The sequence below is a fragment of the Humulus lupulus genome, chromosome X (genome assembly GCF_963169125.1).
Source record: "Humulus lupulus chromosome X, drHumLupu1.1, whole genome shotgun sequence".
In the NCBI taxonomy this organism is placed as follows: Eukaryota; Viridiplantae; Streptophyta; class Magnoliopsida; order Rosales; family Cannabaceae; genus Humulus; species Humulus lupulus.
The window spans coordinates 8,639,820-8,711,908 of record NC_084802.1 but is presented as its reverse complement, the minus strand read 5'-3'; the positions used below and the strand labels follow the sequence as shown (position 1 = coordinate 8,711,908).

Here is a 72,089-nt window from a genome sequence, read left to right as displayed (position 1 = left end):
AACTCTAACCCATGTACATGGTAAACATTGGGGTTTACTAACTAAGCAACTATAAGGCTCAAAATATATTGAGGTTTGCTAGCTAAGCAACTATAAGCCCCAAGAAATATAAAAGTATTGAGGTTTGCTATTTAAGCAACTATAAGCCCCAAAATCATAACATAACATATTATAGCATAATCATATAATAACATATAAACATATAAAAACTATCCTATTTTCCTTACCAAAACCGGGATATTTGATAACAAATGCAGGACTTGGAATACTCCTAAAACCAACAATAAGAATGGTGAGTATTTCTAAAGAGTAAATAATAAATGTGGAAACTAAACCTTCAAGAAGAAACTTACCAAGAAAGATCTTTAAGTTTCAAGAATCTAATCAAAAACCAATATCAAAAGTTAAGATCTGAATAAAAGGAACTAAAGAAAACTAAAGAATTTTAAAGAACTGGACTTAGAGAATAGGAATACCTTAGTTGACCTTATGAATTGGTCTAACTTCAATACCGAAACACACTAAAACTCACTTCCCAAGTATTTTATAAAGCTTAAGAATGACAAAGCTTTTTCCCAACCCAAGTGTTTATCACTCTATGGTATCGCTATCACCTTGGAGTCTCTGATCACAGCTTGAAGAATGAGAGGAAGGGCTGGGTACTAGGTCCTATTTATAGAGGTAAGGAGTGAAACTAACCCCTTTTTGATTTGAATAAAAATAATGAATATAATTGAAAATATTTGAATATTCGTCAATCAGAGGCTTAAGACTCGGTCAAAAACATTCAGTGGCAGGTCGAAGTAGTTAAGGCTTATTTTTAAATTTAAAAACAAAAGAAAAAAAATATCTTACTAAGGGCAATATATCGCCCCTATGTGGCGATATATCGGCTCTGCCCTAGTCTCGAGCCTCCATTTGTACGTTCGTGCAACGTCAACATGTTTTCCGTATCATTCGTCAGGCGATATATCGGCTCCATGCTGCGATATATCAGCATACGTGAATATTTTAAACATGTAATTACACTTTTTCAGCATAATTTGAATGGAATATCTGCTTTGGCTGAGTCATAATATGTAATATCCAACATTTTCATTATACATTTTTTATTATAAATCAGAGTTTTAATACATAAAATGTACAAGTTTACAAATTTAAGAAATAGTAATGGAAAAATAGTGTTTAAAATATCATTTTATGTTTTAATGAGATTAAAGAGAGAGAAACTTGAGTAGTCAAGTATTGGACCCAAATGTCATATAATTTTAATTGGGGATTTTTATAAAATTAAGAAAGTTTTGCTAAAGGGCTTATTTGAAAAGAATTTTAGTATTTTGGGTCCAAGTGTAATTTAAAAAAAAAATAAAAAAAATAAAAAAAAGAAAAGAAAAGAAAAGAAAAGGCTTCAGCCTTTCTTTTTACCTGAGTCCCTCTCTCTCTCTCCTCAGAAACTCTCTCTCTCTCTCTCTCTCTCTGCGTGCTACTGTTGCCGACGACGCAGGAGTACTTTCCGGCCACCACTTTTAGCCACGCGCCTGACCGTTGGATTCAGACGCCTCCGAACTATCGTCCTAAGCGGGAATCTAGAACTCACTCGCCGATTAAACGCCTCAACCACTCGATTTAAGTTCGGCCACCCCGCAACTTTAAAGTTGCGATTCGGCCACCTCGGGCATCCGTTTGCCGATCCGTCACCACCATCGTGCTCCTCGTGTTGTGGGCTTCAAAACCCAATAACTTGTTCCTACATCTACCATAGTTGGGTGGTGGGCCCACCACGAGCCACCACGATCCACCGTAGACCGACGGTCGAAACTTAGTGTTCGAGGTTCCGAAGTACGTTTTGAGTTTCAGAAAATCACCGTTTGACTTGTTGTGGAACCCGATCATTGTGGTATAATTTCTTTGACCTATATTGTGATTTAATTGTGATTGATTAGAGTAATTGTTATTATGTGTATTTATAGTATATACTTATATATTATTGATATATGAAATATTTTCTGTAATTTACTGGCTGTCTGGGATTATATGTATTTTTATACAGGTTTTGATTTTGGAATTGTCCACTTTATAGCCGTTGTGCTGTCCAATTTTCTAGAAAATATTAGATATTAAATAAAGTATAAAAATACATATTTAATTGATTTTATATTAATATGGAAATTTTTATGATTAAGTAATTTTAATTATTATTGCTATTATTTTGTTAAGTAAATCAAGAATATAGTTTCATATATATATATATATGAAAAGTGTGACTTATAGTAAACCTATTATTTAACAATTATTCTTATATATTAATATTTTGTTAATATTTGAATATTTAAAATAATATCAAATATTAGTTTCTTACAGTTATTGATATTTGTAAGACCAGTAAATTTTGGAAAAAAGTATATTTATTATATCACTGAATTTATGTTATGACTAATTAGTAATAATATAAATATTTATAATTATATTATTATCACAATATCGATTATTACAATTTTATGTTAAATATATAATTTCTTTTATAAAATGACTATTTGAATATATACATTCATGTACGTATTGCTATTGAAGTATTTTGTTATTAATATTGAAATAAGTTAATTTATAGACGATAATTATTATTGTTGTTGTGATTATTATTATTATTATTATTATTATCATAAGAGTACATTATCTTATGAGCAAGGTTTAAAGCATGGTTTTTTATGAAGAGTTATTTGTATTACGTTGATAATAATTATTATTATCATTCATATAGTTTATGGTATTGTTAATATACACTATCAATAGTGTATATTTACGATTTTGATAGAATTTAATAAATGATGTGCCTTGAATAGGATTTGTATGGATTTGATTGATTGACTCTTGCTGAGCAATTTTAAAATAAGCTAAGGACCTAAGGTAAGTAAATCTCACCTTTTGTGCTTAAGTGTAAGATGCATGACTACATTGATTGTGTACATCTGATGAGTTAAGTCTGGTATGATGATGATGCATATGATAAGTATGTGAAGAATGGTTATATGAACACCATAAGGGTGTTGTGTGATATGTAATTGATGAATTCCGTGATATGTGAAAGATGTCTTACTTGGTTAAGAATGATATGAATTATGTGCAAGTATGTGTTCTTATGTTGATGGATATGTGGATTACTTTATGTTCATGATTTGTTATATGTTATGATATATGAAGCATTTAAGTTTTTAGGCTGGAAACCTTAGACCTAAGCCATAGCTCTACGTTAAGGTATAACAACGCCACCAACCCAAAGCTTCATGTATTATGACTAAAGATGTTTTGAGTTATATGAGATGTGATACAATGCCTTGATTGAATACCATCAACATGAATCATGAACATGAACATTGGCATTTCAGCATCAGCATGTATGCATGGCATGTACATTTATGTGATACATTATTATGTGATATAAGACCATGCATATGAATATGAGAAAAGTTATGACATGCCTTGAAAAGTTTTATGTAAAATTTAACATTTTAATGACACAAAACTTAAGCAAAGTGATAATAATATGTTTAAAAAGGGTGCCACTGTTTTGATGCAGCAATTGAGTAAGTTCAGCAAAGAAGACGGAGGTCTATAAGACTAATAGTGGCTGCCCACTTGTATGGGCTAGGTCAGAGTTGACCATTCAGACATGCTTGCCATGTTCCCGTCTTTCTCCTCCATATGTGTAATAAGTATGGCAGCTATGGCGACGATGAAATGAGTGTTATGATGAGCCTAGCTGAGATGATGGCTAGCTGGAGGAGAACCCATGGGATTCTATATGATATGTGTAACAAGCCCTGCATGCATTGGCTGAATCAAACAATGTGCACAAGTGATATTGGGCCCATAAAAATGTGAAACTAAAAGAAAGAGCATAAAAGTAAAGTTGGAAAGTGCATGAGCAATAAATGAAATGCATAAGTATATAAGTCAGCATATTAGTATATGTGCCCTACAAACTCACGACATTCATGTGTATGTGTATGCATGAGATTTGCTTACTGAGCGTTAGCTCATTATGTTATTTTCCAACATTTTTCCAGGTGTGGCTTTAGCTGTTGAGCAACTTGTGGAGCACGGACTCAGTAGCAATGCAACAATGGTTTAGAGTTTTCATATGGCTGCCTTAAATTTAAAGTATTCATACGTGTAATAATTTCTTCTAATAAGTTTATATAAAAGTTTTAAATTTTTCTGTATTTCTTCGTATCATTTTATTTAATTCTTTTGGTCAAGTGCCTTACATACTCGTAAACCCTAGAATTACGAGTATGTGGCAGACGTACCCTACCTTAGGGACGTTATATAATACGACCCTAACAGTTTCTGGTAGGTGCTAAAGCTGCTATTTCTTTATTTTATCATCAAAATACTTAATTCCTTAATGATCATGCTTATGACAAGTGTCATGTTCTTATTGGCTCTATCTAAACCTTAGGTTATAATAAATATCATATTTAGGACCAGCAATATTAATCAAACCTTATGTTATAATTAATATTCTTAGACTATAGGTTAAACTTATAAAATCCATAACTGTTGCTATGAGTTTCCAACTAAGTCCGGTTTGAACCAAAATCCACAAAATCTAAAATACTACAACTACTACTAACTAGCTAACTAAGTAAACATTCTGAGACTCTACAAACCATAACCGTCATTCAATCCTCTATAGATGATTTAACAATGAGACGGGTACAAATTACCGTTTTACCCCTCATTGGTATTTTATCCTTAATTTCCACTAAGTTCCTTGTAAATGATATTTCTGTAAACTTAATTACAGAAATGAGTATTCTATTATTTAACACTTGAGCTAAGCTACAAGGAAATCGTCGTTTCACTTCTTAAACATAAGCTATAGATTTCATGTCTATGATAAATGCCCTCACTCAATTATACTATCAAATCTCCAATATGTAAATATGAGATAGTCAGTAGGGTAAGCTGGTAACGAACAAATCAAAAGACTTGTATAATACAATTAGCAGAATATTAATCACTCAGAATTAAGATTGAATTTATCTATGGTCAACGTTGTGATATGATTAGATTAGATAGTAATGATACTTACTTATCTTATCAATAATCAATATCGGTCCAGTCCAATGTAACAAAATACATCCGATCTTATCTACTTGGTCAATGTCTTAGATAAGACATCACACCTCGAATGTGTAAGTAGATCATATCGTAGATTACCAGATCAGTGAAAATCCAATGCACTTACTTAATCTTAGGACTCGTTCTTTGGAACATATAATTACAATTATAATTCACTGTGACCTAGTCACTATAATTGTAATTATTTATATGTTCAGGATTATATAAATGTTTATATTATTCCAATAATCATGTAATAAAATAAGCAAGCAACACGATTGTCAAGCTAAATGATTTGTACTTCTTGTATTGACAATATAAAATTGTGTTACATGTCCGACATGGTTTTATATGGGCATAAAACCCAACAAACTCCCACTTGCCCTTTTAAAAAAAATGAGACATGTTTCTCAAAACCATTCATTTTACATGTTTCACAATTATGCTCTTTGCTTATATATTTGTAAAGGGATACGAAGATTGCCTTACAATGCTATCTTCATCACCTTCACATCACGCTTTCACCACACATCTCCAATAATGTGGTACTTTCTATATGCTTTACTCTTTTGTGCTTCAAAGTTCGTTTGAAGTCACTATTGCCTCATTATTGTCACTAGACAAAATGAACGATTTATCCATTTTTGGAATAACACCGAGATCCTATAGAACTTCCTTAGCCACCACATACGCAGTTATGTACTCAGCCTCTAAGGTGGAATCTAAAATGGCAGATAACCTAACGCTTCTCCAAATCACAGTTGCTGAGATGGCAAACAACCTATCGCTTATCCAAATCATAGCTCCACCCCCAAGAGTAAACACATTTTTTAGAAGTAGACTTCCTGTCGTCAACATCAGTCTAAAATCTAAATATGTGTAGCCTAACATGTTCAAAGATCCACCCTGAATAGACTAACATATAATCTCTAGTCCATCTAAGATACTGACCGCTATCTATTGTTCATTTCCAAGGTTTTACTGGCACTTACTCACCACTCCCACTGCATAGCAGATCTCCAGTCACAACACACAACATAATATGCATTTGACTTTTAATTACAAATCCATAAGTAATTCATTTCATCTGTTCTTTCGCTTGAGGAGTCTGTGGAGACCGCTGCTTAGAAAAATAAATTCCATGTTAAGACGCTAAACATCATTTATCAGAATTTGTTACAGAGTAACGCCCAAGCACCTCACCTAAGTAGGCCGCTTGAGTTAGAGCCAAATCCAGTTCTTTCTATCCCTGATGATCTGGATACCAGGAACACGACTTGCTACAACAAAATCTAGAATTTCGTTTCCTGCCAGTTCTTTATGTCTGATGATTTCTTGACATTGTTTCCAATGGTTAAGATATAATCTACATTTAGGATTAAGAACACCACAATGAAATTTTCCCAAATTTGGTTACACACAAGGCTCAACTAGATTTTGTTCAAAACCACATGTCTTAATGTTTCCATTAAACATTAAGTTCCTGGAGTGTGAAGCTTGTTTAAGTCCATAGATTGACCTACTCAACTTGCCGACTTTCTTGTCTAGCTACTTTAATTCCTTCTGATTGATCCATATTAATGGTCTCATCGAGATAGGTATTAAAAATGCTTCTTTGATTTCCATTTTCCTTATCTCTCAATAAAGAGTTATGTCTATGGATAAGAGTATACAAAATGAATTTTAACATGGGTACCAGAGAAAAAGTTTTCTCTAAGTCAACTTTCTCTCTCTGCCACGAGTCGAGCCTTAAATGTCTCGACCTTTCCATCAGCTCATCTTTTCTTCTTATAGATCCACTTGCACCCATTGGGCCTAAAGTCCAATGGCACATCTACAACATCTTAGATTAATTTAGAGTACTTAGACTCAATTCCTGGTACTTGGCTTCGAGCCAAAGAACCCTTTCAGACCTACCCATTGTTTGTTTAAAGGTCAACGAATCATTGTTACTTGTGTCCCCAACTATCTTGTGGGTTTCACTATCCATCTCATAGGTATCAGGTTCCAAGAAACCCTCCCACTACGATGAGGCACTGTAACTTTCTGACTTGGATTAGTGGTTTCTAAATCTACCTTGTTTTCGTCGACTTGCATTGGTAAGGATGGAACAATAGTTTATCGTTTTCATCTAATACTATTTTGCTATGAGGCTTGAAATTCATTATGTAGTCATCATCTAAGTAGCGTTTGTAGAGCCAAACATTTTCTTGTTTACTGGATTATAAAACAAACCACCCTAAGTACATTTAGGATAGCCAACAAACAAGCAAACCTCAATTCGCTGTTCTAGTTTTCCTATGTAATGACCCAAAATCCCTAATGTGGTTTAATGGCTGGATTAGTAGGCCGCGATGACCATAACTGTTTAATTATGCCATTAACTGATAATATGCATGTTTATGTGAATTATGTTATAATATGATGTTAAACACATGCATGTGGTCCACATTTCATTATAGGGGTGTTTTGGTAATTTGGCCCGTTGAGGGCGTAATTGTATATTTGTATTCATGTCGGTGACTTATTGTTGAGACCACATTATAATGTGGAATTTTTCGAGCTATTCGGCATGAGATGATCTTGGAATATTAATTAGTGGTTTAGTCATAGCAGGTTTAAGTTCGGGGCTCGGGGTGAGTCTCGGGGTGATTTTAATGATTAGAGCGTTGCCGGGGATTAAAAGGTAACAGGATATGAATTATTGGTGTTTGAGAATATCGAGAATAATGGGAATTTGAGAGCGTTAATTATGATTAACGAAATAGGTGGGAAATGTCAAATTTGCCCTTGGGAGCCTTTAGAAATCCTTATTTGACCTAGGGGTATTTTGGTCTTTTTACCCCTAGGATAGATATAAGCCATTGAAGGCTGTAGAAAGAAGAGGAAAATAGAGCAACTTCAAGAGCTTCTCTCGTACCTGTTTTTGTTCATTTTCTCCTTGGATTTTTGAGCCTAACTTGAGGATTCAAGCTTGGGAAGTAAGTCTTGAGAGCTTGGGAGTGTGTTCCACCATTGAAAAGCATCATAATCTGAGCCTGAGGTAAGTTTCTAGCCATTAAATTCCCTGGTTTGCTCTGTTTTAGCTCTGGTTTTCAGTTGGGATTTCTAGGTTGGATGATTGGTTTTGTTGGGAGTTTTGGCTAGGATTCTTGTGGTTGTGATGCTTAGGGTGTGTGAGGATGGTTTTTGGGTTCATTTGGCACAAAAATGAGGTTTGGAAGCATTGGAATCAAATTGGAATTGAAGGAGTCGAAGGAAGGGATTTCAGGGGAGATTCTGGCTGGGTGTAGCACTACAACGCCCACCAGAGGGCGCTATAGCGCTACACAGGGTTTTGTTGGGCAGTTTGGGGTTCTGAGTATAGCGTTGGGGCGCTAGTGAGCAGCGCTGTAGCGCTGCTCTATTCCTTCAAAATCCCATTTTGAGTGTTTTTAAGGGTTTTTGGCTCGGGGTTTCAATCCTTAAGGCCCGGGATCGAATCTACTCACCGCGTGGGCATGTTTCGAGGTCCCGAGAGTGGGGTTTAGGTTAAGACCCTTTCATTGTTGATTTTCATTAATGGAGATTATAATTTGTTATGATTAGGTAACTGCTAAGGAATCAAAATGTCGATCGTTCTCAGGAGTCGTTCTTGTTTTATTCTCGCTCGAACCAGAGGTAAGAAAACTGCACCCTGTGTATATGACATGCGTGATTGTTGTTGAGGCATGTTGGTTGATAAATGTGGACATTGATTGCATATTAAATGCTAGCAGAGTTTGTTTACTTGTGTATGACACTGATTAGTGAGGGACGACACTGGTCGCATATTACTGACCTGAGAGTCAGAAACGGCATAAGCGTCTTGAACGAAGGGCCGATTAATGATTACATCTAATCGATATCAACGTTGAATGACTCTAGGAGCATTAATGCTGGACCGACCCTAAGGTCGATGAAAATTATAAGCGCTTGACTAGTCTAGGACTAATTACTCAGAGCCAGGGCCAAAGGCCTAGGTGACTACTTGTCACGTGGATAGGGAGCGAAATCCCACAGTTATGACTCTATGGTCATGCGATAGGTTATATTGGTGACCAGTTCATCGAGCACCTATCTTGATAAGCTAGTGAAATGATCACTTATTTGTAAAGCCCCGATGACCCTATCGTCACATGGCTAAAGGGAGTTGAACCCATCTTAGTGACTTTTGCGACTGTCACTCATTTATTTTGGACTGAAAGTTCTGAATGATTATTATGATCATTGTTGATATTTTATTCATGCATTATTGTATTTTCTTGCTGGGCTTTGGCTTATGGGTGCTATGTGGTGCAGGTAAAGGGAAAGAAAAACCCACCCAACCTTGAGTGGAGAGCTTAGGTGGTGCTGTGTACATATGCGACCGCTTGACCACCACGGCCAAGGAGTTCTCAGAGGAACTAGGGGGTTTACCCTATTATTTTGCCGCTTAGGTCGGCAGGTTGTAAATTTGAAACAGTAATGACCATTTTGAGTTGTAAATAACTTGTAAATGTTTTTATGGGCCCATGAACAGTTTTATGTATTAAATAAAATATATCATTTCCTTTTGATTGGTTTTCCATCTTAGCCTGTTAACAAGCACGTTTTTAACCAAAGAACTCGGGTAGCGAGTTAAATTTTTCGTTCACCGTTCACCATAACTGTTCTGGGTAACCAGGGCGTTACATCCTACATTTTTCCTCAGGACATGAACAAGACACCCCCAAATTAACTAATGACGTAAACCAAGTTTACGACCATTCCATAATTCTAGTAGTGTCTTGGAGACAACTTTGAGACGACACAACATTTAAAAAATGTCTCATTCGGTCTATGTAACGACCCCAAATTCGCTAATGAGGCTTAAGGGCTTTGATTAGTGTGCCGGGAGGGCATTATTGGGTTAAATGTGGTTTGCGTGACTTTATTGATTTAAATGCATAATTATATGGTTAATAATGCTTGTGTGATTATATTGGCATTAATGTGATACGTATATATGATGTTGTGAGAACCACATTATTATGTGGGTAGGCCTGCAAAGCACGACTCGAGGTGATCCTAGGGCTAGATAGCGGGGAAAAGTCACAACAGGGCTTAACAGTTGACTTTGGATAAGTCAGGGATATTTTAGGTACGGGTAGTTATTTAGACTATCGGATTATGAAAATAAATATATGGAGATATATTTGGGGTTAGGAAGTCTAGGTGGGAATATTGGGGGATTTTACCGTTTTGCCCTCGGGGATGTTTCCAGCACCCGAGCCTTAGGTTGACCTAAGTGATAAGGATAACTTACTAAGTCTAGGCGACCTAGAGAGGAAGTCTAGGCGGGAATATTGGGGGATTTTACCGTTTTGCCCTCGGGGATGTTTCCAGCACCCCGAGCCTTAGGTTGACCTAAGTGATAAGGATAACTTACTAAAAATATAAAGTTGTAGACATAAGAAATAAACCGACTAAGACTTTCTTCTCAGCTCTTCTTTCCTCTTTCTCAAGGAAAGCTCAAGGAATGGAAAAACAGGGAATTTCTGGGACTTTTGAGCTGGGAATTGCTGGGAATGAGGCTGGATTTTGAGGCTTAGTTCAGGACTCATCCATGGAATTGAATCAACACTAAGGTAAGCAAGGACTTCTCTCTCTTTGGTTTGAAAATTATGAGTTTTCAGCTGGGTATTGAGGTGTTTGTACCATTGATGCTTAGGGTGGAATTTGAGTTGGAAAGCTTTGGAAACTAGCTGGGTTTTGAATAGAGAAAGGATCCAACTGAAGAGGTAAGCTTTAGTTCACGAATTAGAGGCTTGAATTTAAGTTTTTGACTGGTTAGCTTCGGGTGTTTATGCTCTTAAGTTTCCGGAATTAAGTGTGTGATTTCTATGAGTTTTAGGTTGAATTTTCTGTTGAATTGTGTGGCTTAACATGCTCTAAAAGTGTTGGAGTTGTTGGGTGTTGAAATGGGAAGCTTTGGGGTGGCTTTGTATGAGGTTTAGATGTTGGAAATGGTGGGTTTTCTGGGCTCGAAGGGATGGGCCGCGGCTCTGTTCTAGAGTGCTGCGGCCCTAGGTTGAAGATGAGCCAAGGAGGCTCGGCCAGGGGTGAGTGCCGCAGCGCCCATTGCAAGGGCCGCGGCGCGTGTCTTTGCCCAGGGTTGTAACGCCCCAACTCCAGGGACCGCTACAGTGCATATTGCAAACAGTGCTAAACTCGCTAATCGAGTCATTTGGCCATAAACGTGTAACTAAGTATGATTAAGGGTTTAGGGATTAAAATTTTTGGTTAAGATACAACATTTCATTAGAACGTTTACTATATACATTGGGATCCCAAAAATATAATTTCAGAGTCTATTACAAGAAAATATTTACAACAGGCCGTTCTAAGCGGCAAAACAGGGTTTAACCCTAGTTCCTCTTTCAAACCTCGTCCAAGTATTGGTCGAGCAGCTGCATATGTACACGTCATCACCTAAGCTCTCCAACTCAAGGATGGCCCAACTTCCTTTTGTCTTTACCTGCACCACATAGCACCCGTGAGCCGAAGCCCAACAAGAAAACTCATATGCTCATAAACAGTCATAACATGATATCAAATCATATCTGGCATGCCTAGCGAACATAGCTTTATTCAAGCATGCATATGAATTCAAACAATGCTGGGGTATCCAGGATAAGAAATCCTGCCCTTCTGATTGGAGGACTATCAAGTCAATCCTAATCAGATGAGTGTTTCGACACTTGAGATTTTGCTTTACCATACTGAGTGACCAACAAGCGAGTCACTATGGGGCTCAGCACCCAAAGCCATGCATATGATGATCAAAATGATCATACAGAGCTTATAGCTCTGAACAGATGAGTGAATACCACTTTGAGGTTCTGTTAATCATACTGAGTGACTGTCAAACAAGTCACTAGGGGGCTTAGTGCCCATGGCCGTGTAACGACACCGTTACCTGGGCTTTCCTGCAATGGCTCTAACCAAATGAGTGACTGATGGGTAGTCACTAGCTTATACAGAAGAGTGGCTGCTAGGTAAGCCACTAGCCTTAAACAGATGAGAGACTGATGGGTAAGTCTCTAACTTAACAGATGAGTGACTGATGGGTAAGTCACACAAGCGCTTTTAGTTTTCATCGAACTTAAGGTCGGTCCGGCATTAATGCTCTTGTTGAGTCATCTAATGCAGATGTCGATTAGATCTAATCTTTGTTGGGCTTGCATGGAACATGCTAAGGCCGTCCTGACTTATGAGTCAGCACTGTGTGACCAGTGCCTAGTACCACTGCCGAACCTGACTAATAAGTCATAGCTTCACAGTTGATACTAACACCTTTGCCAATTCTGACTAATGAGTCAGTACCATGCACAAGTAAGCATTGCCAAACACATGTCATATGTCGAATATTCAGACGTAGGGCATTCAGCATGCTTACTTAACAGTCGCTAGCATAATTATGATCATGCACAAACACATAGACTCAAGCTCTGATCAATCCATAATCATCATTCATGGCATGCCCTAATCACATGTTTCTCGTGCACCACATGCACCACGCTTAATCATCCAGCATGCCTCAATAATAATCATATGCAAATAGGCAAGATTGCTAAGCATTCAATATGCTATCAATGTTTACATTTAAACATCCAACATGCATCAAACATAACCATGCATGTCACATATGGGGTGCAGTTTTCTTACCTTCGGTCCCAGCACAGGTTACCAACAAACGAGCCACAAGCACGATCCCGATTCCAAGCCTCTAGTGAAAACCTAGTCACAACCACAAATGGTGATCCAATGAGTTCAAGTTCTAAAACCAATCCTTGAACTAAAACTTAGCCTCCAAGACATCAATCCTCACTAATCCGGGTAGTAGGAATGATCCCGAGGCCTAAAACCATGTTCCTGGGGTTAAAACACGCAAACAGGCTCGAAAGCCTGCCTGAGCCGCGGCCCTGGAACCTTGAGCCGCGGCACCCAGCAAGAACAGAATTGGGGCACCTGCTTCATTGAGCAAGGGTCGCGGCGCCCAAGAACAGGGCCGCGGCCCCCAACCCTGGGCCATCCCCAAACACGATTTTCAACTTCCCAAATCCTCCAAAAACATGCCTAAACATTCCCAAATCATCAAATCAAAGTTCCCAAGCTTCCCAATGGTCCAAAACCATCAAAACCCAAGGCTCAAACGAACCAAAAACTCAACGATTCACAAAGTCCAATTCTAAGCTTAAAAACTTTGAAAACTTAAAACTTAAACTTAGATTACCTTAGATTGGGTTGTTTTCCGTCAAATCCTTCGGTTAAGAAGCTTCTAATCTTTCCTAGGATCGCTATTCCTCGATCCTCGCTTGGTTCCGACTCCTAGAACTCGAGATTCCTTCAAAAAGGCTTCGAATGGTAAAACGAACTATCGGGAAGGGAGAGAGAGATTTTCTAACGTACGTTCGATCTAACAAGCTACTTCAAGCTTAAGTAACTTCAAATAAAACCTAGTGCTCGGGGTCCCGAAAACACCCCCGGGGACATTATAGTCAAAACTTCCAAAATTTCCTCCTGACCTCAAATACTCCAAATTTATCACCAAATAAACATTCTTATTACCCAATAATCGACCCCGTTATGACAAAACAGCTAACTCATAATAAAAGATCGTCTCATGCCGAATAGCTCGAATATATCTCCATAATAATGAATTCTCATTCACAAATTACAATATGCACCCAATTTACAAATATGCCCTTATGATTATAAATACACCCACATGCATGCATTTATTATCATATAATAATATAATTCACATTAACATGCATATAATCATTTAATACCATGATAAATCAATTATGTCTCTCCCGGCCTCCTAATCAAGGTCCTAAACCCTATTAGGAAATTTGGGGCATTACAAGGGTGGTCCTTGGTTCTGTTTTGAGGCTAGGGCCGCGGCTAAGCTTCAAGGGCCGCAACCCTTAGTGGTGCATTTGAACTTTTGGGGATTTTAGGCATGGGAATGTGGTCTAGTATGCTCGGGATCGATTGGGATTCGGATTCCCGAAAGTTAGTTTTATAACCGGAAACCCTAATTTGAATATTAATGGAACCTTATACTTTGGTTGTGACTAGGTGATAAAAGCTTAGGCTCGGGAACAGATCGTGCTTGAGGAGTGTTGCTCATAAACGATAACTGCAAAGATCAAAGGTAAGAAAACTGCACTTGGTTGAATATTTGTGACGGGACTAAGGGTTCCCTATTGAGTATGCTTGAAAAGATGGTATTATGCCATGCAAGCTAATTAGTGAACCAACGACCTAAGGGTGCCAAGGGTTATACTAGCGTACAGGGCGCGGCTTGGCCAATGGTAGCCAAGGACAACTTAATATGGACTGAGCTCGGTTTAAGCGGGCCGGAGTCAGTGGGGTAAACAGAGGGTGCGGCCTAAGTTGTCAACCCTGATTATTGTGTGATATGAATGTTATAAGTGTTTGATTGCATCCATGATTCTGGATATATGCTGAATGATTAATGCGGACTATTTGATGAGAGTTCATGCTTAGTGAATTTGCTATCTGTCATTACTATTTGTGTTGCACATGTTTTCTTGCTGGGCCTTGGCTCACGGGTGCTACGTGGTGCAGGTAAAGACAAGGGCAAGCTTGATCAGCCTTGATTGGAGAGCTTTGCAAGCGGAATGTACATAGCCAGCTGCTCAGCCGCCACGGTTGAGGTTTAAGCAGGGACGCGAGACCCAAAGATTGTCTATTTTGCCTTAGTATTATACTACATTCCACTAAGGCATAAAGCATTATAATACTTATCCCTGCTTTTAACTCAAATGACCAATTTGCCCTCCCATTTAAAACTAAGCTTTTAAACCTCCTAAGGGTATTTTAGTCATTACACCCAATTCCCGCTAATTCCACGAATGTCTCTAATTGTTGACTGTGTTTTTAGCCAACGACGTGAGAACGTCAAAAACGATAAACCTTCAAGAGAATTTAAACGAGACAGACAGTTTTATCAAGAAAAGTAAATAACACACAAGATTTTTATAGTGGTTCAGCCCCGATCAGTCAGTAATAGCCTAATCCACTTAGAGTTGTGATTATAGATCTGTACTCAAGATCAGATGGACTGAGCCAACTGAGTTTCTTCAGTATAGATTGCAAAAATACAAGAATTCTTTCAAATACCAGCACTTTCTCTCTCTAGAATACTCAGACCCAAATTTTCCCAAAAAGTCTAAAAAGAAGAAGCAGAAGCCCCTTTCTAATCCCATCAGCCACATATTTATATGCTTAGGATCATATATCTGATATCCCCTAGAATAGGGATATTTTATTATATTTATTACATTTAAATTACAAAATACATTCAAAATGTAACAAAACCCCCAATTTGTGGGAAGAAGGAGAGATTCCCACGTGTGCAAAGACCGGTTCTTGTTGAAACCGTTTATGGGAATCTTGACTTAGTCCTCTCTATCTGGTCGACCCATATTTCCTACTGACCATTCATGCAAGTGCTGGTCGGACACATGCATGCTGGACATATGCAAGTGCTGGTAGGACAAGCATTTGCTGGTCGGACATGTGCATGGTGGTAGGACATGTTTTTGTTGGTCGGACAAGCGCATGGTGGTAGGACATGCACTCCTATCCTCTAACAAGGCACTATCCTCTAGCATGTCATATCTCTCCTCTAACATGACACCCTCCTCTAGCATGCCATATCTCTCCTCTAACATGGCACTCTTTATTTGGGCAACCATGCACTTGCTGGACATATGTATAAAGACCACATTCTTGGGGTCTCCTCGGACCAAGGTCCCCTAGGCTCTCCTCGGACCACTCTCTTGGGTTCTCCTCAGACCAAGGTCCCTTTGGCTCTCCTCGGACCAAGGTCCGACCTCACCTTGGCCTTTCATCGGACCAAGGTCCGACCGGGCACTTGGACTGCTCCTCGGATGTACTTGGCTTGGACGCGACACTCTCAAGCAGTCAAAACTCTTCATCAGTCTACCGGGTCACTATATCACAACTCTGAGGAGTCAATGTATTTATTGACTATGTAATGTGTCTTTTACGGACCATGTACCGCCATTTGTCACCTCTATTGCCACGTCATCAATCTCCATTTTTGGGGATAACACTAATATTTATCGCTTACTTCCCGACACCTAACTAATCACCAATTATATTCCTCAATATCAAAATAGACTTCAATATATTTCCTAAATTCCCATAAATACCCCCAGGCTCGCCCCGAGCTTGGTATAAATCCCCACCGTGACTTTTTCGCTAAACCGCTCACTAGGATTGCCTCGAGTCACAAGTTACAAATATATCCACATAATAATGTGGTCTCAACAATTTATCACAGATATATACAGTTATGCTCTCAACGAGCAAAAATTACGAATATGCCCTTCTAACCTAATCAGGGCCTACATGCATACTAATACACATAGTCATGCATCACAGATATCCAAATAATCATATAACATGTTTTTAATCATTAAATCACATATAATCCAGTTATGCCTTCCCATCACATTAATTAAGACCCTTAAGCCTTATTAGTAAATTTTGGTCGTTACAAAACTAGTAAACATAGAATTTATAAACTATTACTGGACTTCGCGGAAGACTTGAGAGAACCCTGACAACCATGCAGGTCGGTTGTTTCACAATATGCATACTTCAGACAGAATCCCCTCCAGCTCATTGCATCGCTCCTTAAGCTTTACCCTTACCTATACACACAGAGTAATTGATGAGCTACAACACTTAGTAAGGAAGCTAGCTATAACTTATAATTCTGCTAACTAATCAACTTGACATAACAGTAATGCACAACTAGAAACTGTTAACTAAGCAACACATCTAGAACATTCATGTAAGTCAAAGCATTGCGTAACATACTAAGAACATATAATTGAGCCATCGAGTTATCTATGGGGTCATGATCCCCGTGTGGCCTCCACGACCCAGATAATACTTACCTTCCGTACCAAAGGGGTACACCTGCTAAAACATGATGACTTTACTGACTTGGCGGATAACCCCACTGTACGGCTATATGGGACCCACCCTCATAAGGTTTCCTTTGACAATCACATATATTGCACATTTGCATTCATGATAACTTTACCGAACTAAGTACATTCAACCCCGATAGATGGATACTATTATGCACATCCAGCCATATAATCACACATATATAGCAACTAGAATTTAACTGGCAGCACACAAACATGCAAACAATTCATTAAGATCACAACAAGCTAAGTTACTCTTGGTGTATACTTCCTTACCTCTTCTTCTTATCTTTCGTAAATTATGTCATTGTGAGTATTTTCAATCGCGTTTAGACCCTATAATCATATTGGGACAATTATGAATTAGTTTATGCTTTACTAAAATTTTAAATATATTTAAGGGAATTTAAAATAAAAAAATTGGAATTCCTGGCCCTGGCCCAAACTCGAGCCCTTAGGGTAAAATGATCATAATACCCCTCTCAAAATCCCGAACTCAACTTAGAAAATTATTATTTCCAATAATAATTTTATCCTAGACTACGCCCGAAATTTTAAGTCAAAACTCAAATTATTTATTAAAATCCCATTTTTCGGTACTCGTGTCCAAAACACGAGTCCCGAGCCCACTCCTTGATCTTAAGACTTAAAAAAGTAATATTGTACGCCCTATTTTCTAAGTCCTTGAAAATATTTCGTAGGTTCTAAGTCATCAAATCTAAACTTTGGAGCCTATAATTTTCTTGAAGCTTAAGTAATAATTTCCAAGCCTTGCTTAAATTATTATACTTGGACATTGCTTAAATAGATTTTCTAACCCCAACCCTCAAAAATCAGGTCTTAGACTTTGGGGTACCTAATCCCGAGCCTCGCAACAAAATTCCAAAGTTTTGAGACCAACTGCCATTTTGGTCCCTTTGGTTACAAATCTGTAACCATTTGTAACCGGCTGGGTAATGCACACATGCATGCACGTGACAACCCATGGTCACCTTCCTCATACACCTTTGGCCTCTCCTCCCCCGAGCCTTGCTCGGCCTTATAGTTTATCACCATGGCAGCCACGGCTTCACCCCCTACACCACCTTGACCACCCTCTCGGCCACCACAACCACCACCACCGGCCTCCACGCGTGACCACCCAACGTGGTATCCCCCGTGCACGGCCAGCCATCACCATCCATCTTTAACCACCACCAAATCATCTCAAACTTCAAGATCACACATATTAAACTATCCCAACCCCTTAATGTATGTTTGTAGTAATTAAATCCATACAAAACAGCCCACAAATTCATAAGCAACCTAAGAACATAAATGAAAAATACTCGGTACCGTAAACTAAGAAGGAAGTTCACGGGTTGGTACCTCTTACTGTGGCTGGTTTCTTGTGGTTCCTTTTTCTCCTCACTTTAGTCCACAATGCTATAAACATTCCATACCATTCATCATGAATTTCGTACTCAGAATCTAAACAAAAAATCAAGAAAAAGTGGACTCATACTTACGTTTTTTCTTTGGACCGTTCTTGTGTCGAACTCCCAATAACACTCGCTCCTTTCCTTTGCTTTCTTCTACAAGGGAGGGATTAAGGGACTTAATGAACGTGTTCAAGGTCTGAAAATCAATGGCAAACCCAAGGAAAAACACTCACCTTGCTCTCTTCTTCTTGAACCTGTGTCGTACAACACCACAAGTGCATCGTGTACAGCTTCTTCGGTCCTTCATTCCAATATTGCAAATGGCTGATGCAAATGAGGGATAATGGCTCTAACTCCCTCTCAACCTCTAATAACCACCCTTAGTCATTCAAAAAAATTTCCCTCCCATTTTGTGTGCTTGGCCGAGACTTAATGAAGAAGCACAATACACATATGAAAGTTACATATATTTATCTAAAATAATGCATTAAACCATAGCTTAAAATAATTAAAAATAAACCATGTTCTAAGCACTAAATAATACAACTTTGGTTTAAATTTATGTTTATGATTTTATGCGAGTCATTTCAACATAAAATCATAACTTTAATCCCATAAAATTCTTTTTGAATTATTCATGGACTTTTAGTGAATAGATCATAGAATTATAGTCTAAAATGATTCTATGATTTTATGTGGATCCCAAACACATAAAATCATTAACTATAAAATTCTTTGAACAAAATGTCCAAAATTCTAACGTGACACCAATTAAAATTCTAAAATTATTCTAGGGTCTTTAGTAAAATAAATATTTTCCACATTATGTTTATTTCACATCTAAGTCTCCTAACTATAGTCTAAAGTGATCAACTATCACATTTCCTTAATTAAAACAAAATTCACAAATTATTATTTTAATCTTTTCTTGAACCTTAAAATAAAACAATTCACAATAATTTACCTAAAATAAAAATAAATAAATAAATAAAAATCCGAGTTATTACACCCTTCCCTCCTTAAAAGAATTTTGTCCTCGAAATTTACTTACCCAAATATGGCGGGATACTTCTCGCGCATTCAATCCTCCAGTTCCCACGTAGCCTCTTCAACCACACTGTTGCCCCACTAGACTTTAACTAGGGGTATCTTTTTAGTTCTCAATTCCTTAATTCCTTGTTCTAATATTTTAACTGGTTAACTTCATTACTTAAGTCCAGTTGTAGCTCCAGCGGCTCATAACTAAGCACGTGGACTGATCAGACACATATTTTCTGAGCGTGGAATAATGAAACACATTATGGATACTGGCCAATGCGGGAGGTAGAGCTAAGCGGTAAGCCACTGGTCCTATCCTCTCGAGAATCTCAAAAAGACCTACATATCTGGGGCATAACTTCCATTTTTTCCCAAACCTCTTGACACATTGTTTTGGCGAGACTTTCAAGAAAACCTTGTCTCCCACCTCGAACTCAATGTCCCACCTTTTGGCATTGGCATAACTTTGTTGTCTACTCTAAGCTGTGAGCATATGCTTCCTTATTCTTTCTATAGCGCCTGTAGCCTCAAGCACTAGTCCTAGCCCAACTAGTCGCCTCTCTCCTATCTCATCCCAATGTAAGGGTGAGCGACACTTTCTGCCATAAAGCATCTCGTATGGGGCCATTCCGATGGTTGTTTGGTAACAGGATTAAGCATTAAATTAGCTTCGGTAGGGGTTTCAACAGCTGTACATCCTAGGACTCTCGTCTCTCCGAGTAGATCAATGATGTATTTTCTTTGGTTCACAAAGATGCCTTCTCTTGATCTTGCGAATTCTATGCCTAAAAAATACTTTAATGATAGTCTTTTGTTCTGAAAGTCTTTTACCATCTTCTCCTTCGACCTTTCCAACTCTTCTAGAATCATCATCTGTCAAGATCATGTCATCCACATAGAAAATTAGGATTGCAATTTTACCCATCTTAGACTGTTTGTAAAACATTGTGTGATCAACATACGCTCTAGGAGATCGTTTAAGGTCATATAGGGATTTTTTTGAGTTTGGAGACCTCGTTTTGGCCAAAAAAAAATCCTCAAATCTTGTTGGCAAGCTTATGAACACTTCTTCTAAATCTCCATTGAGAAATGCATTTTTAACCTCTAATGGTGTAAGGGCCATTGAAATTAGTTGCAATAGACAATAGTATTAATGAGTTGTGGAGGTAGCAGGGAAGACAAGAGGGACTGGCCTTTTGCACGCTGCAGCTAGCTAAGAGATGTGAAACACATGGTGCATAGTTGAGTGTGGAGGTATTTATGTTTTGGAGTTGTATTTATTAAAATAAAAAATGTATCATTTTCTAAAATTTAAGGAGGGCATTAATGTTAATATACCAAAATTATACATTTGGTAACGGTTAATTAATTAAAAGAGGTGTAATAATAATAAATTAGGACTGCCAATACTCACACCCTAAATCAAATACAAATAAAATATTCTAGTACTTTATTTTTTCATTTATTAGTATTTCTATGCATATATAGATAAGTCGTATTTAGATTATCTCTAATGTAATGCCAGAATGTGTTGTATTGTTATATTTAATATATTTTAGTAAAAATGTCACTCTCTAATAGTGTTCTATAAAATGTATAAAATTTGGCACAACAAATAGGAATAGCCAAATTTGATACAATAATAAATGTTTATTTTTTATTTATCATATTTCCACTAATTTATTAATTAATAATTAATGACTAACTATATATTACTCTTTTACAATACAAAATGAAAAAAAAAAAATTTGTATGTTATTAATAAATATTAAATGAATTGTTGATTTTTTTAAAGTTAATTATATTAAAGCACACGGCAAATGTTGAGTCAAATATCACATTAATTCTTTTTTTTTTTTCCAAATTTAGCACAAAATTTATATATGTGTACAGTGGAACAGTGATGTTGGGAAGGTGCTCTAATAAGGAGACTCGTGTCTTTTTCTTCTTTCTCCTCTATAACCTCCTAGTTTTCGATAATGTCTGCAATTTTCCTTTCTTTTTTTGGTTAAAATAATGTATATTTTCTCTTTTAATTTAGAACCATTATACCATTGATTGACACCATTAACTTTTTTTTATATGTTTATCCTGAATATTAGAATGTGGATAAGTAGCAGGGCCAAATTCGAGTATAGTCACCAAAATAAATATTATTATAACCCTGCATTAATTGTTTTCCAAATATGAAGTACATGTGGATGAGTATTTCAAGAAATAACAAAGTAAGAAATATATCCAAAACCATTCATTCATCATATTCATTTATCTCAACTTATTGATATCATCATAGTCATTCTCGAAGACATAATAATAATAACATAAGAAAAAATGATAAACTCTATAGTGAAACTAGAGTCTTCAAACATGGAGTTGCATAATGGATGCCAGCCTCCCTGTGAGGAAAAGGAACTCTCCTCAGTTGTTGAGTATAAATATTGTATGACACAACATCTCCATCTTGATAACCTTGATAAATCTTCAATAAGAGCTCGTCATCTTTCCAAAAATTTATGGGCACATGGGTGGATTGTAGTGGCCCAATTTTGAGACGCTTGATCCAATGTGTATCATCACCAGTCATTATCCACAGCTCGTAAAAACCAGAACACGCACGGTATTGAGCGGTGTAGAAAAGGGCAACTGATCCATTCCAGTCTCCCAATATCAAATTTTCTTGTTTACTTTTTGGCTGGATGCAATCTGGAATCTGTATGCTACGAAATATCTCCTCACACATATCAAAACAAAGAAGCACACTAACATCACCTTCTGAAAAGTAATGCCAATAGTATGCACCCTTACAGTAAATTGCATCCCCTACGGGATGTATGAAACATAGCCTACTTTCTACATCAACCTTAATTTCTCTCCAACTCGAACAACTAGTTCCCATAGTGTGCACCACAGCTACACGGTCCCTACAATTTTCGCTACCAAAGATCTTAACATACTTGTAATTATTAGATTTGGGATCATACCCAAAACCATGCCCCATGATCTGTTCCAAGTTAGGTGATGAAAAGGGAAAGGTGGGCCCCCCAACTAACTTAAACTCTCTTAGTACTGGATTAAACAACACTGCTGATTTACTTTCATACGGATCAAAAATATGAATGATGCCATTACAGTGGGAGACTCTTATAAAGTGAGTCTGGAGTAAGTCCTGAACCAGTACTTGTTCTAATATTTCAGCTGGCACAATAGGTACTTGTTCAACAACACAAGGCAAGCAGCCATCGCCATCATCATCACCCTCCTCACAAACAGTAACTAGTGAGAGAATTGGGCGAAAAACGCACTGGATAAAGGTCTTCTTGCAGTTGCGATTACCAACAAGCTCAAGGTGTTTGTTTACGAATGAAGGGTCGTCATTGATGATCAAATGAAACCAGCTCTTGCAAACGCGCCTACAAACCCAGACAGACTCAGCATCCAACCTCAATAAAATTTGCTCTACCAACTCTTCTGGAATCGTACCAAATCTATTATCTGTTTCAAATTCAAACAAAGTACTACGATTCAATTAAGCATAACCCTGCTGTAACCAATATTCAACTACTACTAAAAATAATAATAATAATAATTTAAAACACTAATTAATTTGTACCTTGATTATCAGAAGAACAATGGCGCTTACGCGGCGGTGATAGAGCCTTCTTCTCACCATGTGATTGCGATTCAAGTTTAATACCAAAATTTTCTTCCTCCGAACCCATTCTTAATTTGTTTACTTAAATGATCGATTCGATGGGATTAATTAATTTAAAAACGCGCGGTGTCTTCTCCCATTCATTACCTATTTATATAATTAGATTAGGAATAGGAATACGGTTAGGATTGAATTTTAAATAAACTATTTTTTTTACTCTAATTCAATTTCAAAATTAAAAATATCTGTACATATATATAATATTTTTTTATATATATAAACGCTATATAACGTCTAAGATATAGTATATTATTATAATAATCTATATATTATTTACTTATAGTGATTATTAATTTTTTGTCATACGAATATAATTATATTTAGAAAAGTGTACGTAATTTTAAATTTAAATATTACATTATTTTTCTAACTATATTTCAGTTTGAAAAAACTGATGGAAGATAAATTAATATCTAAGTTTAAAAAATATTTTATCATAATTTAAAAAAAAATATTAATTTCATATAAAATCTAAAAACAGAAAACATAAAATATCATAATTATCTTCTTGGATATCCGAGTACTGAATATCTATTTCCTCTTTATTTGGGAATAACTAATAACGGTTAGTTAAAAACTGGTATTTTTTTTAGTAAGAATAACTAACTGTTATTAGTTAAATTTTGTCAAAAGAATTAATATGCTGTGGTCTTTTATTTTATTTTAAATATAACCTTTGAAGTAATTTGTTTGCCACATGGTATTGATAATATATATAGTAATATATGGAAGTGTAGATGATTAGGAATATTTTCTATTCATGAAAGATTCCTTAGTGTATTTTGTCTTTTGCATTTTCATTGTTCTCTCCCTTCTTTATTAATAATTCATTTCTTGTTTTGATTGATAATTTGTCTTTTTTTTTTTTTTTATATAATATTTTAAGATTTGACAGAATTTCGAAAGTCCATCCGCATTCATATATAATAGATTTAATATTTTTTTTGCGTGAAATTTTTTTGTTTTAACAATTTTTTATTTTTTTAATGTTAATTTTAACGAAATATTTTTATATTTAACTGTTTGTAAACACGTAAACTTAAATAAAATAAAATAAATAATTAAAAAATTAAAATAGGATATTTTTGAAATATTTTACAATGATAATTATTTAAAAATAATAAATAATTAAACAAATTAAAATATGATATTTTTCAGATATTTTACAATGATAATTATTTTTAAATAATAAATAATTAAACAAATTAAAATATGATATTTTTCAGATAATTTACAATGATAATTATTTAAAAATAACAAAATCATACATTTTATAAATTAAATAAATTTAATCAAACTTAAACTGTGAATCAGCAACAAATTGTTTTTTTTAAACTAGTAAGAAACTTAAATTTAAAATCCACGTATAATATTTAATATTATATAAAACATATAATATATAATTTCTTGTTGTCATTCCCAAATTCAAAAACTAGAGCAAACATAAACTTAAACAAAAGTAAATAAATTATTTAATTGAAATAGGATATTTATTTCAAAATTTATATTACATTAATATAAATTTAATAAAAATAATTAATAAATTCTATAAATAAAACTAAACAAACGTGCATATTATATATTGCTTGTATCTAATATAATTAAATATGATAAAAATAATAAATTATTACACAAATATAGGAAAACAAATCTCATAAAAAAGTAAGAAAACATAAAATAACATATAAAATGCACACACAAAAAAATGTCATATTTATCAAAATTTAGAAATTTTTTCCATATTTCATGTAAATTCTTCTAAACATTATCATGCTATATGAATATTTTTATTTTAACTAATAACAATAATAGTTTAAATAATAAATAAATCACGTCCATGTTATTTGAAATTTTATATTTAAATCTGAATAAATATTTAAAAAAAATATTATCGTGTTATCATAAAATTTATATTTAAATTAAAAAATCTCAATCATATCACATAATTAATTAGTTAGGTTATACCTACATATTAAATATCTACCAATTAGTTTGATATATTTATCACTTATTTTATTATTATTATTTAAAAAAAATTAAAAAATACTTAATTAATTTTAAATGCTAATCTTCGTAGTCACACAACTCTATATAAACATAACTAATATTACACAAGTTCGCATTCCTTTTAAAAGAAAAGAAAAAAGTGAGTGAGTGAGTTTAGAGCTTTTGTTAACATGAGGAGTTTTTCAATTTTTGTGCTTTCTTTTTCTCTTATATTGTCATTGAGCTTTTGTAGTGCACAACCTCTAAGTGGTGTCAACAAAACTCACACGAGATGCGGAGAGTTACAACAATTACAACCATGCTCGGCCAACATATTTAGTTTTCTCATTCAAAAACAGCCTATCAACTCTACATGTTGCGATACTATTCTCAACGTCGCCAATAAATGTTCTGGTGATCGAATGCCTATTTAGTTTCTCAAAAGCCAAAAGTAATGCACTATTGCAAATATTACTAAATCGACACCACCACCTCCACAGATACTGAAACAAAATTCATCTTCGCTGAACTTTACATCTCCTATCGTTGGTGGTTTCAATCAAAATTGCTTATATGAACTGCGTCGATTAACGCCTTGTATTGGTGATATAAAGGCGTACATGAGGACAAATAGTTCGATCAATTCTACATGTTGCACCACAATTCTCAATGTGGGCAACCAGTGCCAATGGGGTTCATGGCCATTATGGTTTGCACGAAGCCAAGACTACTGCAAAAACCACAAGAATTGAGATAGTATAGTTTAGTTTTTTTTAATTCTTTTGCTTTTATGTTTTTTAGTTTTATTGTTTATTTTTGTTTTCTTTTAGGGTTTTTTATATGTTAGATTATATGCATTTATTGTTTTTTTATTTTGTTTTTTCGAGTTCAGTATTACTGGTTGTTTTTATTAGTGAACATAATTATTTATTATTTTATAATTACATGTGCTTTAATAATTCAATAATTAATTCATGATTGGTCATAATCTTGTTGTTGAGTTTCTAATAAGTTTAAACTCGTTTTCAAGGTATCAAATACATGTATTGAGTTTCTAATTAAATTACCAAAATTTTGATAATATTGATACCAAACATAAACAGTTTTAACTACACAAAATCTTTAATTCAATCGACCAATATAAATACACAACTAGAAACAACTCATTTTCCACTAAATAATAATGGCTTAATTCAGAATTTGAAAACGATTTTTTACATTTGAAAATTAAAAACACATAATTCTGATTTTTAAATCGTACAATTTAATATTTCAAAACTATTGCTACAAAAAATAAAATCAAAAATCAAAACTATTGTTTTCAAAATAACAAATAATTAGTGAGTTTCTAAAATTTTATCTATCAAAAGCATAATTATCTTTGCAAGGTCCAAAAACACATTAACATAAACCACTTAAATGACTAATTTTTTTTTTTTTAATTAAGAGAGATTTGAACTTCTGACCTTGTGAGTTGTGACCTCCTATGTCTACAAGTAAACATATCTAAATTAAATAAAAATTTAAGATTTTTTTTTCTTTTTTCACAATTGAGCAAGCCTTGAAAATAATCAAGCCAATATCTTCAAGTGTTTAAATTCTCATTTTAAATCCAAAAAAATAAGGGATAATCGTAGATTGAAGGTTCCAATATATGAAACCTTTTTTTAGTAACTTCTTATATTCATTCATTCAAGAATCACAACACAAAAACCCAAAGTTATTGGAAGGAACTTAGAAACTCAAACATCAATAATGATTTTCACTATGTTTAGTGTAACTATTTCTAACTAACAACTAACTAGCCACTCAATAGGAGAATGACACATCAGCTATCTAATTAAACACATAAGCCAATTAAGTAATAAAATATTCTATTGTCTCCTAGAGTATGTAATTAATGATCTGTATTTCTACATTTCTTAAGGATTCTATGGAAAAAAGCTATGTTGATGTCCATTGATGCACTTATGGTTTTGTAAATACAGCTATTGTATAATCTTATTTGTCAAAAAAATTGTACTTTTTAATTTTCACTAATTATGATAGGGTATGATTTTTATTTATATACACTATTTATTGTAATAGTAGAATCCTAACCATTCATCAATGATGGTACGCTATGATTATGGTCATTTATCGTAATCGTACACTTTAGATGAATACTCAAGATCGAATCCTACGTCCCTATAATAAAAAAAAGATTAATATGCTTAAAACAATTCAAGAGTACACCAATATATCTTTTCTATATAATAAGTGTGTAGATAACAAAATATTTTGGTTTTAACGGTTTTTTATTTTTTTAATGTTAACTTTAACGAAATATTTTTATATTTAACAGAATATTCTTTTATTTAACTGTAGTTTGTAAACACTTAAACTTAAATAAAATAAAAAAATTAATTAAAAAAATTAAAATATGATATTTTTGAGATATTTTACCATGATAATTATTTAATAATAATAAATAATTAAACAAATTAAAAAATGATATTTTTAAGATATTTTACAATGATAATTATTTTAAAATAATAAATAATTAAACAAATTAAAATATGATATTTTTCAGATATTTTACAATGATAATTATTTAAAAATAATAAAATCATATGTTTTATAACTTAAATAAAATTTAATTAAACTTAAATCACTTATTATAATAATATCATAATAAACATATAATATAATCTACTGTGAATTAGCAATAAATTACTTTTTTTTTTTAAAACTAGCAATAAACTTTAATTTAAAATCAACATATAATATATAATCTCTTGTTCTCACTCCCAAATTCAAAAACTACAACAAACATAAACTTAAACAAAAATAAATAAATTATTTAATTAAAATAGTATATTTATTTGAAATTTATATGACATTGATAAAAATTTAATAAAAATAATTAATAAATTCTATAAATAAAACTATGCAAACATGCACATTGCACATTAATTGTATCTAGTATATATATATATTTCTAGAATATATTTCTTATAACATAAATAAACTTTATATTTATTTTTCTGTTCTTTATTTTATTGAATAAGCAGTAACGTGACATTTACACATATTTTTTAATTTTATTCTTATTGTTTATGTACTTCATTAACTCTGTTTTACGTGTCTAATCTTATATTTATCATGGATGTGTCACGTATTATATTTGTCATTCTTTTCTTTTATCCATTCAGTGCTCTCTATTATATAAAAAAAAACACTTACATAACTATTTCAGCCATGCAATACCCAGAAAAAGAGATGTCACAATGCATCTTACATATGCAGAAAACAATAAGACATTTATCTATCAAATAAAAGCGCCACACCTCATTAATTAAATTAAGAAGCCACACATAAATTGTACTTCACTTTTCTAGGGAAGAGTTAAACGTTTATACATTTTTAGATCTGTATTTTTTTTCATTATTTGTTTGGATTCTGTATTTTGACAAATTACTTTTTAGACCCTATGTTTATAAAATGGTTAAAATAGAATTCTAAACCCGATTTTGGTCAATGTTTTCTCGACTAAAATCACAAATAATTTACCAAACTAACAATTTATAACAAAAATAAAATCATTCTGCTTAAAAACTGTGTTGTTATATTCAATTTTTTCTTTATCAAAATTGAGTTTAGGGTTCTATTTTAATCATTTTACAAAACATAGGGTCCGAAAAATAATTTGTCAAAACACAAGGTCTGAACAGGTAATGGGGAAAAATACAGGGTCTAAAAAGGTATAAACATTTTTTTTAACTATTATTAGAAATATAAAAATGATAATTACAGTAGAGAGTAAACTTATACGCTTACAACTTGTTTGTTATAGTATAAAAATCTTAAAGAATGAGATTGAGTAATTGATATTTACTTCAGACTTACAAATTAAGTAATTGGTATTATAAAACTTTGTACAAAAATTTGCAGGGGTTTGGAAATGGCATTTATGGTCATTTTCCTTATTTCTTTTGTCATTTAGCAAGAGAGAGAATTGCGGGTGGAACAACTCTCTCAATATTATTATTATTATTATTATTATTATTATTATTATTATTATTATTATTACATGTTTTCCTATTACTAATCAAATTTCCATTAGTATCATTTCAAAATTAAATTATATAGTTATCATAAATATAACTAAACAACATGATAATAAAGTGATATAATATCTACCAAACACCCACCCATTAAATCTTTCGATTTAAACTATATTCACAATTTTAGAAATTAAATATTAATATTTTATTTTTCAAAAAATCTACACACATATTTATTAATTTATAAAAATAACTCTATAAATATTGCATTAGTTTTTTTAAAAATATATATGTATTTAAATAATTGGGTTATGTAATAAAGTAATATAATCCCTACCAAATATTTTAAAATTTATTAATTTGAGTTGTATTTTAAAATTTATAAAGAATTTTTCTTTTCAATAAAAAAGTTAAACACATATTTAAACATAACACTAATTATTTTTAAATCAATGGGTACGTGCCTTAGGCATATATATATCTATGATTATTGGCTATTCTCCCATATATGACCATAACTATTATAAAATACGGGGAATTCTCCTATAGGGTTTCACTTTAAGCCCTATTGGTAGGACTCTCAGTGTTTACAACTCGTGAACAGTTTTTGATGCGATTTTTTTTATGACCGTGTATATTGTAGCTATTTAGAGCATCCTGCAAATTTTCAGAAAATTCCAAATAGTTTACAGTACCGAAAACTAGGTTCAAACATGTTGTTGCACGCGTGACTAATTTTTTTTATGCGCGTGGAAAACAACATGTTTGAACCTAGTTTTCGGTACTGTAAACTATTCGGAATTTTCTGAAAATTTGCAGGATGCTCTAAATAGCTACAATATACACAGTCATAAAAAAAGTCGCACCGAAAACTGTTCACGAGTCGAGAAATACTGAGAGCCCTACCGATAGAGCTTAAAGTGAAGCCCCTATAGAATAATTGTCCTATACTGTATAACTCAAATATGTCTTATTGATATCTTATTGTTATCTGATTATATTTAGGTATTATCCCATCATAGTTTTCCAGCAATGGTTCTCATTGTATTGACACCTTTTCACTTTTTTCTTTTTTATTTTTAATTGACTGATTAATTATTTTCTGCTAGTTATCTTCTATTATTATCAACAACTTTTAATATTAAAATAATTAGCAATTGATTTGAAGATTCCCTTATAGTTGCCTTCCATGGTTTCATAACTTGCCTAATCTATTGTTATAACTCGTAAGGAATGAATTAGAACACCATTTCATTTTTGGTTGAACAATTTTTAGTTAGTTATTTGATAATTTTTATATATTTTACGCATTTACAAATTTGAAGCTTAGGCAATAACTGTTAGTCGGTTTTTTTATATTATTATTATAATGATATTTTATAGGGAAATAACCGCATATACTACTTTTTACATGATTTTTCCATATTTATGATATTAATTAAGTTATTACACTTTTATATATGCAATAATTCATTTATACGGTAATCTACTTTTTCATATTCCATAATTACGGTTTCTTAGTTATCACCTCCATTTCTCTACTCTCTCTCCAACAATCAAACATTTGTATTGGTTTACCAATTTTATAGGAACTAGAACATGGCAATATTCTTTCAGAGAATCATTTTTTTTATCTGTTTACTTCATTTATTTATACACTTATATTAAATAAGAAAAAAGAATAAGATAAATTCAATGTCCTTCTAGTGGTGTTTTCCTTGCTCACCAAAATAAAGTTTATATATATATAAATTATGATTACTTCATATAGATTATGTTATTAATACTACTGCACTAGACTATAATAAGTTAATTTATGATCCAAGTATCAAAGAAAGTCAAACAACAACTATATACACTTGGAGGAAATTTATTGGTTTCGCACCTCTAATATAGTGATTTTGGAATTGTTATTCTGTACTTCATTTCATATTTTGTGATGACATTTATGAATATTGAGTGATTTTATTTTTAATTTTTCAGGTTTTTCGTTCACAAGATTATAAGAGAATTTTTTCAGGCTCTTTGTGGTAAGTTTCTCATTTATCACTCACCCTTTTGCTTTGTCTATCATGTTATGATTGAAATTATTGATTGGAGATGTGTGAAATCCTTGCCTACAACTTAAAGCAAATCCAATACAACTTAAAGTAACCCACTACATTCTGAAAAGAAACCCAATGCAACTTTAGAAAAATTAATATCCTAATTTGATCCTTATGCAACTCATGCAACCTCAAATTCAAGCAAACGCAACCGATTGCAACCTCGTGCAACCTTATTTTCCCAATCTGAAAACTCATATGCAACCTCATGCAACTTAATGCAACCAATGACGACTTTAAAAAAAAAAAAATCATATGCTCATTTCATTCTTATGCAACTGAAGCAACCTCAAATGCAAGCTTAATGCAACTTTAAAAAATGATATGTTAATTTCATTCTTTTGCAACTCATGCAACCTCAAATGAAAGTCAATTCAACAAACTATAACCTCAAATGCAAGTCAATGCAACCTAATACAATCCACTGCAAGCTCAAATGCAAGACCATGCATTCTTAATGCAACCCCATGTGGATGGCAACCTTCGCACCTTCTACAACCTAAAACAACTTTAAAAACAACTCATTTGCAAAATTTATCCTTATGCAAATAATGCAACCCACTACAACCTCAAATGCAACCTCATGCAATCAATGGCAACCGAAAGCAACACATGGCTAGTCCAAGTGCAACCCACTGCAACTCTTAATGTGAGTTATCCATATGAATTACGAATGCAACCACATGCAACCTAAAGCAATGCATGGCTAGTCCAAGTGCAACCCACTGCAACTCCTAATGTGAGTTATCCATATGAATTACGAATGCAACCACATGCAACCTAAAGCAACGCATGGCTAGTCCAAGTGCAACCCACTGCAACTCCTAATGTGAGTTATCCATATGAATTACGAATGCAACCACATGCAACCGAAAGCAACACATGGCTAGTCCAAGTGCAACCCACTGCAACTCCTAATTTGAGTTATCCATATGAATTACGAATGCAACCACATGCAACCTAAAGCAACCCATGACTAGTCCAAGTGCAACCCACTGCAACTCACTGCAACTCCTAATGTGAGTTATCTATATGAATTACGAATGCAACCACATGCAACCTAAAGCAATGCATGGCTAGTCCAACTGCAACTAATAATGTGAGTTATCCATATGAATTACGAATGCAACCACATGCAACCGAAAGCAACACATGGCTAGTCCAAGTGTAACCCACTGCATCTCCTAATGTGAGCTATCCATATGAATTACGAATGCAACCACATGCAACCTAAAGCAACGCATGGCTAGTCCAAGTGCAACCCACTGCAACTCCTAATGTGAGTTATACATATGAATTACGAATGCAACCACATGCAACCTAAAGCAACACATGACTAGTCCAAGTGCAACCCACTGCAACCCACTGCAACTCCTAATGTGAGTTATCCATATGAATTACGAATGCAACCACATGCAACCTAAAGCAACACATGACTAGTCTAAGTGCAACCCACTGCAACTCCTAATGTGAGTTATACATATGAATTAAGAATGCAACCACATGCAACCTAAAGCAACCCATGGCTAGTCCAAGTGCAACCCACTACAACTCTTAATGTGAGTTATACATATCAATTACGAACTCTAAAGCTCCAAAGCAACTCATATAGCGACCATTTTATGCTTGAAATTCTTTATCAAAATAAGAAGCAACTTAAACAAACTAAGCAACCTGATCTTCTGCTACATAACATCTCAAAGAAAACTACAACCCCAAATGCAAGCTCATTGCAACCTAAAGAAATCCAATGCAACCTCAAATGCAAGTCCATGCTACCTACAACAGCTTTTAAATATTTATTTGAAAATTTCATCCTTATGCAACTCATGCAACACAATACGACCTCAAAAGCAAGTCTACTGCAACCTCAAATGCAGTCTAATTCAACATACTGAAACCTCAAATGACAGCCCATGCAACCCACAATAACCTTAATTAAATGCAATCCACTGCAATCTTAAATGCAACCCAATACAAATCTATGCACCTTAAATGCTATCCAAATGCAACTAAAGCAATTAAAAAGAAAATAAAGCAGCTTACCTTTGACAGTGATGAACCTCAATGCCTTCAATCTGAATGTTCACTTTTTCTCCTCCTTTGACAGTGAACTCAGAAGCTGGTTTTGGAGGACCATTTTGAAAATCGCTGGGTCGACTCAGTCCACCGTACTGAACAGGAGCATCTTCAGGCCTAATGAACCTGATCAGGATAGAAAGGAAAAGGACAAAGGTAGAGTTATTTTTCTTTAAACTTGTGAGTTGCTCAAACATAGTATTAAAGGAAAGTAATGTGCTCCAAAACGACGTCGGAATGAAAAGAAAAGACAGACAAGACAACTAAAGAGGTTGTGGTTTGTACTGTACGTAATATATATACATATATATACACAAGCTTTGAACTTGATAAGAACTGAACATACACAAGCTTTGAACCCACTTCAGAATCTTGAACTTTTTTAAAGAAAATGTCAGAAAAAACAAACCCAGGCTTACTTGATAATTCGATTACTTTTTTAGAGTAATCGAATTAAGCAAACTATTTCAGGCTTACTTGTAAAGTGTCTTGGCTACATTTCCTTCCTTAGAAATCACGAACTTGCTCTTAGTTCTTTGAGTTAAAAAGGGACTGAAAACAGAGTATAGCATGTTGAAGTACCATGGAACATTGATGAAAATCTAAACTAGAAACATAACAAAACAAAAAAGTTAATAAAGTGGAAAAAAAATGAAATGTGTAGAAAGATACTAAGAAAAAAGAATTAATCAATCACATTACGAGCAACCATTTCAGGATAATTATCTTGAAAGAGAGAGAGGATCTGGTTTGAAGCTACTCTGAGCTCTCTTTTGGGCATGTCTTCAAAGCTTTATTTGTGAGTTGTTTTACAGTAGACATACGTTAGATGAAGAAGAGATCGTATTTATGAATATATTTTATACAAGAAAGTATTACTGCAAAGATTTAGTAGAAACCGTAAAATTGAAATGTATTTTTATAATATATTTATTTATGAAAAAATCCCTATTTTATAATATATAAATTTATATTAATATAAGTATTAAATATCTAGTTTTGTATTAAATATTATTATAATGATAATATTTTATAATATTTAAATTTATATTAATATAATTAATAAAAAATTAGGATTATATATTATTATCATAATAATATTTTATAATATTTGAATTTATATTAATATAATTATTATATATAATCATATATTAAATATTAATATAATAATGATATTTTATAATATTTGAATTTATATTAATATAAATAATAAATATCTAGTTTTAGTTAGCAAAATAATTTTTCAAAAACTTTTTATAAGCAAAATTACCTTTTTTAAAAATTAATATAAAATTAATTTAATGAAACTTAATTTACATTAAGTTAATCATTTTTTAATGTTTTTTTAATTGGAGGGTAAATTATAAGAAATAGAGATGGAAAAGATAAAAGAAACTCAGAGAAAGAAAGATTTATGTAGGCACCTCTGGTCAACTTCTCCTCACTCACTCACTCATCATCTCCATTTCAGCTATAAAAAGGCTAGTAATGTATTTGAATCTTGTGTTTAACAATTGGGTATTTATTATTTATAATTATATAACTATATTTAGCATAAATTTAAAGATTTTTGCAAGAAAAATGAAATTTTAGGGTGAAAATAGGTTATGCTCGAGGTTGAAGACAAACAGTAATTTGCGACCCTGTGCGACCCAAAAGGGTCTTATTTTCAGTGATGGCCAAATTACACTTAGAGACCATGTGTGACCCAAAAGGGTCTTCTAGGTCTCTCAATACAATTTTCAGTTATGACCAAATTGAACTGAAATACCCTATTTGATTCATGGGGTCTTTTGTAAGTTTTTAAAATGCACTTGATTGGCTTTAAAAATGACTTTAAGCTAATTGTTACGTGTGCTTAGTACTTGTTAATTCAAATATTGAACTTTATGACAGATATGGATTACGTATTTATTTGCATGGACTACAATGGTGAGTAGAAGTTTATATACACTCGTATCTGGGAATGGTTTTGGTACTGGTTGCAATAAGGGCTTCTTGGTTGATAGGAATACCAAGTTTCATCAACTAGTGGATAAAGTTTACGAAAAAATAGGCTTTGATCGAAATTTGTATGAAATTGAAATAACTCATAAGTTGGTTGGTGAATCATTGCTATAAGATAGTATATACCGAGATTATTTATCATGTACCTTCAAACTCACAGTGGACCAACATTTCTGAAGATGTTACTAAAATACAAGTGATAGCACCACCTGAAGATGAGACTAAAAGAAGACCAAAAATCAACCGCATACTTTCCCAATGTGAAGTTTCTAAGAAACAATATAATTGTGGGGCGTGTGGGCAATCAGGACATAATGCACATAAATGTTCCAGAAGTGCCATCAGATGTTAGAAGCATAACTCATATGTGATTTATTATTATTATGTCGTTTGATTAAAATTATCAGACCTTGTGAGACACGAAAGAGCCTAAGAGACCCTAAGGGGGTGTTTGGTATAAGGGTTTGGTTTGGTGGAGATGAGAATGTCAAATATAACCCATGTTTGGTAAATTTATATTTAATAGCTTGGGGGTTTGTGTTTCCAAGTGAATCATATTTTTTAGCTTGATTTGAGGGTAATCTTAACCATTTTAAACACTTGATTTTCATATTTCCTTATTCTAAACTTTTCTCTAACTATACTCCCACAAACTCAAACCTCATATCAAACACCCCATAAAGGTTCATTTGTTTTTTTTTAAGAACCAGACTTCTGAATCTGGATGCACATCTGAATAATAAGATATCATCTCTGAATCTGAATATGGAAATATTTAGATTGTTTGATTTTTTCACATTTGAATGTATATCTCAGTGTTTTTAATTATATAATATTAACAAAATTATTAAATTATATTTTGTTTACCCAAAAACGGCTGCTGATGATGTGGTAAGGATTTCTCACACGTAGTTGACACGTGGCATAGTCAAAATAAGGCGGTGCTTTTCGATTATCGACCAGCTACACATTGCTTCGTCAAGCCTGACGATTAGATACGACCAGGCTGGTCGTATGATTCGGTTTATTTCCTTAAAAGATTGTACTCTTGTAATAACTACGTTGATTTATTTCCTCTTTATTGCCTTGATACACGAATATTAAGGATAGTTATGGCCCATTGGCCCAGGTAACCCCCCTTGAGCCTATAAATATGCATGAAATAGCTCAAGGATGGGACTTTTCGACCTTTGAATCTTTTTCCTAAATACTGAGGGAGAGAGAGAGAGCATATAGTGCGATTATCCATCGTCTTGTTGTAATTCTCCCAAGGTTTGTGAAACTCAAGAACCCTAGTTCTTTGATCACGGCATTGTAATTCAATATTAATAATAGTACTAAGTGGACGTAGGTCATTACCATTCATTGGGGCTGAACCACTATAAATCGTCTGTGTTTATTCTTTACCATTAGATTAAACTCTTGGTTATTATCTCATTTCTTGTCATATTCTTGACTCTGTGTCGTTGGCCAGATCGAGGGTCAACATTCTGGTGCTTTCATTGAGAGATTGATCAAAAAGCTGTAAGAAAATCTAATGGCAAAGACATCTAAGAAAGCTGGACCGACCGCTGGCGCTACATCATCTCAACCTCCTCCTCCAAACGTGGCGGAGAATGAGCCACATTTAGAGTTTGAAGAGGAGGAGTTGGATACGGAAACACTGAGGGCAACACTGGAGGTGTTACAGGATGAGTTGGCCAATCTGAGGGCCAATCAGGAGAACGCAGCGGAGACAATGGCGCTGTAGCAAAGAGAAATTGAACGTCAGCGCCAGGAACTGAGTGAGCGGCAGGCAGACATGGACTGTCGACAAAGGGATGCCATGGCCGCTCTCGAAGCAGCCATTCAATTGGCTCGAGGACAGGCTATGCTGGCCTTTTAGTCGGATCAGCCACCGAGCGCACCACCGCAGCGGGCTCCCAATCCAAGTCCTCAGCTCCAGCCAGTAAGCCCCCAAAGGCCGGAGCAGCCACATGTGGCTCATGAGGATGCCCCAATTCGGGATCCTGAGCAGCAACCTCCATCTCAAGCTGATCGAGGCAATCCCCAGTGCCAGAGGTAGAATAGGGCCGGGCAACCGCCCCGCAGCCACAGACGCCCAGGGGACGAAGAGCCAAATCCACCGAGCAGGGGACAGCGTCCTTCTGCCAACAGAAGGAACAACGAGTCGGGCTCTGCAGTCAGGGGGCCCCCACGACATAATAATGCACGGGGACCCAACGACCAGCGCATGCCTCCCCTAACGCTCGAGAAATTCCAGCCCGAGGAGGAAATAGCGTGAATAGTCGGTCACGTCGTAGTCGGCCCTAGTTCAGAGATGGCTACGATTATAATGAAGCTGACTCTGGCAGAGGGAATGCTGGTCAGAGAAATGAGGAAAGAGGTGGAGGCAGAAGCCCCCCACCTAGAGAAAATAGGCCAGTTAGCCATTACGCTGGGGGGCAACCCAGGCAACAGAACGTCTTTGATCAGTTAAGAGTTAGAGAGCAGAGACGCAGGGATGATGATTTAAGGGACGTACTCAACGACCGTCGTGAGAGGCACGATGAGTACGCTCCCCCAACACCGGTCGCCCCAGTAGTCCCAGAAGCGGCTCAGGCTCAGATTGATGCTCTGAACCAGGTAGTACAACAGCTGGTCGGGGGTCGAATGTCCCACATAAAGTACGATCGGAGGAGGGGCACTCCATTTGTGCAAAGAATTGTTGTGGCTGAAACCCCCAACAAATTCAAGATGCCAACACTGCCAAACTTTGATGGGTACGGAGACCCAGTATCTCACATCAACAAATTTGAGATACAAACATTGTCCCCAATGTGTAACTACAAAGAAAAGGAAAGAAACTTACAAAAAGTCCATGCTTACGGATAAGGAGAAGGTGGTGGTGGATCTTGCATCCCTTGAAACGGAGGGGGATAAGCGAAATAGTTATTCTGTCCTCTGTTCAACGTCCACTGAGCTACCAACAAATTTAGTTGATCCACCTGATTATGCTCATATGCCTCCCGAGCAGCCAAATAGTTATGAGTGATCGTGTTTTGTTGAACAATGTAGCGTAGCATGTCATGCGAGTATTGCATATTACAATCAATTGGACCACCAAGAGCCAAAGGGACATCCACATTCATTGGCCCCTCAACATTCTCCGGAACACTATCATCCTCTTGATTGTCAAGGTCCTCGTCATCACTCTCCCGCCTTCGTCGTTGGCCTTGTCGTCGTGGAGGTGCGGCTGGTGCTACTAAAGATGCATTAGGATAACGTGCAATTCTTGCTTTAGTAAGTTTCCCTTTGACTGGCACCACTATATCAGTTTTTTCCCTTGGTACTTCATACACCACACACATATCGGTGATCAATGACCCAAACGGCAATCCCCCAGTAGTGGTGCCACGAAGAACAAACCTCATACCCTGACGAATAATTCGTCCAACATCGATGGTCATCCCTTTCATGATAGCAAAAACCAACCTCATCCGGTCATTCGTCATATGGCTAACATGACTAGTTGGGATCAGTTTGGCTGTCACAAAATAAAACCATGCACGAGCTTCTTGATTAAGTTGCCATAAAAACATCCCATTAGGCTCATCATGAGCATATGCAATTCTAGCTCCTGGGCAACCCAATGTTTCCGCTATAAGAACATGATCATGCTGATCTTGTAGAAACAATTTGTACTCATCATGCTGGTTATCAAAGCTCTTAGTATTGAAAAAATCATCAATGGCCTTATAACTCCCCACTGGTAGCCATTTTCCTCTTACAAAACATTCCCCCTTCTCATTCAACTCCGGAAAATTCGCATAAAATTCATACACCCAAGAGATATTCATTTTGATTTCCGGTTGTTTCACAACAGATTCCCACTGCCTACCTTCTATGTTGGCTCTAATTGGCTCAAAGATAGCACACGAACTAGGTTGAGGATCGTATTCAATACCTCTCTCCTTGAGCATCGGTTTCCCCATAAAAGAAGTATATCGATCTTCCGCCTCCTTACTTACAAATTTGGTGGTATCAAATGGTGGTGCCCTAGAGGATGAGGGTCTTGAAGATGATGGTCTTGAGCTATTTCTCTTAGGTCCCATGGTTACTCGGAACAACCCCCAAACAACTAAACAATCCCACCAAACAATTAATCACGTATTAACCCCCCTAACCACTAAACAATCCCACCAAACGTAATTCACCACTTATTTCTTATGAAAATTAATCAAAAATCACCAAGGACAATCACTTAGGCAATTTTTCAAACACTTGGTGGGCAACAATTATTCTCACTCTTCCCTTCCACTTTTCTCTCAATCTTAATTCCCCAAATCACAATAGAACTTCAAAAACTATCCAATAATCATCAATTCCAACACAGCAAGTCACACATTCATTAAAATCAAAATTGCCCCTTACATGAAATATCCATACAAGAACTTAAGTGATTCAAAGAGATGAGTGAATGACTTACTTGATGAATGTGAGTGTCTTGTGATCTTCAATGAACTACTCCCCTCATAAAATTCGGCCAAACACCCTTGAAAAGTAAATGAAAACTTGATTACAATGGAATTTGATGTGGTATTGATGATTAGGGTAAGGAAAAAATTGAAGTAAAAATTGGGATGAAAAATTTGATGATTTGGGATCAGGAATGGTGATGAGAGGAGTAGAATTTTGATGATTTGAAATTTAGGAATGAGGAAAGAAAGTAGAGTTAAAGGTGTGGGATGTTAATTTTTCGGAGTAGGGAGAAGAGAAGAGGGAAAAATGGTGGTTAGAGAGAAAGAGGGAAACAAAAAGAGTTTAAAAAAAAATCTTTTATTTTTCTGTTCGAAGGGGCGCTGCAGCGCCACTAATTGGCGCTGCGGCGCTAAAGGCCCTGATGCTCCAGGATTTTTGTTCGCGAATTGGCGCTGCAGCGCCTAGTGAGTGGCGCCGCAGCGCCTGAGACGCCCAGAAATCAGCCTCTCTGTTTGGGTATGGCGCCGCAGCTCTTAAGGGAGGCGCTGCGGCCCTAATTCTCGCCACAATTGCGCTGCAGCGCTATGAAGTGGCGCTGCAGCCCCTGGAACACTGCTTTTCAATATATTTTTTTTTTCACGATTTTCACCGCTCAAAATAAACTTAATATTTACAAAATAAATAAAATAAAGTCTACTAAAATAAAATAAAATAAACTAAATAAAAATAACAATAAAAAAACAATGGGTTGCCTCCCATTAAGCGCTTAATTTATCGTCTTTAGCTAGACATTGATGACGCTTCAGTTGCTGTCTTGGAGATACATCGTCTCCACCTTCTTATGAATTTCACCAAAATAATGTTTCAACCTTTGTCCATTCACTTGAAAAAGTGAACCGTCATTATTCCTTAATTCCACAGAACCAAAAGGAGAAACTTTGGTGATAACGAACGGACCAGACCATCTTGACTTTAGCTTACCGGGAAATAACCTCAAACGAGAATTGAAAAGTAAAACTTGCTGCCCCGGCACAAATTCTCGCTTTAATATCATTTGATCATGATATTTCTTTGTCCTCTCCTTGTAAATACGAGCATTTTCATATGCATCATTCCGGAACTCCTCCATTTCATTCAGCTGCAATAACCTCTTCTCACCCACTGCTTGGTAATCAAAATTAAGCTTCTTGATCGCCCAATAAGCCTTGTGCTCCAATTCTACTGGTAAGTGACAAGCTTTGCCAAATACTAGTCGATAAGGAGACATACCGAGAGGAGTCTTGTACGCTGTCCTGTAGGCCCATAAAGAGTCATCAAGCTTTTGAGACCAATCTTTTCTATTCAAATTCACTGTTTTCTCCAAGATAGACTTGATCTCTCGGTTTGATACCTCAGCTTGGCCATTAGACTGGGGGTGATAAGCCAAAGCCACCTTATGTCGAACTCCATATTTCACCAAGAGTGGTTTAATAACTTTGTTGCAGAAATGTGTTCCTTCATCGCTTATTATCGCTCTTGGAGTTCCAAAACGATTAAATATGAACTTCTGCAGAAAATAAGAAACCACCTTGGAATCATTTGTAGTAGTAGCTATCGCTTCGACCCACTTTGAAACATAATCAACAGCGAGTAAAATGAACAAGTTCCCGAAAGATGGTGGGAAGGGCCCCATGAAGTCAATGCCCCACACATCGAATAATTCCACCTCTAAAATCACATTCATAGGCATTTCATTTCTTTGCGAGATATTTCCAACTCGTTGACATCTATCACAGGTCTTGACAAAAGTGTAACAATCTTTAAAAATTGAAGGCCAATAAAAACCTTATTGCAAAACTTTCGCTGCTGTACGCGATGGCCCGAAATGCCCACCGTAAGGCGCCGAATGACACTGCTCTACTATTGATTGAGTCTCTTCCATTGGTACACAACGACGAATTATTCGATCCGTACTCATTTTGAACAGGTATGGATCATCAAAGAAGTAGTATTTACAATCATGAATCAATTTCCTCTTTTGATGTGCATTAAAATCAGGAGGTAACTTGCCACTAACCAGATAATTCACGATATCGGCATACCATGGAAGTTCTGTTGATACAGCCAGCAGTAACTCATCCGGAAATAATTCTTTGATCGAGTCTTTACATTCAGCATCTTTATTCTCTAATCGTGACAAATGATCTGCCACAAAGTTCTCTCTCCCCTTCTTATCCACAATCTCAATGTCAAACTCTTGAAGTAACAATACCCAACGTATCAGTCTTGGCTTAGCCTCCTTCTTTGCAAACAAATAACGCAGTGCTTCATGGTCTGTGTATATAATAACTTTGGAACACAAGAGATATGGTCTGAATTTATCGCATGCGAACACCACCGCTAATAGTTCTTTTTCAGTGGTTGAGTAATTTCGTTGAGCATCATCAAGAGTCTTGCTCGCATAATAAATAGCTCAAAAAATCTTCTCTCTTCGCTGGCCCAAGACAGCCCCTACCGCATAATCACTCGCATCGCACATAATCTCGAATGCTTGACTCCAATTCGGGACACTCATAATAGGGGCTGAAACCAAATTCTCTTTTATCGACTCAAATGCCTTCTTACACTCTTCATCAAAAATAAAATCAGCATCTTTTTCTAGGAGATTGCATAGTGGCTTGTTGATTTTCGAGAAATCCTTGATAAACCTCCTGTAAAAGCCCGCGTGCCCCAGAAAACTTCTTATCCCCTTGACATTCACCGGTGGAGGAAGCTTCTCAATGATGGCTATCTTGGCTCGATCTACTTCAAGGCCTTCCTTTGAAACTCGATGCCCCAAGACAATCCCCTCTTGAACCATGAAGTGACACTTCTCCCAATTTAGCACAAGGTTCTTCTCTTCACATCTACAAAGAACCAATGTCAAGTTGTGCAAGCACTGGTCGAATGACGACCCAAAAACAGAAAAGTCGTCCATAAATACCTCCATGATCTCTTCTACCATATCTGAGAAGATGGCCATCATACACCGCTGAAAAGTGGCAGGTGCATTACAAAGTCCGAAAGGCATCCTCCTGTAAGCAAAAGTGCCATAAGGACATGTGAAAGTTGTCTTTTCCTAATCTTCAGGAGCGATTGCTATTTGATTATAGCCTGAATAGCCGTCTAAGAAGCAGTAATGTGTATAGCCAGCCAAACGATCGAACATCTGATCGATAAATGGAAGTGGGAAATGATCCTTTCTAGTCGCCTTGTTCAACTTCCGGTAATCAATACAAAATCTCCACCCCGTCACTGTTCTTGTCGGAATCAATTCATTGGCTTCATTCTTGATCACTGTCATTCCCCCTTTCTTTGGTACAACTTGCACAGGACTAACCCAACTACTATCCGAAATGGCATAAATGATCCCAGCATTCAATAGCTTCAATACTTCTGTCCTCACTACCTCTTTCATGGCTGGGTTCAATCGCCTTTGATGCTCAATAGAAGGCTTATAATTTTCTTCAAATAGAATCTTGTGCATACAAACAGTTGGGCTTATTCCCTTCAGATCTGAAATTTCCCAACCTATGGCAGATTTATATTTCCTCAAAACTCTTAGCAATTTTTCAGTTTCACATTCTGAGAGTTTTGATGAAATGATCACTGGGCAAGTGAAATTCTCCCCTAGATACTCATAACGCAAATGCTCTGGGAGTTGTTTCATATCTTTCTTTTCCACCACTTCCTTCTCGACTTCTCCTTTCTTGGCTTGACAAAGAGTTTCTTCCACTTTAATACTACTAGCACAAGGAATAGCACTGAGAGCCATCACACATTTAGCCACTTCGTCACCCACAAACTCACCATTCACCTTTTTCAAATCAGCCTGAGTAATACTAGAATTAAGGCAGTGTTGTAAAGGATCAGCACATAATTCTTTTCTCATCGTCTCTTCTACTACTACCTCAATAGAATCCACACGGTGACATGTGCTCGTGTTGTCATGCTGCTGTAGTGCTTGATAAATGTTAAATTTAACCTCTTCATTGTTAACCCTCAGTGTCAAATGACCACCTTGTACATCAATAAGAGCTCTTCCAGTAGCTAAGAATGGGCGACCAAGAATAATGGGGATTTCATGGTCCTCCTCCATATCCAAAACCACGAAATCAGCGGGAAAAATAAATTTGTCCACCTTAACCAACACGTCTTCAATCACTCCCCTAGGATAAGTAAGCGACCGATCTGCCAATTGAAGAGTAATGGTTGTGGGCTTCACCTCTCCTACCCCCAATTTCTTGAAAACTGAAAGTGGCATCAGATTTATACTCGCTCCAAGATCACACAAAGCCTTATCAAAGGACGACCCTCCAATAGTGCATGGTATAGTAAAGCTACCCGGATCTTTCACCTTTTGAGGCAACTTCTTCTGTAGGATGGCGCTGCATTCTTCTGTTAACTTCACAGTTTCAAAGTCTTCTAATCTTCTTTTCTTAGACATAACTTCTTTCATGAATTTCACATAATTAGGCATTTGCTCAAGAGCATCTGCAAAGGGAATGTTTATGTGAATTCGTTTGAAGATTTCTAGAAACTTTGCAAACTGTTCATCTAATTTCTTCTTCTGAAATCGTTGAGGGTATGGAATGGGAGGTTGATACACTGGAAGGCTATCTTTCTTCATGTCATTCTGGTCACTTCCACTCTGCTTCTTGGCTTGCTCTTCTTTGTCTACCTCTCGTACCACTGGCTCAACTTTCTTCTTTGAACTAGCTTGAACATCACCCTCTTTAAGCACCTTACCACTTCTCAAAGAAACTGCTTGGCATGATTCCTTTGGATTTACCACAGTGTCACTAGGAAAACTTCCCTTCTGATTCGAATTCACCGCATTAGCTAATTGCCCCACTTGAGTCTCAATTTTCTTCATTGAAGCACCCATGTTAGTCATATGGGTTTCTATATTGTCGAGTCTTGCTTCATTCTTTCCGAACCTCTTGTTAGACTCCAAAATAAAAGTGCCCAAAATGTCTTCCAACGACTGCTTTTTCTCTTGTTGCGGTTGAGAATTGAATCCCGGAGGTGGTTGCAGCACATTTTTATTATTGGCATAAGAGAAATTCTCATGGTTTCGCAATCCTGGATGATAATAATTAGGCATGTTGTTGCTTCTGTAATTATTGGGGAAGGAGCGGTTTGCCATAAATTGGGCTTGTTCTGGACTCATTTCTTGCCCCTGCATTGCAGCAGCCGCTGCTACACTCTCCATAACCGTTGGATTATTTTGCGCTGATAGAGCAACCATTTGGGTTTGTAGAGCAGAAATTTGGGCATTCAAGGCTATCATTTGATCAACTTCATACAACCCAGCAACTTTCCTTGGTCCTGACCTCTCATTAGGCCACTGATAACTGTTGGTGGCCATTTCCTCCATCAAAGTGAAGGCTTCATCCGCTGTCTTGGCTAATAGAGCACCCCTGCAGCAGCATCAACTATTGTTCGTGTTGGGGCGTTCAACCCTTGATAAAAAAATCTGAACTTGCATCCAATTTTGATAACCATGTTGTGGGCAACGTCGTAATAATTCCTTAAACCTCTCCCAAGCCTCATAGAATGGTTCTTGATCTAACTGTCGAAATTGTCCAATATCGCTGCGTAACTGGGCTGACTTGGAAGGAGGGAAAAACTTAATCAGAAACTTTCTTGCCATCTCATCCCATGTCGTAATTGTTCCAGGCTGCAAAGATTGCAACCAACTCCTGGCTCTTTCCCTCAAGGAGAAAGGGAAGAGACGCAATCTGATGGCGTCATCAGTAACGCCATTCATCTTCACTGTGGCACATACCTCCAGAAATATGGCCAAGTGAATGTTGGGGTCTTCAGTAGCTAGACCCCCAAACTGATTTTGTTGCACCATGTTGATTAGTGCAGGTTTCAGTTCGAAGTTGTTGGCAGCAATGGCTGGATTTGCTATTCCAGTGAGATTCTCATTCACAATAGGCATGCAAAAATCACGCACTGCCCGCTGCGCTGGATTAAGAGGAGCCCCAGCAGCTGCTGGTTGATTGTTATTATTGCCATTGCCATCGTTGTTGTTCACCCTGATACGAACCACGCCAACAAGTGTGACGAAACCCGACACCAAATATGGAACAGCCACCAAGAACACACGAGATTGGAATGGAACCGCGACCCAATGCTTAGCCAAGCACGAACCTTGGTATGAGGAAGACGCCACAAACGGGGATGGAATCCGTTTGATAAGTCAGGATGAACGCCACAAGGAATCTCCTTGATAAGTTCAAAAGTTTCTTCAAGAACTCAAGAAGAAATAAACTCACAATTTCATTCAACATAATCTGATTTTTCCAAATGTTTTGGCAGCCCTTATAAGGACGAAAATTACATGAAAAGAAGACCCTTGGTCTTCCTAATGAAACCGAAAAATTAAGGACAGCCCCTTTGTCTTCCTAATGAAAACCGAAATTAAAGACAAGCTTTTGTCTTCCTCATGAAAACCGAAAAATAAAGACAAAAGGACTATTGGACTCACACAAGTCAAATGTTTGACTTATCACAAAATAAACAAAGACTAAAAAACGTGACTAAAATAAAAAGACTCATTAAGCTCCTAAACTCAGTCAACTTTGATGAGTAAGACAAGTCTTTGTTCTCCTTCAATGTTGACCACGGTCTCCTCTTGTTTTAGGACTTTGTGGACTAGGCTGTTAAGTTCTTCCTTGAATCTCTTGGCTCGTGCCCTCGTCACTGGACCAACTGGAACTTGACTTGATACTTGGGTCTTGGTGTCCTCATCATTCCCCCCCTCTTTAGAAGGATTTGACCTCAAATCGTCACCTGCATCAAAAGGACTCAAATCAGAAACATTAAAAGTTGCACTAACATTATACTCACCTGGTAAATCGAGTCTGTAGGCATTGTCATTGATCCTTTCAAGTACTTGAAATGGACCATCTCCTCGAGGTAGCAATTTTGAACGCCTTTGTGTTGGGAATCGCTCTTTCCTCATGTGTAACCATACCCAATCACCGGGCTCAAAAACCTGCTTATGACGACCCTTGTTAGCTTGCTTAATGTATTGTTCAGTCCTTCTCTCTATGTTGAGTCGCGCCCTCTCATGGATTTTCTTCACAAATTCTGCCTTCTTCTCGCCATCTAAATTCAAATGCTCAGAAACAGGTAAAGGTGATAAATCCAAAGGAGTTAGAGGATTAAAACCATAAACAATTTCAAATGGTGAAAATTTAGTAGCAGAATGCATTGAACGATTATAAGCAAACTCAACATGTGGCAAACAATCTTCCCAAGTCTTAATATTTTTACTTATGATAGCCCTCAACAAGGTGGATAGGGTCCTATTAACTACTTCTGTTTGACCATCGGTTTGAGGGTGACAAGTAGTAGAAAATAATAGTTTTGTCCCAAGTTTTCCCCACAATGTTTTCCAAAAATAGCTTAAGAACTTGGCATCCCTATCTGATACAATTGTTCTAGGCATACCATGTAATCTCACAATCTCCCTAAAGAACAAATCTGCAACGTTAGAGGCATCATCAGTTTTATGACAAGGAATAAAATGAGCCATCTTAGAAAATCTGTCTACAACCACAAAGATTGAATCCCTCCCACGCTTACTTCTAGGTAAACCCAACACAAAATCCATTGAAATGTCAACCCATGGTGAACTAGGGATAGGTAGGGGTGTGTAAAGGCCATTTGGCTGAACTCTTGATTTAGCTCGCCTACAAGTGACACACCTACCACAAATTCGCTCAACATCTCGTTTCATGTGGGGCCAAAAGAAGTGCTCTTGCAACATAGCTAGGGTCTTAGCAACTCCAAAATGTCCCATCAACCCTCCCCCGTGGGACTCTCTAACTAGCAAATCTCTCACAGAACAATTAGGTACACACAACCTATGCTCCCTAAACAAGAAACCCTCATGCCTATAAAATTTTCCGTCAGCAGACTTTTCACAAACAGCATAAGTTTCCCCAAAATCATGGTCAGCAGAATACAACTCCTTTATGTGTTCAAACCCAAGAAATTTAGCATCAAGAGTAGAGATTAGGGCATACCTGCGAGAAAGGGCATCAGCAACCACATTCTCCTTACCTTGTTTATAGCGAATGACATAAGGAAATGTCTCAATGAACTCAACCCATCTTGCATGTCTCTTGTTGAGCTTGTGTTGGCCTTTCAAATGTTTCAAGGATTCATGATCTGTGCGAATCACAAACTCCTTTGGCCACAAATAGTGCTGCCATGTTTCTAAAGCACGCACTAGTGCATACAATTCTTTGTCATAGGTGGGGTAATTGAGGGCAGCCCCACTTAGCTTTTCGCTAAAGTATGCAAGCGGTCTCCCATCCTGCATAAGAACAGCGCCAATACCTATTCCAGAAGCATCACATTCAACTTCAAAAGTGTTAGAAAAGTTAGGCAAAGCAAGTAAAGGAGCATGAGTAAGCTTGTATTTCAGTAGCTGAAATGCCTCCTCTTGAGCTTCACCCCATTTAAATATCACATTCTTTTTGATAACTTCTGTAAGTGGTGCGGCGATGGTGCTAAAATTTTTCACAAACCTCCTGTAGAAGCTAGCAAGTCCATGAAAACTTCTAACATTACCTATAGTTGTAGGGGTCGGCCACTCTTGGATGGCTTTGATCTTTTCTTCATCCACCTGAATACCTGTAGCACTTACAACAAAGCCTAGGAAAACAAGCTTATCGGTGCAGAAAGTACACTTACTGAGGTTAGCATATAAACTCTGTTTCCTAAGAACATCCAAAACAGAATGCAAATGCAAAACATGGTCATGCAAATTCTTACTATAAATAAGAATATCATCAAAATACACAACCACAAATTTTCCAATGAAAGCATGCAATACATGATTCATTAAGCGCATGAAAGTGCTAGGTGCATTAGTTAGTCCAAAAGGCATGACTAACCACTCATACAATCCATGTTTAGTTTTAAAAGCAGTTTTCCACTCATCCCCTTCTTTCATACGTATCTGATGATACCCACTTTTAAGATCAATTTTGGAAAACACACAAGAACCATGCAATTCATCTAACATGTCATCTAAACGAGGAATGGGATGTCGATATTTTACCGTTATATTGTTGATGGCTCGACAATCAACACACATCCTCCATGTTCCATCCTTCTTGGGAACTAGAATCACTGGAACAGCACAAGGGCTCATGCTTTCTCTCACATGCCCTTTCTCCATCAATTCTTCAATTTGCCTTTGCAATTCCTTTGTTTCATCAGGATTACTTCTGTAGGCTGGTCGGTTTGGGATGGAAGCACCTGGAACAAAATCAATTTGATGTTCTATTCCTCGAACAGGTGGCAATCCATGTGGTACTTTCTCAGGAAACACATCCTCAAATTCCTGCAAAATAGACACAACAACACTTGGCAGCGAAGAATCAAGTTGGTTAGTATTTAAAAGAGCCTCCTTATACATGAGTAAAATCATGGGCTGTTTTGTACACAAAGCTCTCTTAACCTCACTTTTTTTTGCATAAAAATTATTTTGTTTTCTCTCACTTGATTCCACACTTTTCTCTCTTTGTCTCTCTTTTTCCTCACTCTCATTCATATTTTCACTCTCTTTTTGCTCACTCATTTTCTTTTTGTCACTCAATTTTTGCAACCTCACTTGATCTTCATACACTTGCTTTGGTGTCAAAGGCGCTAGAGTGATTGTTCATTGACGGAATGTGAATGAATACTTGTTGGTGAAGCCGTCATGCTGCACCCGCCGATCAAATTGCCAAGGCCTTCCTAGAAGGAGGTGTCCAACTTGCATGGGAACCACATCACACAACACCTCATCTTCATACTTGCCAATTCGAAATGAGACTAGCACCTGTTTTGTAACCCTCACTTCACCACTATCATTCAGCCATTGCAATTTGTATGGACAAGGATGCCTAAGCGTTGTAAGCCCCAGCTTGGCAACCATGGAAGCACTAGCAACATTAGTACAACTACCTCCATCAATAATGACACTACATACCTTGTCTCTCACATGACAACGAGTGTGAAAGATGTTCTCTCGCTGCACCTCTTCTTCCTTTTCTTTTGCTTGCAAATTCAGGACTCGCCTTGTGACTAGTGCAAGCATCTCACCAGATTCTGGTCCATACTCATTGTCAGAAGCATCTTCCAATGGTGGCATGTCAGCAAGATCATCTTCATCTTCAGAATCTATCTCTCCACTTTCTCGAATCACCATGACTCTCTTGTTTGGACACTGGCTAGCTATGTGTCCTCGCCCCTGACATTTGAAACACCTTATCTCACTAGAATGAGACTTAGTAGGAGTTGTTTTACCTTGAGGTGGTGTGGCTGTGGTGGCTGGTTTTGGTGTAGATGATGAAGTGGGTTGGTCTTCTTTCTTTGGATAGTTCGACCTCCAAGGTGTTGTACTGGGATTGTGTGGGCTCGGTCTTGACCTCGAACTTGAACTACCCTTCTTGAGCTGCCTCTCAACTTTGATTGCCATATGAACCAAATCCTCCAATTCCACATAATGGTGTAGCTCGATTGGGTCAGCAATCTCTCGGTTCAACCCATTCAAAAACCTTGCCATGGTTGCCTCCCGATCCTCTTCAACATTGGCTCTAATCATAGCCATCTCCATCTCCTTGTAATACTCATCAACACTTCTGTAGCCCTGACGAAGACCCTGCAACTTAAGGTAGAGATCTCGATAATAATGAGGTGGTACAAACCGTCGCCTCATCACCCTCTTCATGGCCTCCCATGTGTCAATAGGACGATCTCCACTCCGCCTCCTGTTGATGCACAACTGATCCCACCAAACAATAGCATAATCAGTAAACTCAATGGCAGCAAGTTTTACCTTCTTCATGTCGGAGTAGTTGTGACAATCAAAAACTAGCTCCATTTTCTTCTCCCACTCAAGGTATGCTTCAGGATCACTCTTCCCCTGAAATGCTGGGATTCTCATTTTGATATTCCCCAAATAATTATCTACCTGGTTCCTATCTTCTCTATTCCCACCATACCTCCTATGGTTACCCGCCGACATCCTATCAAACTCATCATCAGAAACTACCCCTTCTAAATCCCCCTCATTCTCATCCTCCCTTTGGTGTACCCTACCTCTCCTTGGTCTCCGTTGTGCCCCCTCTTCTACCCTATCCAACCGCTCATGTATTTGCTCACACTCCTCCCTCAACATCCTCCTCATCTCCCCCATTAAAGCTTCAATTTGTAGATTTGGAACTGTAGGTGGTGGAGCGTCATTGTCTGCATTTCTTTCTGTATTTTGTGACATGATGGAGAATCTGCAAAACAATAAGGTTAGACAATTATAGAAAGGACCTCACTGCACTCCCTCACGTGTTTCACTCAAAGAAAATGGTCACTCAAGTACACTCGTGTTTGCACTCAATGATGGCTTTTACCCTCAAATAAGCTCACACCTCTGCCTTTTTCCACTCTATTTCCTTCTTTAAGCTCTTTGAAAACTAATGAAACGGTGATATGGAGTATTCAAGCAGCAAATCCAACCAAACAAATCAAACGAAAACCGATGAAAAAGTGGCGAAAAATGGTGATTTTTGGAACGCTTGTGTGGGGTTTTGGTAAAAAGGCCTCTAGACCATGGGGAACAAGAATAGAACAAAATTTTTTAAGAGAGGTTTCCAGACTCTTTTTTTTTTTTTTTTTTTTTTTTTTTTTTTAGGTTCGGATCCCTTTGAATTTTTCTTCTTCTTTCTTTTCTTTCCCTTTTTTTTATTTTTTAACCTCTCAAATTTGAGAAACCCGATACAAATTTCTGAAAAGGAGAGAAAAAAAAATGAATACCAAAGAGCCAACCCGAAATCAAACAATGTGAGTTACTAACACAGATTCAAGAACAAACCAATCTGTGAAAACCAATACTCCCAATACAATCTGTGATTCAAGAACACTTCCCCAATAACATAAAAAACAATCGGTGATTCACCCAAAACAGAATACCAAAAACAATCCCAATTACAGAAAACCTAAATAGACTTGCACCACTATAACAATTTCGAATTTCTCCCAAATAAAAGGAAACAAAATTTCAATCAGTGGCACTATAACAATCGGTGGTACACTCCCAATAACAGAGAACAAATATTCCCAAAAATAACAACCCAAAATAGAAAAGGACCAATCAATCCGTGGCACTATCACAAAGTAGACAATTGACTCAATAACAATCTCAGATTTTCACAAAGGAAACAAGGATTTTCCCAAACTCAATAACAATTTCAGTTGATTAGTTTCGGATTTCAAGGGATTTCACAAAGAACTAATGTAAACAAGGAAATAAGATCACGATTTGAACAAAGAAACAATCTGGAATAAAGAGATTAACTAAAATGGTTTCGGATTTTTAGAAGGAAAACAAGAACAAAGTCTAAGAAAATCAAGAACACGAATAGATAGATTTTTTTTTTTTTGATTTCAGAAACCCTAAAATTGAAATACGAATAGAATAGAAACACAAATGAAAGAATAAAAAGGATAGGCCAAACCGAATGATCCTAAGCTCTGATACCAACTGATACGAACCACGCCAACAAGTGTGACGAAACCCGACACCAAATATGGAACAGCCACCAAGAACACACGAGATTGGAATGGAACCGCGACCCAATGCTTAGCCAAGCACGAACCTTGGTATGAGGAAGACGCCACAAACGGGGATGGAATCCGTTTGATAAGTTAGGATGAACGCCACAAGGAATCTCCTTGATAAGTTCAAAAGTTTCTTCAAGAACTCAAGAAGAAATAAACTCACAATTTCATTCAACATAATCTGATTTTTCCAAATGTTTTGGCAGCCCTTATAAGGACGAAAATTACATGAAAAGAAGACCCTTGGTCTTCCTAATGAAACCGAAAAATTAAGGACAGCCCCTTTGTCTTCCTAATGAAAACCGAAATTAAAGACAAGCTTTTGTCTTCCTCATGAAAACCGAAAAATAAAGACAAAAGGACTATTGGACTCACACAAGTCAAATGTTTGACTTATCACAAAATAAACAAAGACTAAAAAACGTGACTAAAATAAAAAGACTCATTAAGCTCCTAAACTCAGTCAACTTTGATGAGTAAGACAAGTCTTTGTTCTCCTTCAATGTTGACCACGGTCTCCTCTTGTTTTAGGACTTTGTGGACTAGGCTGTTAAGTTCTTCCTTGAATCTCTTGGCTCGTGCCCTCGTCACTGGACCAACTGGAACTTGACTTGATACTTGGGTCTTGGTGTCCTCATCACACCCCGTTGTTGTCCATATTAAGCTCTTCAGTCCTTTTCTTAGTTCTCAACTGACGGAGTGTGTGCTCAATTTCAGGATTCAGAGGCTCAACAGGTGTAGAACTCCTAGTCCTTCGCATATACTGAGAACACAAGAACAATCTATAACGTTAGTAACAAAATAAATAAAAATCTAATTTAAAATCAAGACTTAAAGTTTCAATATTAGTAAAATTAATTTTAATCCCCGGCAACGGCGCCAAAAACTTGATTCAGATTTTTCTACCGCAAGCGTACGGTGTATTGCAATATAGTTTTAAATTAAAAGATGTCGAACCCACAGGGATTAAATATTAAATTCACTAATTACTACTACTGTTAAGTCTATAATTTTAATTAGAAAAGCCAATAAATAAATTAACAGTTAACTAAAGAATATGAAATAACAAAATAACCAAATCTTATGCTCTTGAAAAGTGATTAAATAGAAGATAAATGTACTAGAGTAATGATTTCACTATTCAATTATGAACATAGTTTCTTTATTATTCTAATCAATTCTCCTCATTTGTAATTTCTAGAATTATAATATAATGCATTTATCTTTCTCAAGCATATATGCAATTAATCTCAATTAATCAATATGATATCTCTATTCGCTATTAAATAATCAAGACGTCATTAAGCAATAGCTATTCTAAACCAAATTCATAGAGTTCAAGGAATCTCTGAATCTCACAATCACTCTATGTCAAATCTTCTTATGTCCAATCTATGTTTATCTTTCTCAAGCATAAACCCTAGATTTCAATTCACAATAATGATGGCCAAACATTAATATGATAAAAGTAACTCAAGAAGATATGAACAAACGAGAAGAATTTCATAGAAATAATAATAGAAACCACAATTCAATAATCAAAATAAATTCATCTAATACTCTAGCACAAAAAGAGTTTAGTTCTCCATTATAAACATAAACATAATAACAATGTATTTGTTCATAATTAAAAAACTAGAATGAAAGGAAGAAGAAATAAACTAGATGTAATGGTGATGATCTTGATGATGTCTAGCCTCCTCTTCTTCTCCGAGCCTCTAATCTCTGTTTAATCTCTTCCAAAAACCGTGCTTAGACCCTAATTAAACTTTTCCTTATATATTCCTTGCAAAAAACCCTCTTTTGCCCTTCAAAAATCTCAATTTACGATTTCCGTACGGCTCCCAGCGCTGCAGCCCCATAAACAGGCGCTGCTGCGCTTCAACTGTGCCAAAAACGAGCCTCTGTTTCAGTCAGGCGCTGCAGCCCTTAAGGATGGCGCTGCAGCCCTAATTCAGCCCAGAAATAGCGATGCAGCCCCTGAATATGGGGCTGCGGCCCTAATTCACGAATTTTGCATTTTTCTTCGTTTCACTCCCGTTTTGTACCAATTTCTCGCCACTTTTCCTTGAACCCTACACAAACAAAACACAAGCATAAAACCAAACAAAAACACCCTAAACACCTACAAATTGGATATAAAATGACACTAATAAGTGAATCTAAAATTCACTTATCAGAGACCCAGTATCTCACATCAACAAATTTGAGATACAAATGGATATACAAAAAGTGTCAGAAGATGCCCGCTGCAGGATCTTCCCCGCGACACTATCTGACACTGCCCAGGAGTGGTTCTTTAAGTTCCCTCCTGCTAGTATAGTATCCTGGGAGATGTTCGTGAAGGAATTTTACGGACAATTCTATGTGGGTCGCGTACACCCCATAGAGGCCAAACAGCTGGTCGAGATATGGCAGAAGGAGGGAGAGCCCTTGAAGGAGTATGTCGAGCGCTTTATGCGAGCAGCGGTTGAAGCCAAGACTGTAACGACCCTAAGGTAGGGTACGTCTGCCACATACTCGTAATTCTAGGGTTTACGAGTATGTAAGGCACTTGACCAAAAGAATTAAATAAAATGATACGAAGAAATACAGAAAAATTTAAAACTTTTATATAAACTTATTAGTAGAAATTATTACACGTATGAATACTTTAAATTTAAGGCAGCCATATGAAAACTCTAAACCATTATTGCATTGCTACTGAGTCCGTGCTCCACAAGTTGCTCAACAGCTAAAGCCACACCTGGAAAAATGTTGGAAAATAACATAATGAGCTAACGCTCAGTAAGCAAATCTCATGCATACACATACACATGAATGTCGTGAGTTTGTAGTGCACATATACTAATATGCTGACTTATATACTTATGAATTTCATTTATTGCTCATGCACTTTCAAACTTTACTTTTATGCTCTTTCTTTTAGTTTCACATTTTTATGGGCCCAATATCACTTGTGCACACTGTTCGATTCAGCCAATGCCTGCAGGGCTTGTTACACATATCATATAGAATCCCATGGGTTCTCCTCCGGCTAGCCATCATCTCAGCTAGGCTCATCATAACACTCATTTCATCGTTGCCATAGCTGCCATACTTATTACACATATGGAGGAGAAAGACGGAAACATGGCAAACATATCTGAATGGTCAACTCTGACCTAGCCCACACTAGTGGGCAGCCACTATAAGTCTTATAGACTTCCGTCTTCTTTACTGAACTTACTTGATTGCTTCATCAAAACAGTGGCACCCTTTTTAAACATCTTATTATCACTTTGCTTAAGCCTTGTGTCATTAAAATGTTTAACTTTACATAATACTTTTCAAGACATTTCATAACTTTTCTTATATTCATATGCATGGTCTTATATCACATAATAATGTATCACATAACTGTACATGCCATGCATACATGCTGATGCTGAAATGCCAATGTTCGTGTTCATGACTCATGTTGATGGTATTCAATCAAGGCATTGTATCACATCTCATATAACTCAAAACATCTTTAGTCATAATACATGAAGCTTTGGGTTGGTGGCGTTGTTATACCTTAACGTAGAGCTATGGCTCAGGTCTAAGGTTTCCAGCCTAAAAACTTAAACGCTTCATATATCATGACATATAACAAATCATGAACATAGAGTAATCCACATATCCATCAACATAAGAACACATACTTGCACATAATTCATATCATTCTTAACCAAATAAGACATCTTTCACATATCACAGAATTCATCAATTACATATCACACAACACCCTTATGGTGTTCATATAACCATTCTTCACATACTTATCATATGCATCATCATCATACCATACTTAACTCATCAGATGTACACAATCAATGTAGTCATGCATCTTACACTTAAGCACAAAAGGTGAGATTTACTTACCTTAGGTCCTTAGCTTATTTTAAAATTCCTCACCAAGAGTCAATCAATCAAATCCATACAAATCCTATTCAAGGCACATCATTTATTAAATTCTATCAAAATCATAAATATACACTATTGATAGTGTATATTAATAATACCAGAAACTATATAAATGATAATAATAAATTATTATCAACGTAATGCAAATAACTCTTCATATAAAACCATGCTTTAAACCTTGCTCATAAGATAATGTACCCTTATGATAATAATAATAATAATAATCCCAACAAAAGTAATAATTATCGTCTATAATTAAACTTATTTCGATATTAATAACAAAATACTTCAATAGCAATACGTATATGGATGTATATATTCAAATAGTCATTTTATAAAAGAAATCATATTTTTAACATAAAGTTGTAATAATCAATATAATGATAATAATATAAATATAAATATTTATATTATTATTAATTAGTCATAATATCAATTCCAGTGATATAATAAATATACTTTCTCCAAACTTCACTGGTCTTACAAATATCAATAACTGTAGGAAACTAATATTTGATATTATTTTAATATTCAAATATTAATATACAATAATAATGGTTAGATAATAGGTTTACTATAAATCATACTTTTCATATATATATATATATATGAATCTGTATTCTTGATTTACTTAACAAAATAATAACAATAATAATTAAAATTACTTAATCATAATAATTTCCATATGAATATAAAATCAATTAAATATGTATTTTTATACTTTATTTAATATCTAATATTTTCTAGAAAATTAGACAGCACAACGGCTATAAAGTGGACAATTCCAAAATCAAAACCTGTATCAAAAATATATATAATCCCAGACAGCCAGTAAATTACAGAAAATATTCCATATATCAATAATATATAATTATATACCATAAATACACATAATAACAATTACTCTAATCAATCACAATTAAATCACAATATATAGGTTAAAGAAATTATACCAAAATGATCGGGTTCCACAATAAGTCAAACGATGATTTTATGAGACTCAAAACGTACTTCGGAACCTCGAACACTAAGTTTCGACCGTCGGTCTACGGTGGATCGCGGTGGCTCGTGGTGGGCCCACCACCCAACTATGGTAGATGTAGGAACAAGTTATTGGGTTTTGAAGCCCACAACACGAGGAGCACGATGGTGGTGACGGATCGGAAAACGGATGCCCGAGGTGGCCGAATCGCAACTTTAAAGTCGCGGGGTGGCCGAACTTAAATCGAGTGGTTGAGGCGTTTAATCGGCGAGTGAGCTCTAGATTCCCGCGTTGGTCGATAGTTCGGAGGCCTCTGAATCCAACGGTCCGGCGCGTGGCTAAAAATGGTGGCCGGAAAGTACTCCTGCGTCGTCGGCAACAGTGATACGTAGAGGAGAGAGAGAGAGAGAGAGAGAGAGAGGTTTTCTGAGGAGAGAGAGAGAGACTCGGGTAAATAAAGAAAGGCTGAAGCCTTTTCTTTTTTTTTTTTTCTTTTTTTTTTTTTTTTTTTTTTTTAAAATTATTTTTAAAATTACACTTGGACCCAAAATATTAAAATTCTTTTCAAATAAGCCCTTTAGCAAAACTTTCTTAATTTTATAAAAATCTCCAATTAAAATTATATGACATTTGGGTCCAATACTTGACTACTCAAGTTTCTCTCTCTTTAATCTCATTAAAAACATAAAATCATATTTTAAACACTATTTTTCCATTACTATTTCTTAAATTTGTAAACTTGTACATTTTATGTATTAAAACTCTGATTTATAATAAAAATGTTGGATATTACAATCCTTTCCCCGTTAAAATAATTTCGTCCTCGAAATTTCAAACTAAATTTGATAATCGGAGACAAGAACTACCATTACAAATAAACAGAACAACATTTCACAGCATAAGATTTCATACACAACACTTACTTTCATCCCGAAAACAAAACTTATTCCTGACTTGTAATCCTTATCATATATAAAAAGGCGAGGATGTGTAAACACCTCACATGAGGACTACAATATAGAAAGAAAGGAAATAAGCTATAACAATAGTATAAATTACAATGAATGTATACGAAAATACAAACGAATCCTCATCATCCATACTTTTGAACACAAACCACATAACGTAAGAAGAGAAAATGACCATCATCATGAAAACATCCTTGATATTCATCTTTTACAGTCAAATTTTTTTTTTTTTTTTTTTTTTTTTGGCATAAAATTAGATAACTAGAAAACAATTATATAGCCGATGAAGATTATTCTTTAAAACCAAGTCTTTATGAAACCCTTTCGTTGTCAAAACCGACTTCTTGCCCTGAATGAGAAATAGTGAGATAGGCCATTCATTAGGTACCAGTTCAGAAAAGCCTGACTCTCATTCTTTCTCTAAGAAAACATTTAAAAATCAAAATTGTTTCCAAATGTATAAAATAATAAAGGGCATATTGGTACTATGCTAGAATGCAAATAACCGTGGCCACTCGGAAATTCACACACTTAGCTTAGTATCCCTTCATTGAATAAAACCTGGGATAAGTCTTGACTGACCAATCCACCACTTCATCTACTAAAACGAATAATTCTCACATGTCTAATAAGTTAGACATGTCTCATTTCAACACCTATACCAATAATACTCAGTCATCACTTCACACAAGTAATACATTATCTTACTTTCGGGACAAAACAGCTAATATACTATAATTTAATCGCCGAAAGTAATTCACACTACAGAATAATTCAGTAAATAACATTTATCACCTCGATTCATTCAACAATTTACAAATTGTTTCCATGTTCAAATCAGGATCGCAAAATCAATAGAAGTGATTTCCATGTCGACAACATCTAATAAGTTTGACTTTCATCATCAGAGAGGATAGCGTAACACATTGAACAAGATAAAATCTGTGATATCTATCTTGAAAACAAACAAATTCAAGGATCCAATGACCCAACAGTTCAACACATTTTTCTATAAATAAAATTCATCACATACACACTAAAACACAATCAATCTCAAGCTTTTGAAAACCAAATCATTATTACTTCCGTCCATTACTCAAGCTAAGCAACCCATGGCATCCTCATCATCTCAGCTGAACTTAGACCTAACTTTAGCTTTACCTGAGCCAAATCTTCCCACTATCGAATCTTCACCACAAATTTCTGCACCCCTACCACAGCTAATGGTGTATCCTACGGTACACATCCCAGAACGAAATACTCAATTTCCCAGAGTTTGGCTTCCCAAATTTTATTCTGATACTGGCCTTGTCACGGTGGAGGATTCAGCTATGCTCGATAAAAAGGTGGCCATTAGTATAGGTCAAAGCATACTCACCCCTAAAGACCAAATAATTTTATCCCATAGGTCAGACCTACAAGCTGTAAAAGATTCCTTAGTTCTTACCACTCAGGCGGCAGCATCGGTCTCAAACCTAGGCCAACGGGTTCTTGCAAGAGAACAAGAGGTTGACCACTTGAAAAGGTATATAGAAACACAAAAACAAGAGATGATAACCATTAGAAATGCCAACAAGGCATTGACTCGAGAGAAGGAGAAGTTGGTTAAGGAGAATGGGACTTTAACTACACTTCTTGCTAACTACTCAGTCGATATGAAGGAAAAATTTCAGACACTGCAAACTACTGGGGAGACCCTTAGAGTTGAACAACAAAAGTTGATTGACGAGGTAGAACGTGTCCAAAACCCCAATCCTTAATGTATTATGTATTTTTTTTTTTTTTATATATTACTACTGTTTCACTAAAGTCTCTTATTATGTGTGCTCTCAGCAACAACCTAAAACTTTGCTCTCCAAAACACTAACATGACATATTAACCCTTAACACACTAACTGAACTGATAGGTCACTTTCAAAGCTTGAGAATATCAATTAACAATCCAAACATCGACATCGATAAATCATCAATTATTTATCACATCAATAATAAAGGCATGCATTCAGATAAATAACAAACTTCAATTTCTCTACCGTGCATGAGAATATTCATTTAATCCAAACTCATACTTATATCATGGAAACTCAAACACACAATGAGTTTCTAATACAATTATACAACATCATTAACATACATTAACTAAAATATGGATAAATTATACTAACCATTAACGTGTGGCTTGTCTTGTGGCGGAACTCAGTAGCATTTCAGATCCCAAAATCTAATAACATAACGAGTATACGACATCTACAAACTCAAAGCTCTGATACCATTTGTAACGACCCTAAGGTAGGGTACGTCTGCCACATACTCGTAATTCTAGGGTTTACGAGTATGTAAGGCACTTGACCAAAAGAATTAAATAAAATGATACGAAGAAATACAGAAAAATTTAAAACTTTTATATAAACTTATTAGTAGAAATTATTACACGTATGAATACTTTAAATTTAAGGCAGCCATATGAAAACTCTAAACCATTATTGCATTGCTACTGAGTCCGTGCTCCACAAGTTGCTCAACAGCTAAAGCCACACCTGGAAAAATGTTGGAAAATAACATAATGAGCTAACGCTCAGTAAGCAAATCTCATGCATACACATACACATGAATGTCGTGAGTTTGTAGTGCACATATACTAATATGCTGACTTATATACTTATGAATTTCATTTATTGCTCATGCACTTTCAAACTTTACTTTTATGCTCTTTCTTTTAGTTTCACATTTTTATGGGCCCAATATCACTTGTGCACACTGTTCGATTCAGCCAATGCCTGCAGGGCTTGTTACACATATCATATAGAATCCCATGGGTTCTCCTCCGGCTAGCCATCATCTCAGCTAGGCTCATCATAACACTCATTTCATCGTTGCCATAGCTGCCATACTTATTACACATATGGAGGAGAAAGACGGAAACATGGCAAACATATCTGAATGGTCAACTCTGACCTAGCCCACACTAGTGGGCAGCCACTATAAGTCTTATAGACTTCCGTCTTCTTTACTGAACTTACTTGATTGCTTCATCAAAACAGTGGCACCCTTTTTAAACATCTTATTATCACTTTGCTTAAGCCTTGTGTCATTAAAATGTTTAACTTTACATAATACTTTTCAAGACATTTCATAACTTTTCTTATATTCATATGCATGGTCTTATATCACATAATAATGTATCACATAACTGTACATGCCATGCATACATGCTGATGCTGAAATGCCAATGTTCGTGTTCATGACTCATGTTGATGGTATTCAATCAAGGCATTGTATCACATCTCATATAACTCAAAACATCTTTAGTCATAATACATGAAGCTTTGGGTTGGTGGCGTTGTTATACCTTAACGTAGAGCTATGGCTCAGGTCTAAGGTTTCCAGCCTAAAAACTTAAACGCTTCATATATCATGACATATAACAAATCATGAACATAGAGTAATCCACATATCCATCAACATAAGAACACATACTTGCACATAATTCATATCATTCTTAACCAAATAAGACATCTTTCACATATCACAGAATTCATCAATTACATATCACACAACACCCTTATGGTGTTCATATAACCATTCTTCACATACTTATCATATGCATCATCATCATACCATACTTAACTCATCAGATGTACACAATCAATGTAGTCATGCATCTTACACTTAAGCACAAAAGGTGAGATTTACTTACCTTAGGTCCTTAGCTTATTTTAAAATTCCTCACCAAGAGTCAATCAATCAAATCCATACAAATCCTATTCAAGGCACATCATTTATTAAATTCTATCAAAATCATAAATATACACTATTGATAGTGTATATTAATAATACCAGAAACTATATAAATGATAATAATAAATTATTATCAACGTAATGCAAATAACTCTTCATATAAAACCATGCTTTAAACCTTGCTCATAAGATAATGTACCCTTATGATAATAATAATAATAATAATCCCAACAAAAGTAATAATTATCGTCTATAATTAAACTTATTTCGATATTAATAACAAAATACTTCAATAGCAATACGTATATGGATGTATATATTCAAATAGTCATTTTATAAAAGAAATCATATTTTTAACATAAAGTTGTAATAATCAATATAATGATAATAATATAAATATAAATATTTATATTATTATTAATTAGTCATAATATCAATTCCAGTGATATAATAAATATACTTTCTCCAAACTTCACTGGTCTTACAAATATCAATAACTGTAGGAAACTAATATTTGATATTATTTTAATATTCAAATATTAATATACAATAATAATGGTTAGATAATAGGTTTACTATAAATCATACTTTTCATATATATATATATATATGAATCTGTATTCTTGATTTACTTAACAAAATAATAACAATAATAATTAAAATTACTTAATCATAATAATTTCCATATGAATATAAAATCAATTAAATATGTATTTTTATACTTTATTTAATATCTAATATTTTCTAGAAAATTAGACAGCACAACGGCTATAAAGTGGACAATTCCAAAATCAAAACCTGTATCAAAAATATATATAATCCCAGACAGCCAGTAAATTACAGAAAATATTCCATATATCAATAATATATAATTATATACCATAAATACACATAATAACAATTACTCTAATCAATCACAATTAAATCACAATATATAGGTTAAAGAAATTATACCAAAATGATCGGGTTCCACAATAAGTCAAACGATGATTTTATGAGACTCAAAACGTACTTCGGAACCTCGAACACTAAGTTTCGACCGTCGGTCTACGGTGGATCGCGGTGGCTCGTGGTGGGCCCACCACCCAACTATGGTAGATGTAGGAACAAGTTATTGGGTTTTGAAGCCCACAACACGAGGAGCACGATGGTGGTGACGGATCGGAAAACGGATGCCCGAGGTGGCCGAATCGCAACTTTAAAGTCGCGGGGTGGCCGAACTTAAATCGAGTGGTTGAGGCGTTTAATCGGCGAGTGAGCTCTAGATTCCCGCGTTGGTCGATAGTTCGGAGGCCTCTGAATCCAACGGTCCGGCGCGTGGCTAAAAATGGTGGCCGGAAAGTACTCCTGCGTCGTCGGCAACAGTGATACGTAGAGGAGAGAGAGAGAGAGAGAGAGAGAGAGGTTTTCTGAGGAGAGAGAGAGAGACTCGGGTAAATAAAGAAAGGCTGAAGCCTTTTCTTTTTTTTTTTTTCTTTTTTTTTTTTTTTTTTTTTTTTTAAAATTATTTTTAAAATTACACTTGGACCCAAAATATTAAAATTCTTTTCAAATAAGCCCTTTAGCAAAACTTTCTTAATTTTATAAAAATCTCCAATTAAAATTATATGACATTTGGGTCCAATACTTGACTACTCAAGTTTCTCTCTCTTTAATCTCATTAAAAACATAAAATCATATTTTAAACACTATTTTTCCATTACTATTTCTTAAATTTGTAAACTTGTACATTTTATGTATTAAAACTCTGATTTATAATAAAAATGTTGGATATTACAATCCTTTCCCCGTTAAAATAATTTCGTCCTCGAAATTTCAAACTAAATTTGATAATCGGAGACAAGAACTACCATTACAAATAAACAGAACAACATTTCACAGCATAAGATTTCATACACAACACTTACTTTCATCCCGAAAACAAAACTTATTCCTGACTTGTAATCCTTATCATATATAAAAAGGCGAGGATGTGTAAACACCTCACATGAGGACTACAATATAGAAAGAAAGGAAATAAGCTATAACAATAGTATAAATTACAATGAATGTATACGAAAATACAAACGAATCCTCATCATCCATACTTTTGAACACAAACCACATAACGTAAGAAGAGAAAATGACCATCATCATGAAAACATCCTTGATATTCATCTTTTACAGTCAAATTTTTTTTTTTTTTTTTTTTTTTTTTGGCATAAAATTAGATAACTAGAAAACAATTATATAGCCGATGAAGATTATTCTTTAAAACCAAGTCTTTATGAAACCCTTTCGTTGTCAAAACCGACTTCTTGCCCTGAATGAGAAATAGTGAGATAGGCCATTCATTAGGTACCAGTTCAGAAAAGCCTGACTCTCATTCTTTCTCTAAGAAAACATTTAAAAATCAAAATTGTTTCCAAATGTATAAAATAATAAAGGGCATATTGGTACTATGCTAGAATGCAAATAACCGTGGCCACTCGGAAATTCACACACTTAGCTTAGTATCCCTTCATTGAATAAAACCTGGGATAAGTCTTGACTGACCAATCCACCACTTCATCTACTAAAACGAATAATTCTCACATGTCTAATAAGTTAGACATGTCTCATTTCAACACCTATACCAATAATACTCAGTCATCACTTCACACAAGTAATACATTATCTTACTTTCGGGACAAAACAGCTAATATACTATAATTTAATCGCCGAAAGTAATTCACACTACAGAATAATTCAGTAAATAACATTTATCACCTCGATTCATTCAACAATTTACAAATTGTTTCCATGTTCAAATCAGGATCGCAAAATCAATAGAAGTGATTTCCATGTCGACAACATCTAATAAGTTTGACTTTCATCATCAGAGAGGATAGCGTAACACATTGAACAAGATAAAATCTGTGATATCTATCTTGAAAACAAACAAATTCAAGGATCCAATGACCCAACAGTTCAACACATTTTTCTATAAATAAAATTCATCACATACACACTAAAACACAATCAATCTCAAGCTTTTGAAAACCAAATCATTATTACTTCCGTCCATTACTCAAGCTAAGCAACCCATGGCATCCTCATCATCTCAGCTGAACTTAGACCTAACTTTAGCTTTACCTGAGCCAAATCTTCCCACTATCGAATCTTCACCACAAATTTCTGCACCCCTACCACAGCTAATGGTGTATCCTACGGTACACATCCCAGAACGAAATACTCAATTTCCCAGAGTTTGGCTTCCCAAATTTTATTCTGATACTGGCCTTGTCACGGTGGAGGATTCAGCTATGCTCGATAAAAAGGTGGCCATTAGTATAGGTCAAAGCATACTCACCCCTAAAGACCAAATAATTTTATCCCATAGGTCAGACCTACAAGCTGTAAAAGATTCCTTAGTTCTTACCACTCAGGCGGCAGCATCGGTCTCAAACCTAGGCCAACGGGTTCTTGCAAGAGAACAAGAGGTTGACCACTTGAAAAGGTATATAGAAACACAAAAACAAGAGATGATAACCATTAGAAATGCCAACAAGGCATTGACTCGAGAGAAGGAGAAGTTGGTTAAGGAGAATGGGACTTTAACTACACTTCTTGCTAACTACTCAGTCGATATGAAGGAAAAATTTCAGACACTGCAAACTACTGGGGAGACCCTTAGAGTTGAACAACAAAAGTTGATTGACGAGGTAGAACGTGTCCAAAACCCCAATCCTTAATGTATTATGTATTTTTTTTTTTTTTATATATTACTACTGTTTCACTAAAGTCTCTTATTATGTGTGCTCTCAGCAACAACCTAAAACTTTGCTCTCCAAAACACTAACATGACATATTAACCCTTAACACACTAACTGAACTGATAGGTCACTTTCAAAGCTTGAGAATATCAATTAACAATCCAAACATCGACATCGATAAATCATCAATTATTTATCACATCAATAATAAAGGCATGCATTCAGATAAATAACAAACTTCAATTTCTCTACCGTGCATGAGAATATTCATTTAATCCAAACTCATACTTATATCATGGAAACTCAAACACACAATGAGTTTCTAATACAATTATACAACATCATTAACATACATTAACTAAAATATGGATAAATTATACTAACCATTAACGTGTGGCTTGTCTTGTGGCGGAACTCAGTAGCATTTCAGATCCCAAAATCTAATAACATAACGAGTATACGACATCTACAAACTCAAAGCTCTGATACCATTTGTAACGACCCTAAGGTAGGGTACGTCTGCCACATACTCGTAATTCTAGGGTTTACGAGTATGTAAGGCACTTGACCAAAAGAATTAAATAAAATGATACGAAGAAATACAGAAAAATTTAAAACTTTTATATAAACTTATTAGTAGAAATTATTACACGTATGAATACTTTAAATTTAAGGCAGCCATATGAAAACTCTAAACCATTATTGCATTGCTACTGAGTCCGTGCTCCACAAGTTGCTCAACAGCTAAAGCCACACCTGGAAAAATGTTGGAAAATAACATAATGAGCTAACGCTCAGTAAGCAAATCTCATGCATACACATACACATGAATGTCGTGAGTTTGTAGTGCACATATACTAATATGCTGACTTATATACTTATGAATTTCATTTATTGCTCATGCACTTTCAAACTTTACTTTTATGCTCTTTCTTTTAGTTTCACATTTTTATGGGCCCAATATCACTTGTGCACACTGTTCGATTCAGCCAATGCCTGCAGGGCTTGTTACACATATCATATAGAATCCCATGGGTTCTCCTCCGGCTAGCCATCATCTCAGCTAGGCTCATCATAACACTCATTTCATCGTTGCCATAGCTGCCATACTTATTACACATATGGAGGAGAAAGACGGAAACATGGCAAACATATCTGAATGGTCAACTCTGACCTAGCCCACACTAGTGGGCAGCCACTATAAGTCTTATAGACTTCCGTCTTCTTTACTGAACTTACTTGATTGCTTCATCAAAACAGTGGCACCCTTTTTAAACATCTTATTATCACTTTGCTTAAGCCTTGTGTCATTAAAATGTTTAACTTTACATAATACTTTTCAAGACATTTCATAACTTTTCTTATATTCATATGCATGGTCTTATATCACATAATAATGTATCACATAACTGTACATGCCATGCATACATGCTGATGCTGAAATGCCAATGTTCGTGTTCATGACTCATGTTGATGGTATTCAATCAAGGCATTGTATCACATCTCATATAACTCAAAACATCTTTAGTCATAATACATGAAGCTTTGGGTTGGTGGCGTTGTTATACCTTAACGTAGAGCTATGGCTCAGGTCTAAGGTTTCCAGCCTAAAAACTTAAACGCTTCATATATCATGACATATAACAAATCATGAACATAGAGTAATCCACATATCCATCAACATAAGAACACATACTTGCACATAATTCATATCATTCTTAACCAAATAAGACATCTTTCACATATCACAGAATTCATCAATTACATATCACACAACACCCTTATGGTGTTCATATAACCATTCTTCACATACTTATCATATGCATCATCATCATACCATACTTAACTCATCAGATGTACACAATCAATGTAGTCATGCATCTTACACTTAAGCACAAAAGGTGAGATTTACTTACCTTAGGTCCTTAGCTTATTTTAAAATTCCTCACCAAGAGTCAATCAATCAAATCCATACAAATCCTATTCAAGGCACATCATTTATTAAATTCTATCAAAATCATAAATATACACTATTGATAGTGTATATTAATAATACCAGAAACTATATAAATGATAATAATAAATTATTATCAACGTAATGCAAATAACTCTTCATATAAAACCATGCTTTAAACCTTGCTCATAAGATAATGTACCCTTATGATAATAATAATAATAATAATCCCAACAAAAGTAATAATTATCGTCTATAATTAAACTTATTTCGATATTAATAACAAAATACTTCAATAGCAATACGTATATGGATGTATATATTCAAATAGTCATTTTATAAAAGAAATCATATTTTTAACATAAAGTTGTAATAATCAATATAATGATAATAATATAAATATAAATATTTATATTATTATTAATTAGTCATAATATCAATTCCAGTGATATAATAAATATACTTTCTCCAAACTTCACTGGTCTTACAAATATCAATAACTGTAGGAAACTAATATTTGATATTATTTTAATATTCAAATATTAATATACAATAATAATGGTTAGATAATAGGTTTACTATAAATCATACTTTTCATATATATATATATATATGAATCTGTATTCTTGATTTACTTAACAAAATAATAACAATAATAATTAAAATTACTTAATCATAATAATTTCCATATGAATATAAAATCAATTAAATATGTATTTTTATACTTTATTTAATATCTAATATTTTCTAGAAAATTAGACAGCACAACGGCTATAAAGTGGACAATTCCAAAATCAAAACCTGTATCAAAAATATATATAATCCCAGACAGCCAGTAAATTACAGAAAATATTCCATATATCAATAATATATAATTATATACCATAAATACACATAATAACAATTACTCTAATCAATCACAATTAAATCACAATATATAGGTTAAAGAAATTATACCAAAATGATCGGGTTCCACAATAAGTCAAACGATGATTTTATGAGACTCAAAACGTACTTCGGAACCTCGAACACTAAGTTTCGACCGTCGGTCTACGGTGGATCGCGGTGGCTCGTGGTGGGCCCACCACCCAACTATGGTAGATGTAGGAACAAGTTATTGGGTTTTGAAGCCCACAACACGAGGAGCACGATGGTGGTGACGGATCGGAAAACGGATGCCCGAGGTGGCCGAATCGCAACTTTAAAGTCGCGGGGTGGCCGAACTTAAATCGAGTGGTTGAGGCGTTTAATCGGCGAGTGAGCTCTAGATTCCCGCGTTGGTCGATAGTTCGGAGGCCTCTGAATCCAACGGTCCGGCGCGTGGCTAAAAATGGTGGCCGGAAAGTACTCCTGCGTCGTCGGCAACAGTGATACGTAGAGGAGAGAGAGAGAGAGAGAGAGAGAGAGAGAGAGAGAGAGAGAGAGAGGTTTTCTGAGGAGAGAGAGAGAGACTCGGGTAAATAAAGAAAGGCTGAAGCCTTTTCTTTTCTTTTTTTTTCTTTTTTTTTTTTTTTTTTTTTTTAAAATTATTTTTAAAATTACACTTGGACCCAAAATATTAAAATTCTTTTCAAATAAGCCCTTTAGCAAAACTTTCTTAATTTTATAAAAATCCCCAATTAAAATTATATGACATTTGGGTCCAATACTTGACTACTCAAGTTTCTCTCTCTTTAATCTCATTAAAAACATAAAATCATATTTTAAACACTATTTTTCCATTACTATTTCTTAAATTTGTAAACTTGTACATTTTATGTATTAAAACTCTGATTTATAATAAAAATGTTGGATATTACAAAGACAGTGGGTGACGAAGGCAAAATGATGGCCCTAACTGCTGGGGTTAGACGCCATTTCCTCCTCTGGAGTAGCCTAAGAAAGAATGGGGTAAGAAGTACCCAAGAGTTTTTGGATCGAGCTGAATGATATATCAAGCTCGAGGACGCGATCTCCAATGAGGGGAAATCGCCAACGAAGGACAAGGAGCCAAAGGAAGAACACGCCAAGGTCGCCAACGGGTCGGAGAAACCGAATGGCAAGGGCAAGGGCAACGGGAATGGCAATGATAGGAATGGTGGAAAACGGGCGAGCAATGAACCCTCAGCTTCTGAGAATAAACGCCCTAAAGGCAATCGATACGAGCCAAGATTCACCAACTACACGACCCTTATCGAAAGTCGAGCGGAAGTCTACCAGGCGACCAGCTCTAACGTGCCTTATAAATGACACGCGCCTATAAGGAAGGATATCTCTAAGAGAGATACGACAAAATTATGTCATTTTCACAACGAATACGGGCACGACACTAACGAATGCAACCAGTTGAAAGAGGAAATTGAGTTCCTGATTAGGCAGGGACATCTAAGGAGATATGTGCGAGCCGCAGGAGGGTCTCAGCGAGAGGCTCAAGGTTGCAACGAGCAGGCGCCTGCACGCCAGCACTCGCCACCTTTACAGCCAGCTCATGTGGAAGGCACTTTACTCACCATTTGCGGTGGCCCACACCTTGCAGGGGACAGTAGGAAGGCAAAGGAACGATACACTCGAACCCTGTAACTCCCTGGTTACCCCAGAACAGTTACGGTGAACGGTGGACCGGAAATTTGACTCGCGACTCGAGTCCTTTGGTCAAAAACGTGCTCTAAGTGTAATTAACATGTTAAGGTATGAAACCAGTAAAAAGGAAATGGAGATTTTCATTACAAACTGCTCTGCAGAGCTAAACAAAACGTTTACAAGTTGCTCTCAGTACAAAATGGTCGCTACTGTTTAAAATTTACAATCCCGCCGACCTAAGCAGCAAAAATAGGGTAAACCCCCTAGTTCCTCTGAGAACTCCTTGGCCGTGGTGGTCAAGCGGCCGCATATGTACACATCACCACATCAGCTCTCCACTCAAGGCTAGGTGAGCTTTTCTTTCCCTTTACCTGCACCACATAGCACCCATGAGCCAAAACCCAACAAGAAAACATAACACTTTTCAATAACATTATCAAATGATTATCATTATAATCACACTGAGCATAAAGCTTTCAAGCAAGTGAGTGAACATCACATGAGGTCCTGATAAACCATACTGAGTGACCGACAAGCATGTCACTGATTCAAATGGAAGAGTGGCCGCTAGGTAAGCCACTAGCCTTCAACAGGTTCTGGTAAACCATACTGAGTGACTGACAGGCATGTCACTGTTTCAAGTGGGAGAGTGGCTGCTGAGTAAGCCACTAGCCTCCAAGCGCTTATTTCATTCACCTAGCATTAATGCTCTTTGAGTCATTCAATGCTGATAGTCGATTAGATCTAATCTTTGTTGGCTTGCGTGATTCACGCTAAGGTCGTTCTGACTAATAAGTCAGCGCGTGACCAGTGCCCAGTACCACTGCCGAACCTGACTAATAAGTCACAGCTTCACAGTTGATACTAGCACCTTTGCCAAATCTGACTAATAGGTCAGTACCATGCACAAGTGAGCAACATATGCTATGTATTCCACAATCAATTCATGTCCATATCTTTACAACCAACATGCCTCATGAATATCCATGCATGTCACACTTGGGGTGCAGTTTTCTTACCTCTGGTTCGAGCTAGAATGAATAAAAGAACGACCCCTGAGAACGATCAACCTTTTGGTCTTTTAGCGGTTACCTGGTCATAACCAATTATGGGATTCCATCAATAAAATAAATTAATAAATGGTTCACAATCTAAAACCACACTCCCGAGATCAATCCCCCACTCTCGGGATTCTTAATATACTCAAACGGGGCAAAGGAACCAAACCCCGAGCCTTAAGGATCATTCCGAGCCCTAAAATAGGTTTGCTGAAAAATGGACTAGCGATGCAGCCCTATAAGTGGCGCTGCAGCCCTATTGAGTGGCGCTGCAGCCCTAATAAATGGCGCTGCAACCCTATTTCCAAGTCAGAGAGCCCAGCTCTGAGCCCTGCCTAGCGCTGCTGCGCCAATTACAGACCAGAAACTTTATGGTTCATCTTCTTTGCTATTTCTCTTGAAACCAAACCCTCCAAACCAATCCAAAACCTTACCAAAACACCCAATTCAACCCCTAAACTTCATCTACATCATACCCTCATC

The 72,089-nt window shown here is 35.8% G+C and overlaps 2 protein-coding genes and 1 non-coding gene across 3 annotated transcripts; 1 reads left to right on the top strand and 2 right to left on the bottom strand.

Annotated features, from left to right (window-relative positions):
* Positions 1-21,879: 21,879 nt before the first annotated feature.
* On the bottom strand, positions 21,880-23,343 carry LOC133805464 (putative F-box/kelch-repeat protein At3g20710). The gene is made up of 2 exons (XM_062243651.1): positions 23,235-23,343; positions 21,880-23,116 (listed from the first exon to the last, which is right to left on the bottom strand). The coding sequence occupies exons 1-2, from the start codon at positions 23,341-23,343 to the stop codon at positions 21,966-21,968; spliced, it is 1,260 nt and encodes a 419-aa protein (XP_062099635.1). The 3' UTR covers positions 21,880-21,965.
* A 10,000-nt stretch (positions 23,344-33,343) lies between these two features.
* Positions 33,344-34,333, bottom strand: LOC133805463 (patellin-6-like). The gene is made up of 4 exons (XM_062243650.1): positions 34,250-34,333; positions 34,030-34,154; positions 33,520-33,678; positions 33,344-33,425 (listed from the first exon to the last, which is right to left on the bottom strand). The coding sequence occupies exons 1-4, from the start codon at positions 34,331-34,333 to the stop codon at positions 33,344-33,346; spliced, it is 450 nt and encodes a 149-aa protein (XP_062099634.1).
* Positions 34,334-45,539: 11,206 nt separating this feature from the next.
* Positions 45,540-45,643, top strand: LOC133807952 (small nucleolar RNA R71). The gene has a single exon (XR_009879832.1). It is a non-coding gene; the product is annotated as a small nucleolar RNA R71 (small nucleolar RNA).
* The last annotated feature ends 26,446 nt before the right edge of the window (positions 45,644-72,089 follow it).

Excerpts from the sequence above, each read along its gene's own strand:
- LOC133805464 (XM_062243651.1), bottom strand. The coding sequence starts at position 23,343 with ATGGGTTCGGAGGAAGAAAATTTTGGTATTAAACTTGAATCGCAATCA. Across the intron at positions 23,117-23,234 it reads TTGTTCTTCTGATAATCAAG|ATAATAGATTTGGTACGATT; the intron begins GTACAAATTAAT and ends AATTTGAAACAG.
- LOC133805463 (XM_062243650.1), bottom strand. The coding sequence starts at position 34,333 with ATGCCCAAAAGAGAGCTCAGAGTAGCTTCAAACCAGATCCTCTCTCTC. Across the intron at positions 34,155-34,249 it reads CTGAAATGGTTGCTCGTAAT|ATTTTCATCAATGTTCCATG; the intron begins GTGATTGATTAA and ends TTTCTAGTTTAG. Across the intron at positions 33,426-33,519 it reads GAGGTTCATCACTGTCAAAG|TGGATTGCATTTAATTAAGG; the intron begins GTAAGCTGCTTT and ends TTAAGATTGCAG.